At 41.6% G+C, this 72089-nt stretch overlaps 1 protein-coding gene and 2 pseudogenes across 1 annotated transcript; 2 read left to right on the top strand and 1 right to left on the bottom strand.

Moving 5' to 3' along the window:
- Positions 1–18424: 18424 nt before the first annotated feature.
- Positions 18425–21398, top strand: LOC139041181 (palmitoyltransferase ZDHHC19-like). Its single transcript, XM_070491468.1, has 5 exons — positions 18425–18543; positions 18879–19000; positions 19549–19688; positions 20511–20681; positions 21057–21398. Exons 1-5 carry the CDS (start codon positions 18425–18427, stop codon positions 21396–21398), a joined length of 894 nt encoding a protein of 297 aa, XP_070347569.1.
- Positions 21399–26873: 5475 nt separating this feature from the next.
- On the bottom strand, positions 26874–44148 carry LOC106831111 (putative gustatory receptor clone PTE01; annotated as a pseudogene).
- Positions 44149–46943: 2795 nt separating this feature from the next.
- On the top strand, positions 46944–47880 carry LOC139041182 (olfactory receptor 2Z1-like; annotated as a pseudogene).
- The last annotated feature ends 24209 nt before the right edge of the window (positions 47881–72089 follow it).

Genomic DNA, 72089 nt, shown 5'->3' on the forward strand with positions numbered 1-72089 from the left:
CCATTTTGAGTTAATTTCTTTTCAGTTTATTCCTAGCTTTTTATTCTTTTTTGTTTCAACTGTAAATGGGATTGTATTCTTCATTTCTCTTTCTGCTACTTCGTTGTTAGTGTATAGAAACACATCTGATTTTTGTATGTTGACATTACCATATTCATTTATTATTTCTAAAAGTTTTTTGGTAGGTTCTTTGGGTTTTCTATATATAAAATCATGTCATCAGGAAATAGTGACAGTTTGTCTTTTTCCTTTCCAATTTGGATCCCTTTTCTTTTTCTTGCCTGATTGCTCTGGCTATGATTTCCAATACTATATTAAATAAGAGTGGTGAAAGTGGGCATCCTTGTCTGGTTTCTGTTCTTAGAGGGATAGCTTTCAATTTTCTCCATTGAGAATGATATTAGCTGTAGGTTTGGCATATATGGCCCTTATTATGTGGAGGTACTTTACTTCCATACCCATTTTATTCAGAGTTTTTATCATAAACGGATGCTGTATCTTGTCAAATGCTGTCTCCGCATCTATTGAGATAATCACGTGAGTTTTATTCTTCATTTTGTTAACGGGGGTGTATCACATTGATTGATTTGTGGTTGTTGAACCATCCCTGCATCCCTGGAATAAATCCCACTCAATCATGGTGTATGATCTTTTTAATGTATTGTTGTATTTGATTTGCTAGTATTTTGTCGAGGATATTTGAATCAATGTTCATCAGTGATATTAGCCTGTGTTGTCCTTGTCTGGTTTTGGTATCAACGTAATGGTGTCGTAGAATGAGTTAAGAAGCTTCTCCTCCTCTTCAATTTTTTGGAAGAGTTTGAGAAGGAGAGGTGGTAAGTCTTCTTTGAATATTTGGTAGAATTCACCAGGGAAGCCCTCTGGCCCCGGACTTTTATTTTTGGGGTCTTTTTTGATTACTACTTCAATCTCCTTATTGGGGATTGGTCTATACAAATTATCTATTTCTTCTTGATTCAGTTTTGGAAGGTTGTATGATTCTAAGAATTTATCCATTTCTTCTAGGTTATCGAATTTACTGGCATGTAGCTTTTTGTAGTATTCTCTAATAACCTTTTCTATTTCTGAGGTGTCTGCTGTAATGTCTCCTATTTCACTTCTGATTATGTTTGTTTGAGCTTTCTCTCCTTTTTTCTTGGTGAGAAACCAAGAAACCAAGTTTTTCTTGGTTTGCCAACTCTGTTTATCTTTTTAAAAAACCAGCTTTTAGTTTCATTAATTTTTTTCCTATTGTTTTTTAAGTCTCTGTTTCATTTATTTCTGCTGTGATTTTTCTTATTTCTTTGCTTTTGCTGATTTTGGGCTTTGTTTGAGTTGTTCCAGTTCCTTTCGGTGTACTGTTAGATTGCTTATTTCAGATTTTTCTTTTCTGTGGAGGTAGGCCTGCATTGATATAAACTTCCCTCTTAGAACTGCTTTTGCTGTACCTCATAAATTTTGGCATGTTGAATTTTCACTTTCATTTGCCTCCAGGTATTTTTTGATTTCCCCTTCAATTTCTTCAGTGACCCATTCATTGTTCAGTAGCATTTTGTTTAATCTCCACATATTTGTGGCTTTTCCGATTTTCTTCCTGTGGTTGATTTCTGGTTTCATAGCTTTGTGATCAGAAAAGATGCTTAGTATTATTTCAACTTCTTAAATTTATTGAGGCTTGCTTTGTGGCCTAATATGTATCAATCCTAGAGAATATTCCATGTGCATTCGAAAAGAATGTGTATTCTGTTGTTTTTGGGTGGAGTGTTCTGTATATACTAAGTCCATCTGGTCTCATGTGTCATTTGAGGCCAATGTTTCCTTATTGATCTTCTGTTTGGATGTTCTATCCATTGGTGTAAGTGGAATGTCAAAGTCCCCTACTGTTATTGTGTTACTGTCTATTTCTCCTTTTATGTCTGTTAATAATTGCTTTGTACATTTAGGTGCTCCTATGTTGGGTGCATATATATTTACAAGTGTTATATTCTCTTGTTGGATTGTACCCTTTATCATTATGTAGTTACCTTCTTTGTCCCTTGTTACAGTTTTTGTTTTAAAGTCTATTTTCTCTGATATAAGTATTTCAACCCCAGACTTCTTTTCATTGGCATTTGTATGGAGTATCATTTTCCATCCCTTCACTTTCAGTTTGTGTCTTTAGATCTAAAGTGTATCTCTTGTATGCAGCATATATATGGATCTTCTTTTTTTATCCAGTTGGCCACTGTGTGCCTTTTTATTGGAGCATTTAGTCCATGACATTGAAAGTAGCTATTGATAAGTATGTACTTATTACCCATTTGTTACTTTTTATCTGAGTGTTTTAGTAGTCCTTCTGTTCCTTTCTTCTTTTCTTGCTCTCTTCCCTTCTTGTTGGCTTTCTTTAGTATTATGTTTGGATTACTTTCTCTTAGTTTTTGGTGTATTTATTACAGGGTTCTGGTTTCTGATTACCATGAGGTTCATATATAATAACCTACGTATATAGAAATCTATATTAAGTTAATGGTTTCTTTAGTTTGATATCTTTCTAAAAGCTCTACTCTTTTATTCCCCTCTTCCCATATTTTATGTTTTTAATATCCTAGCTAACCTCTTTTTTTGTGTGTGTTAATCCATTATCCTCTTACCATGGAAATAGGTAATTTTAGTACTTTTCTCTTTTGACTTTCATAGTAGCTTGATAGGTGGTTGATCTCCTAAGTTTACTGTATTTTTGCCTTAACCAGTGATTGCATTGCTTTTCCTTTTGATAATTTTATTATTCCAATTTGTCGTCTTCTCTTTCCCACTTAAATATGTCCCTTTAGCTTTTCTTGTAATACTAGTTTGTTGGTGATAAACTCTAATTTTTCTTGTCTGGGAAACTCTTTATCTCTCCATCCATTCTGAATGACAACATTGCCAGGCAGAGTATTCTTGGCTGTAGGTTTTTTCCTTTCAGCACTTTGAGTAGATCATGCCACTCTCTTCTAGCCTGTAGGGTTTGTGCTGAGAAGTCAGCTGATAACCTTATGGGGTTTCTTTTGTATGTCACTTGTTGCCTTTCTCGTGTGGCTTTCCGGATTCTCTCTGTCTTTAGTTCTTGACATTTTAAGTATAGTGTTTCTTGGTGTGGTCCTCTCTGGGTTTATCTTGTTTGGTGCTCTCTGTGCTTCCTGTACCTGGATGTCTGTTTCCTTCCTTAGGTTAGGAAAGTTTTCAGCTATTACTTCTTCAAGTAGATTCTCTGTCCCTTTGTCTTTCTCTTCTCCTTCTGGGACACCTGTAATATGGATGTTAGTGTGCTTGATGTTGTCCCAGAGGTCCCTTAGACTGTCCTTATTCTTTTAAATTCTTTTTCTTTTATCTGTTCAGTGAGTATGATCTCCTCTAGTCTTTCATCCAGCTCACTAACCTATTCTTCTGTCTCATCTACTGTGCTATTGATTCCCTCTAGTGAATTTTTCATTTCCAGTACTGTATTCATCATTTCTGATTGGTTCTTTTTTATATTTTCCTGTTCTTTGTTGAAGTTTTCATTGAGTTCATTCATTCTGCTCCCAAGATCAGTGAGCATCCTTATGACTTTTTGCTCAAACTCTTTGTCAGATAGATTGTTTATTTCCGTTTCATCTAGTTCTTTTTCTGGGATTTTGTCCAATTCCCTGACCTGGAATGTATTCCTTTGCCTCCTCATTTGACGTCTTTCTCTGTCCTTATATCTATGTATTAATTTGGCCACTCACATCTCCTAATCATGGAGAGGTGGCCCTATGTAAGATATTCCTTATGAGGCCCAGCAGTGTGCTTCCCTGTTGTTACCAGTTCCAAATGTTCCAGGAGTGTCCACTGTGAGGGCTACATGCGTCCTTCTGTTGTGGCAAGGTTACTATGACGGCAGGTGCACATGGAGGCTGGGCTGTCACCCTGGCCTTCTGGTTGTAATATTCAGCTGTGTGTGGCTGCTATGGACACTTCAGTCACTTTGTTGGGTGTGGGGAACCCCAGCATAGTTGGCTGCAAGGCCTCATAGCACATTCCTATTGCAGTTTTTATGTTAAGTGAGAGGGCCCCAGCGTGGCTGATTGCTAGGCTCAGGGGCTTACAATTGCTGTAGGCCTCCAGCCTGCAAGGCTGTTGTCAGCTCTCTCAGAGTTGCAGCTGAGTGGGACCTGCCCCAGGCACAGGAGCACCCAATTGTTTCAGGTTTTAGAAGGTGGGGTCCATCCCCTATGTGGCTGTTTGAGAAGCACAAGTCTTCTGCAGCTGACAAGCCCAACACCCACAGGGCCACACACTGTCAACACAGTCGTACCCCATGGGCATGCCCTGACCCACTGAAGCAGACCCAGTTGCCCCACTGCAGAGGCCCCACACACTCCACCAAGTGAGGCCTGCTCCATGCTCAGGCTCTGCCCTGCAGAGTGGACCCACTCTCCAGCTGCAGAGGTTCCAGACACCCTCCCTATGTGGGCCCCCCTGTTTCCTGAAGGCTTGCTGTTGGGGGCAGCCAGTCTTTAGGGTGGACTGCCTGCCCTGACTGAGGTAGATTAAATCAGTGCTCTAGTGGGTGGGGCAAACCCTTGGTTAACAGGCCAGGGAAGAACTCCAAAGGCATCTACCTGTGTCTGTGTCAGCATGCTTGTACTAAGTCACAGTGATGGCTGCTGCCAATTTCTCAGTCCCTTGGGAGGTCTCACCTCTCACCGCAATGCACTCAGAGCCTATCAAGTGAGTCAGTTTTCACCAAAGGACTGTGCACCTTACTTTATGGAGATTTTAGGTTGCTTTCCATAACAGATGAATTTGTGTGTGGGCCTTTTAAGAGCAGGCTTTTTTTCCCCTCATGTCCCATAGCTTTTCTGGGGGTATTCCCCATTCTAGTTAATAGCCAGGAAAGCTGGATCTTACGACACTTATCCAGATTGTGCTGAATCCATAACCTGCTTATTGTGGTATAGCTCCTACAGTCACATCCCCCACTCCTTCAGGGAAGGCTCCATACTTTAAGATTGCTCCCAGTGGCATTGAAGTGCTGAAGGTGGCATTTTTCTCTCCAGAAAGGAATTTCTGTCTCTTCCAACTCAGTAAGCACCATCCCTTGTTGTGTGGGTTCTTTTAATGCAGTTTTTAGTTCTCTGTCAGGGGTAATTGTTCCAAGAGTAGATATAAATTAGTTTTGTCTGTGAGAGGAGGTGAATTCAGAGTCTGCCTATACCACCATCTTGACGTCATCTGCACTGATCCTTTTAAGGCTTTGTTGTATTTAGTTTGCCAATATTTTGTGGAGGATTTTTGCATGGTGTATGTTCATCAGTGTTGTTGGCCTGTAATTTTCCTTCTTTGTGTTGTCCTTGTCGGGCTTTGGGATCAGGGTGATGTTGGCGTCATGAAATGTGCTAGGAAGTGTTCCATCTTCTTCAACTTTTTGCAACAGTTTGAGAAGGATAGACATTAAATCTTCTTTGAATGTTTGGTAGAAGTCTCCAGAGAAGCCATCTGGTCCTGGAATTTTATTTTTGGGGAGACTTTTAATTACTGTTTCAATCTCTTTCCTTGTGATTGGTCTGCTGAGATTCTCTATTTCTTCTTGATTCAGTTTTGGGAGATTGTATGAGTCTAAGAATTTATCCACTTCTTCTAGGTTATTCAATTTGTGGGCATATAGTATTTTCGTATAATCTTTTGTATTACTGTGGTATCCATTGTAATGTCTCTTCTTTCCTTTCTGATTTTATTTATTTGAGCCTTCTCTCTTTTTTCCTTAGTGAGTTTGGCTAAGGGTTTGTCAATTTTGTTCGTCTTCCCAAAGAGCCAGATCTTAGCTTCATTGAGTCTTTCTACTGCTCTTTTGCTTTTAATATCATTTATTTCTGCTCTAATTTTTATTGTTTCCCTCCTTCTGCTGACCTTGGACTTTGTTTGTTTTTCTTTTTCTAATTCTGTAAGTACAGTTTTAGGGTTGCTTATTTGAGATTTTTCTTATTTGTTAAGGTGGGCCTGTATTGCTATAATTTCCCTCTTAAGACCACTTTTGCTGCATCCCACAAAAGTTGCTACATTGTAGGACCAGATAAAACAGAATACGGATTCCCTGAATGCCCGTGTAGACAACATAGAGGAGAAAATTAGCATAATCAAAGATAGACAGGCTGAATGGCACCAGACAGAGGAAGAAAGAGAACTAAGAATTTAAAAAAATGAGGAAAATCTCCGAGAGATAATGGATTCAATGAGGAGTGAGAACATAAGGATCATAGGAATTCCTGAGAATACGGAAAAGGAAAATGGAGCAGAAAGTGTGCTTAACGAAATTATTGAAGAGAACTTCCCAAATCTAGGGATCGACGGAGAAATGTGTGTAGAGGAGGGTTTTAGATCTCCTAGATTTGTCAATGTAAAAAGAGCTACCCCACGGCACATAGTAGTAAAGTTGGCAAAAAGGAAAGCTAAGGAAAGAATACTCAGGGAAGTAAGAAAAAAACAGAGAATAACCTATAAAGGAGCCCCTATCAGACTGTCAGCGGATTTCTCTACAGGAACCCTACAAGCTAGGAGAGAATGGAGTGGCATATTCAAAGCTTTAAAGGATAAAAATCTTCAGCCAAGAATACTCTATCCAGCAAGAATTTCCTTCAGCTATGAGGGAGAAATTAAATCTTTTCCAGACAAACAAAAGTTAAGGGAATTTGTAACTAAAATCCCTCCATTACAAGAAATCCTCAAGAAGGCTTTCATACCTGAAAAAAGAAAAAAGGGAGAAAGGGGACACAATCCACAGACTAGGGAGACTGATGGATAGAACCAGAACAGGACAGCAAATATTCAATTATAGCATTAGGGTAAAGGTAAGGAAACACCAAAACAAGGATGATCTTAGCACTCTAACTACCAATTAATAAGACGAGTTGGAATAAGAAATGAAAATAATAATTTAGGAGGGGAAGAGCAAAGGTTCCAAATCAGTATTGGTCAAGTAAGTAAGAGACCACCAGAGAATAGACTATATTATACACGAGATTCTAAATACAAACTTCAAGGTAGACACTAAAATAAAGTACAGAAGAGAGTCACAAATCATAAATAAGGAAAAATCTAAGAAACCCAGCATAAGAAATTGCAGTATTAAATGGGTAGTCTAAAGCAAACAGGAAAAGAAACGCAGGAAAGCAAGATAATGAGCGACAGATTAACAGCACTAAGTCCACATGCATCAATAATCACTCTCAATGTGAACGGATTGAACTCTCCAATAAAAAGACACAGAGTGGCAAAATGGATTAAAGAACACAATCCAACAATTTGTTGCCTCCAGGAAACACACCTCAGTCCCAAGGACAAACACAGACTCAGGGTGAAGGGGTGGAGGATAATACTTCAAGCAAATAGCAAGGAAAAAAGGCAGGCGTTGCAATTCTCATATCAGACCAAGTGGATTTCAAAATAAGACAGGTAAAGAGAGACACAGAGGGACAATATATAATGATCAAAGGGACACTTCATCAAGAAGAAATAATGCTTATAAATATCTATGCACCCAACACAGGAGCACCAAGATTCATAAAGCAACTATTAACAGACCTAAAGGAAGATGTTAAAAACAACACAATAATAGTAGGGGACCTCAACACCCCACGCACATCAATGGACAGATCATCCAGACAGAAAATCAACAAGGAAATAGTGGAGCTGAATGAAAAACTAAAACAATTGGACTTAATAGACATATGTAGATCACTCCACCATGAAAGAGCTGAATACACATTCTTCTCAAGTGCACATGGAACATTCTCTAGGATAGACCATATGTTGGGAAACAAGGTAAGCCTCTACTAATTTAAAAAAATTGAAATAATAACAAGCATCTTCTCAGATCATAGTGCTATAAGGCTAGAAATTAATTACAAGAAAAAAGCTGAGAAAGGCACAAAGATGTGGAGACTAAACAACACACTACTGAACAAGCAATGGATCATTGAAGAAATTAAAGAAGAAATCAAAAAATACCTGGAAACAAATGAAAATGATAGCATGCCATACCAACTCATATGGGATACAGCAAAAGCTGTATTAAGAGGAAAATTCATCACAATACAGGCACATCTTAACAAACAAGAAAAATCCCAAATAAGCCACCTTAAAGCACACCTAACTGAACTAGAGAAAAAAGAACAAATGAAGCCCAAAGTCAGCAGAAGGAGAGAAATAATAAAAATCAGAGCAGAAATAAATACTATTGAAATGAAAAAGGCAGTAGAAAGGATCAATGAGACAAAGAGCTGGTTTTTTGAGAAGATAAATAAAATTGACGAACCACTAGCCAGACTTACAAAGAAAAAAAGGGAGAAAGCTCAAATAAACAAAATCAGAAATGAGCGAGGAGAAATAACAACAGACTCTGCAGAAATGCAACAGATTATAAGAGACTACTACCAAAAACTATATGCCAACAGAATGGATAACCTAGAGGAAATGGATAAATTCCTGGACTCCTACAATCTCCCAAAGCTCACTCAAGAAGAGGCAGACAATTTGAACAGACCAATCACAAGCAAAGAGATTGAAACAGCAATCAAAATCATCCCAAAGAATAAAACCCCAGGACCAGATGGCTTTCCTGGGGAATTCTACCAAACTTTCAGAGAGGATTTAATACCTATCCTTTTCAAGCTATTCCAAAAAATTAGGGAAGATGGAACACTTCCTAACACATTCTATGAGGCCAACATCACGCTGATACCAAAACCTGACAAGGACACCACGAAAAAAGAGAACTACAGGCCAATATCACTGATGAACATAGATGCAAAAATTCTAAACAAAATTTTGGCAACCAGAATTCAGCAATTCATCAAAAGAATCATACATCAGGATCAGGTGGGATTCATACCAGGGACACAGGGATGGTTCAACATCCGCAAATCAATCAACGTGATACACCACCTCAACAAACTGAGGAATAAAAACCACATGATCATTTCAATAGATGCAGAGAAGGCATTTGACAAGATCCAACAGCCATTTATGATAAAAACTCTGAACAAAATGGGCATAGAAGGAAACTACCTCAACATAATAAAGGCCATATACGACAAACACATAGCCAACATCATACTCAATGGGCAAAAACTGAACGCCATCCCCCTGGAAACAGGAACGAGACAAGGATGCCCTCTATCACCACTCTTATTTAACATAGCACTGGAGGTCCTGGCCAGAGCAATCAGGCAAGAAAAAGGAATAAAAGGAATCCTAATAGGGAGGGAAGAAGTGAAACTCTCGCTGTTTGCAGACAACATGATCTTATATATAGAAAACCCCAAAGAATCCATTGGAAAACTGTTAGAAGTAATCAACAACTACAGCAAAGTTGCAGGGTATAAAATCAATTTGCATAAATCAGTAGCATTTCTATACTCCAGTAATGAACCAACAGACAAAGAACTCAAGAATACAATACCATTCACAATCGCAACAAAAAGAATAAAATACCTTGGGGTAAATTTAACTAAGGAAGTGAAGGACCTATATAATGAAAATTCCAAGGCCTTTCTGAGAGAATTGGATGACGACATAAGGAGATGGAAAGACATTCCATGTACATGGATTGGAAGAATAAACATAGTTAAAATGTCCGTTCTACCTAAAGCAATCTACAGATTCAACGCCATCCCAATCAGAATCCCAGTGACATTCTTTACAGAATTAGAAGAAAGAATCCTAAAATTCATATGGGGCAACAAAAGACCCCGAATTGCTAAAGCAATCCTGAGAAAAAAGAACAAAACGGAAGGCATCACAATCCCTGACTTCAAAACATACTACAAAGCTACAGTAATCAAAACAGCATGGTACTGGTACAAAAACAGGTGCACAGATCAATGGAACAGAATTGAAAGCCCAGAAATAAAACCACACATCTATGGACAGCTTATCTTTGACAAAGGAGCTGAGGGCATACAATGGAGAAAAGAAAGTCTTTTCAACAAATGGTGCTGGGAAAACTGGAAAGCCACATGTAAAAGAGTGAAAATTGACCATTCTTTTTCACCATTCACCAAAATAAACTCAAAATGGATCAAAGACCTAAAGGTGAGACCTGAAACCATAAGGCTTCTGGAAGAAAACGTAGGCAGTACACTCTTTGACACCAGTATTAAAAGGATCTTTTCGGCCACCATGCCTTCTCAGAGAAGGGAAACAATAGAAAGAATAAACAAATGGGACTTCATCAGATTAAAGAGCTTCTTCAAGGCAAATGAAAACAGGATTGAAACAAAAAAACAACCCACTAACTGGGAAAAAATATTTGCAAGTCATATATCTGACAAAGGCTTAATATCCATAATATATAAAGAACTCTCACAAATCAACCACAAAACATCAAACAACCCAATCAAAAAATGGGCTGGAGACATGAACAGACATTTCTCCAAAGAAGATATATGGATGGCCAACAGGCACATGAAAAGATGCTCATCATCGCTGATAATCAGGGAAATGCAAATCAAAACTACACTAAGATATCACCTTACACCCGTTAGAATGACATAAATATCTAAAACTAATAGCAACAAATGTTGGAGAGGTTGCAGAGAAAAAGGAATCCTTATACACTGCTGGTGGGAATGCCAACTGGTGCAGCCACTATGGAAAACAGTATGGAGATTCCTCAAAAAATTAAAAATAGAACTACCATACGATCCAGCCATCCCACTACTGGGTATTTATCCAAAGAGCCTGAAGTCAGCAATCCCAAAAGTCCTGTGCACCCCAATGTTTATTGCAGCACTGTTTACAATAGCCAAGACGTGGAAGCACCTAAGTGCCCATCAAGAGACGAATGGATAAAGAAGATGTGGTACATATATACAATGGAATACTACTCAGCTGCAAAACAGAACAAAATCATTCCATTTGCAATAACATGGATGGACCTTGAGAGAATTATGTTAAGTGAAATAAACCAGCGATAGAAGGACAATCTGTGTATGACTCCACTCATATGAGGAATTTAAAATTATTGACTAAGAACAGTTTAGTGGATACCAGGGGAAAGGTGGGGTGGGGGGTGGGCTCAAAGGGTGAAGTGGTGCACCTACAGCATGACTGACAAACATTAATGTACAACTGAAATTTCACAAGATTGTAACCTATCAATAACTCAATAAAAAAAAGTTGGTACATTGTATTTTCATTTGCAATTGTCTCAGATATTGTTTGATTTCCCTTTAATTTCTTCAATGATCCATTGTTGGTCAGTAGCGTGTTGTTTAATCTCCTCATATTCATTACTTTCCTAGCTTTTGTTCTTGTATTTGATTTCTAGTTTCACAGAATTATGGTCAGAAAATACGCTTGATATGATTTCAATCTTCTTAAGTTTATTGAGGTTTGCCTTGTTTCCCAACATACGGTACAGCTTGGAGAATGTTCCATGTGCCATTGTATGTCCATTGGATGGACTGTTCTCTATGACTATTAAGTCCACCTGGTCTAGTTTTTCATTTAATTCCACTAATTCCTTGTTGACTTTCTCTCTGGATGATCCATCCATTGATGTAAGCGGGGTGTCAAGGTTCCCTACTATTATTGTGTTGCTGTTAATATCTCCTTTTAGGTTTGTTAATGGTTGCTTTATGTACTTTGGTGCTCCTGTTTTGGGCGCATATATATTTATAAGTGTTTATCCTCTTGGTGGAGTGTCCCTTTTATCTGTATACACTGCCCCTCTTTATGTCTCATTGTCTTTTTTATCTTGAGCGTATTTTGCCTCATATAAGGATGGTAACATCTGCATTCTTCTGTTTGCCATTAGCTTGGAGTATCGTCTTCCATTCCTTCACCCTGATCCAGTGTTTGTCTTTAGAGCTGAGATGTGTTTCCTGGAGGCAGCATATTGTCGGGTTTTGTTTTTTAATTCATCCTGCCACTCTGTGTCTTTGGATTGGGGAATTCAACCCATTCACATTTAGAGTGACTATTGATATATGAGGGCTTAATGCAGCCATTTTATCAATTGTGTCCCAGTTGTCCTGTACTTCCCTTGTTTCTCATTTGTTGTATTTCAGATTGCTAATGCAGTTTGGTGATTCTCTGTGATGGTTTTCTCTTTTCTCTTCATCATTCGTGGCTCTGCTCTGATTTTTTATTTTGTGTTTACCTTGATGTTTGTATAAAAAGTCTTATAGATGAGATAGTCTATTTTCTGATGGTCCCTTATTTCCTTACTCTGAGGAGGTTCCATCCTTTTCCTCTTCCCTAAGTTATGGTTGTCACAACTTATTCTGAGTTGTGTTGTCAGTTTGTGGTTAAAATGAAGTGATCATAGGTATTTTCGATGTTTGTCTTTCTGTGATCTTTAAGGTTGTAATTAACTCTTTGCTAACCTGTTCTGATAGAGACCTGAAATTTCCTGATTTTGTCTGCCTATTTATCTCCTCACTCAAGGCTTTGTAAACACGTTCTCTCCTTTTTTCTGGCACGTATGAGGGCCTTCTTGATCATTAATTGTGGGGATATGGGTGGTCTTGTGATGATGAACTCCCTCACCTTTTGTTTATCTGGGGAAGTTTTTATTTCTCCACCATATCTGAAGAATATTTTCACTGGATAGAGTATTCTTGGTTGAAAGATCTTGTCTTTAAGAATTTTGAATATATCATTCTACTCTCTCCTAGCCCATAGGTTTCTGCTGAAATCCTGATAGGTGTTCCTTTGTAAGTTATTTTTTCTGCCTTTCTGCCCTTAATATTTTTTGTCACTGAGCTCTGCCAATTTAACTACTACATGCCTTAGGGAAGGTCTTTTTACATTGATGGAAATAGGAGTTCCTTTAGCTTCTTTTACTTGTAATTCCAGCACCTTCTCCAAATTTGGAAAGTTGTCAGCTGTTATTTCTTTGAACAAGCTCTCTGCTCATTTCTCCACCTTGTCTTCCTCTGGAATACCTGTAATCCTTATGTTGCATTTCTAATTGAGTAGGATATTTCTCTGAGAATTTCCTCATTTATTTGTAGCCTTAGTTCTCTCTCCTCCTCCACCTGAAGCATTTCTATATTTCCATCCTTTAAATTGTGAATTCTGTCTCCCTAATATCAGCTCTGTTATTTTAGGGCTCCAGATTTTTCTTTATCTTACTCATCATGTTTTTCACCTCCCACATTTCTGATTGGTTTTTCTGTAAAGTTTCAATCTCTTTTGTGAAGAATTCCCTCTGTTCATTAATTTTATTCCTGATTTCGTTGAACTGTCTTTCTGAGTTTTCTTGTAACTCATTTAGTTTTTTCTGATAGCTATTTAGAATTCTCTGTCATTTAGGTGGTAACTTTCTGTGACTTCAGGGTTGGTGTCTGGAGAATTGTCATTTTCCTCCTGCTCTGAATTGTTGCTGTAGTTTCTCATGATGTTTGATGAACTAATCTTTTGCCAGTGCATTTCTGGTCATATCAGGTCATAGATTCCACCTGCTACAGCTGGGAGGAAGCAGAAGCTGTGTTTCTGATCCCACCCCTTTTGCTGGAAGTTGTAGGGATCCTATGGGTGCTTGTTCTGGCCAGGAAATCTTTTACCCAGGTGCATAGATCTGCCACCACTTCTCCTTTTGGTCATGCCAACTGCTGTGCTTGGTGGGAGGGGCTTTCTTGAGTTGTCTGAGCCTGTTCAACTCCTTGGGACCACCGTGGCACAGAGGGCTTACCCACCAGTGGGGAAAGTGTTCATGCAGGGGCTGAGTATCTATTTTTAAACATATGCTATAGTTCCCATCGAGTTATCATAGACATTAATAAGTGGAGCTATCTACAAAATGTAGTTTAAATGTTTCATAGAATGTTCATAGGACAGCTGGAATTTTCCTAGGCTTAACATTGTGTAAAAGCACTCCTCTGTGTTCCAATTGTTAGGGCATCATTTTAAAGCTTTCCTGAGAATTAATTAGCTTGTAAAATATATTCACAGTTTTCCAAATTCAACACTCGGAGTGCTAGTATGTAAGACCTCTTATATATGCCTGGATTCTGATAGGGTGAGCCCAGGTGAAGAAGTAGTTTTGCTCTTTAAAACTTGATTGCTCTTTCCATATATTTTTGATCAATATATCAAACAAGGAAAGATTTAAATGAAAAACCAATAATCAGATAATTTTGACCTTTGTCATAGTCATGGTTGTAGCCTGCATAAGTCAGACTTTGGAGATGGAACAGAAAGTATAAAAAGGGACCTTGCTGTATGCTCAACAGAAAAAAACCATTAAAATTGATCAACACTATTCTGAAACAAATAGCCACAAATTCTGAAACAAATAGCCATCATGACATTTCTCTCATTGGTGTTAATCAGTCATATGTCGTGAATTCTCATTCTGTCAACCCTGGCTCAACAGTCTATGTTCCTAAAGTCATCTGTTTCCAGACCCTGTAGTCCTGGAGTCTCGAGTTTCAGGTCCCCCTGTCTGCTCTGGGGGTCACCTCCGCTTCTTCGAGGAAGGTTGTAAACATGGGTCTGTTCCCTACATCCCTTTCTCAGGCTTTCCTTGTCTGATGTTTCTTCTGGAAGACCCAATCTCTGGTCTGTAGCTTCTAGTGGTGACCTTCAGTCAAAAATGAAGGGAGCGGAGAAACCATGTGTTGAGGCCAGGCAGGTCAACTTATTAGAGTAGCTAACATTGTCAGAATGGAGGAGAGTGGAATCTCTATTGGGGTGAGGTACATAAGTGCATGGGGCCACATAATTATTCCAGGAAGACTTCACTGATAATTAACCTGAGGGGAAAATGGATTAATGAACAGTGGAAACACAGATTAATCTGTATGTAAACTGTGTGCCACAATTGCTTCCAATTGGCATGTGTTTTAAACCAAGGAATAAAATATTCTTAGAAGCCATGCATGGACAGCCTTTGTGTTGGCAGTTCACTTGAATTCGAGGATGATTTTCCCCACTCTGCTAGAGAATCCAAATTACTGAAAACTTATTCATATTTGTTACCAAACCCAAACACAGGTTTGTTTAGCTGCCATTCAGTAGGGCCAATAAAGAAAAAAAACTGAAACACCAGGCTTGCGGTAAGGAAAGAGGTTTACTATTGAAAGGCAGACAGAGGAGGAGATGGGAGTTAGAACTCAGATCCACCTCCTCGAGGGGAAAAAGCTGGCGGTTTTAGAAAGGGGAGGGAGAGCGTGTGCTGGGGTTTGAACAGGGGAGGGGTAGCATGTGACCGTGCTGGGTGGCACCTTTCCACTAGCCTGTGTTTGGTCTTGAAGACTGAATTTATTTTTCCTTGACTGAACTTTTCTGGTTAGTTTTCATCTTCAGACTGCATTTGGCCTTGTGAGGCTGAGTCTTGATGTCTGGACCTTGACTTTCTGGGAAAGACAGCTCACTCCTATACTAAGGAGGGATACAAAGAGCTGGTTGGTTTGAAGCAGCAATTGATTATGCTGAATGTGCACACCTGCAGTTAGCAAAGCTTCACTCAAAGTTTTTTGCTCTAGGAAAGATATTTTAACTTCTTCATGCTTGGTTTCATATTGATAACTGTTACCCATGCAAAAATGAGATTAAATCTTATTTATCAGTTTACCTTACAATATGGGCCCGACAAATAGGGCAGCTCTTACAATATCATTGAGCACATGTAGAAAATATGAAGCATGTTCATTCTCTTTTTTCTTTTTTTGCTGAGGAAATTGTACCTTAGGTAACATCTGTTGCCAATCTTCCTCTTCTTGCTTGAGGAAGATTGTCCCTGAGCTAACATCTGTGCCAATCTTCCTCTATTTTGTGTGTGGGATGCTGCCACAGTGTGGCACGACCAGCAGTCTGTAGGTCCGCATCTGGGATCCAAACCTGTGAACCCCAGGAGGCTGAAACAGAGTGCACATATTTAAGTGTTATGCCACTGGGCTGGCCCCTATCTCTATGTTTTTAACATCCTTTGATGCTTGAGAGTGCTATGTCAAGGGTTTTGGGGGTGGGGATGGGTGGCAAACCTTTAGTATTACCTAACTGAGAAAAAGACACAAGGCCAATTTTATTCTTCTGAATTTGGGGCCCAGTATCAGAAAATAGCAACATCAAAGAGCTGTTGCTCTATGTGAGTATAGGTGTCTGAGGATAAGAAAGGGTCAGAGTGTTGGCCATGTTATTAATCAGACTAACAGTCCTGTAGACAGCATAGCAGAAGGCAACATAACAACCACTCAGCATTTTCTAGAAGTGAGGAATCTCCTACCATTCTATTAATTCTGTTTTGTCATTCTATTAATTTGCTTACAATTGACATTACTCATGTACGTTAAGTGAGATAATAACTCTCTACCATCGGGTAGAATAGACAAAGGGCACGTAATAACTTTTTAGTGCATCAGGTTGAAAACAGACTGTGATTCAAAGATCATTTCTCTTCTAAGCTGTCAGTTCTTCCTCTCTACTATACATACACTTTAAAAAAATGATTTTAAATATTTCAATATGTAGATATTTTAAATGTGCATACATATAACAATTATGTGACATTGTAACAAATGAAAATATCTAAAGCTTTCAAATTTAGTATTTAAAATATAATCTCATCAAGTATAAGACAATATTCTTACAACATGTGTTTAAATTAAGAATTGAATGTCATGAAGAAAAAATGTTTCTATAGACAAGAAAATAAAAGTAATAATTCTGTGTTAAAAAGGACTTTTGCTCTCTGTTTCTTTTTTTTTTTTTTAACTTCAGGGTCAGGCAGGCTGCCTTTGGCCCAAGGGTACCGTTTCTTTTTTCCTTTTTTTTTTAAGGTATACTTTTTGGTAAGGAAGATTGGCCCTAAGCTAACATCTGTTGCCAATCTTCCTGTTTTTCTTCTCTCTCCCCAAAGCCCCATGACATATTTCTATATCCTAGTTGTAAGTCATTTTAGAAACTCCAGGTGGAATGCTGCCACAGCATGGCTTGATGAGTTCTGCATAGGTCCACGCCAGGGATCCAAACCTGCCAACCCTGGGCCACTGAAGCTGAGCACGTGAACTTAATCATTGGTCATGGGGTGGCCCCCTTTTGTCTTAAGTATACTTTTTGGTGGGGAAGATTGGCCCTGAGCTAACATAAGCTGCCAATCTTCCTGTTTTTTTTTTTTTTATCCCCAAAGCCACAATACATAGCCGTATATCCTAGTTGCAGGTCATTCTAGTTCTTCTGTGTGGGATGCTGCCACAGCATGGCTTGATGAGTAATGCGTAGGTCTTCGCCAAGGATCCCAACCGATGAACCCTGGGCCACTGAAGTGGAGCATGAACTTAACCATTTGGCCACAGGGCCGCCCCCCTCTAGTTTTAATCAAATTAATTTCCTCAGAACGTTGCAGGTCAGTTACTCCCATTCCACATCAGTCCAAGTTTTTAAAGTAAAGTAGGAATCTTGGAATTACATATTTTACCCACGTTCAAGAATAATACAATCACTGTTGAAATTAAAGTGATCTTCACAATGGCCACTACACTTCAACACACAGGCACTCTGAAAATGTATGCAGTGGCTGCCTCTCAGCAAAGACTCCCCGGTTGGTTTCTCGTAGTAGCTCTGAGACTAACTGGTGGCACCTGTGTCACAGGCCTGTTAGCGCTGTCAGTCATAGTCTGGGGAATCTTCTAAACACAGAGGGGCTCGGACGTTCAGTGGCTAAAACAAATGACAACTGTCAGCTGCATCTAACAGAGAAGCCAGTTATTTTCTCACATAATAAGCGTCTCAGAGGGAGGCAGTTCAAGACTGGGGCAGTGACTCAACATGTCATCTAACGTTGTCTCTGTAGCATGTTAACTTGTTGCCTAATGGGTCCAGGGGACACCCCTGGCCAGCACGTCTACGTTCAAGACAGGAAGAAGGAACAGAGCTGTGCCAATGGTGTCCTTTTCCCCTTTTATCAGGAAGACAAAAGCTTTCCTAGAAACAATCAACAGACATCCACTTACATCTCATTGACCAGAATTGTGTCATGAAAAGCCCAGAAACGAGGGAAGCTGGAAAATTATTTTGCTGCTCGCTCCCCCAAAGTGGAATTCTGTGATAGCAAAAAGGAAAAACTGGAGACAGAGTGAGCAATGCGCACTGTGTGCTTCGATTAGCACTTTGCCTAAAAGGACGACTGGAATCACATCCTTCTCCCCACGTGCTTCTCTACTCTCATGAGGTCTGGAAGCCAACATGGCGGGACAGGACCTCTCAGTCCCCAGCACAAGAGGGGCTGGCAGGGGTGGCTGGTGGAAGGGCTGATCACAGGCTTCAGAGCCCTGAGCCCACATTCTCCTCAGCCTCTGTGATATCACAGTGAGACTTCTGCCTTCCACCCTGGGCTGTGGCTTCAGCACTTCCTGTGGCTTCAGCGGTTGCTGTGGACACAGGGCTCCTGCAGCCAGGATCGGGGAGGGTGCCTGTAGGCAGAGGGGGCCCAGCCATGCCACTCTCAGAGGATGGCAGGCCTCAGGGCCCACTTCCTTGGATGCTCCCAAGCCTGTTCACTGCCTTCCGTGTAGTGCTGCTGCTCGTTGTCAGTGGCCTCTGCTTTGCATTCCCGTGAGTCTCCCACACAAGCCGGCAGGTTTCTGACAGACAGATGGAAGGGAACAAAGATCACGGTATGGAGCAGGGGAAGTGCAGAAGAGGGGTCAGGGAATGGAGGATATTCTAGGTAGAGGGACTCGAAGGTGCAAAGGCACTGAGGCACAGAGTGCTTGGCGCCTTTGGCAGCTGGTGGTGGCGGGTAGTATTGGGTGGAGCCTCTGAGGATCTGTCACTAGGCTGGATATTTAGAGCAGACTTTAAGGTCTGTGAGTCCTGACCAGGTGGACTGAGTCCTAGGGGGAGCTCTGGGACCCCAAGATCAGGGCTGAGTCCTGCTCTGGTCTCAGTTGCAGATGGCTGGCCCAGAACGGGGAGTGGGTCTATCCCATTTTCACAGGCCCCCTCTTCGTCCTCACCTTCTGCAGTCTCCTTTCCCTCCACTTGTCAGACCCTGGCATCTTGCATCAAGGTGAGCTCTCAGCTCCCTGGGAGAAGTAGGTAGCAGCCTACAGGCTCCTGGCTGCAAGGATGATTCCTAACGTGCTCCCCCATCTCCCATCCTTGGGCCTCATGACCCTTTCCCCCCACAACCTCATTTGCTTGGGCCCTGCTTCTGGCGCTTCATTTCCCAAGCCACCAGGATGTGGAAAAACAGCATTCTGGAGGTTTCCATTTGCCTTGGTGGGGGAAGCTCGGGGCAGACCAGGGAGAGAAGCCAGCTCTTGGCAACCACTCAGTTCTCTTCTACCTTCCCACTGCATGCACTCCTTAAAGCATCAATCCCAGTTTCAAAGGCCTGTGTCCTCACAGAGCTCCTCTGGCTGGAAACTACCTTCCTGTGGACTGCCAGCCTCTCTGAGTGTGGTCAGTCCACTGAGTGGGGACCAGGGATTCCCCTGCCCACCTCCTCCCCACCCTTCCTGGAGCCCTGTGATGCGGCGGGGCTGCCCCCCACCCCCACCAGCAGCAGAGTGATGGGAGGGCTGCTGTTGCTGCCCAGTCCTCTTCCCATGCCAGGCTCCAACGAACTGGGCCCCATGATGGCGCCTGTGGTGTGGGTGAACCACAGGGCCTTCCTCCTGCAGTGGTGCCCAAAGTGCTGCTTCCTCCGCCCACTCCGGACCTACCACATCAGCTGGTGCAACATTTGTGTGGAGGTGAGCGCCCCTCTCATCTGACCACCTGTCCCCGCCCACCCCCCCAGCACCTGGTTGGGACCAGGAGGCCCACTTCCACGGGGGGTGGGGGGGTGGGCAGTGGCAGGCTTGAAACCACTGCTAAAGGCCAAGGGTGGCAGTAACTCCCAGCCACTCTTGGTCACTCATTCAGGTCACTGCCTCTGTGCCTGCATCTGTCCTGGGAGGCTGGCCCCTGCCTGCCCAGGTGCTGAAAGGCACAGGTGCATCCATGTCTATGCTTGGCCTAGTCAGGCCAGGGAGGGGAAAGAAACCCTTGTCCCACCCCAGGGCTCGCTGACATTAGATGCTCAAGGGCCCTCTGGCTGACTGTAGGCCTGGCCTAGGGAGATTTGCCTGTCCTCTCTTGGGTTCAGGCCAGACAATCTCCTGGGTTCTGAGAGTTTGTTTCCCTTGTGTGCAGAGCCTGCCAAGGTTTGCAAATGTGCTGTCTTATCTGCTTCTTACAACCCTTGGAGGCTGGGGGGTTAGGGGTGTCATTATTACTCTCATTCAGTGGAAGAGAAAACAGAAGTCCTGCTGAGGTGCCACAGAAGGCCAGGCATGTCTTGTCTCTAGAGGCCTCTTGACAGGTGACCTTGAGCTACAGAGCCCTAAAGTGCTCTAACCACAGAAATGCCAGCGATAGGGACTTTTTAGCTTAGTTTCTCTGGGGGAAGGGAGACAGTGCTGGAGACCAGGGGCTGATGGCCTAGGGGTCTAGGGTAAGGCTCAGGTTTAGGGGCGATGGAGGCTAAGCCAGAGGTCGGGTCCTCGACGGCGCCCACTCTCCCTCTCACCCAGGAATTTGACCACCACTGCAAGTGGGTCAATAATTGCATCGGTCACAGCAATTTCCGCGTCTTCATGCTGCTGGTCCAGTCGCTATGCCTGTACTCGGACGCCATGCTGGTCACCTGCCTGATCTTCCTGGTGCGCACGATTCACCTGCCATTCACCACGGACAAGATCATCGTGTATCAATCAGGCTGCGGAGCCCCCTTGGGGAGAGGTGGGCAGGGTGGGGACAACAATGGGCTGGGTCACGGGGGCGAGGCGAGTGGTGGGCGGGGTTCAAGAGAGAAGCCTCCGGGAGACCCAGTCTGGGAGGAGTTGATGGTGGTAGGGTCGGGGGGATGGAAGGGGCTAGGAGGCTCAGGGGGAGAGTTTAGGATCTAGCAGGGTCTTGGATGGAGGCAGCCCGGGGGCCTGGACAGCAGGATGTGCTGAGGTTTACCTGGGGCTGGAGCGCAGGGAGCGGGTAGACCCTCTGCTCGTGGGCGCGGCCGTTGGGGCGGAGTCTGGGTGAGGGGCGGGGCCCCGGAGGACGGTTGGCGGCGCTGTTCTTAGCTCGTGGGCGGCATCCTAGCGGCCATACCCGCCGCCGGCTTCCTGCTGCTTCACTTCGTGCTGCTGCTAATCAAGGTCAGGTCGGTGAGCGCGGCCCAGCGCTCCCACGAGGGCAAGGTAAGCGGGCCCGGGGGGCGCCACGACACGGGGCTGTGGGCGGTCACCTTGCCCCTCCCGGACCTCTGTCTGCACTTTCCGCTGTTTCTGCGGCACACTGGTTGTCACGCTTCACTTCTGTCGAAGGTGCTTCGTTGCCCTTCAGACCCAGATTCAGCTCAGGTTGCACGTCTACTGTGTGCCAAGCCGCAGGTGCATGATTTTGGGCGCTGGGCGGTGAGGTGAGTGAGGCTCCATCCTGCGCTTGTGTTGATAGGGAACCTGAAGTCAGAATAACCCCCGCCAGACGCCCATGAACACTGAGAGAGGGCCTGCCCTACGCTGTGCAGCACGAACTCAGGAGGAACAGAGAGGTCAGAGAGAACCGCCAGTGGAGAGGGTTTTGGGTGGGCAGAGGGCAGAGGGCAGAGGGGAGGGCATTGCAGGTGAGGGGCACAGTTTGCAAAAAGGCGGGGAAGACCCAGAGTCTGCAGGCTGTTGAGAGGACGGTGAGGAGACAGTTGTAATTGGAGACAGTTGTAACAGAAAGTGGATGGGAAATCAAATGGCCAGCTTGGCATTGGCCAGATTGAAAAGGCCCAGAAAGTCAGGTGGAGAATTTAGTTTTCATGCCTGGAAACCTGGGAACCGTGGCAGGATTTTTTTTTTTTTTTTTTTTTTTACATGCAGTAAAATTTACTTTTTTTTTTTTTTTTGCTTTGTACTATTCCATCATATGGATATACCACAGCTTGTTTATCCATTTGTCAGTTGAAGGACATTTGGGTTCTTTCCAGTTTTTGGTGATTGTAAAAAAGCAGCCATAAACATTTGTGTGCAGGCCCATGAACATAAAGTTTTCCCTTCTTTTTGGGTAAATAACATTAAGAGAGGCATTGCTGGGTTATATGGTAACTGAATGTTTAACTTTGTAAGCAACTGCCAAATTGTCTTCCAAAATGCCTGTACCATTTTGCATTCCCACAAGCAATATATGAGAATTCTGGTTGCTTCTGCATCCTCACTGTCATTTGGCACTGTCAGGTTTTTTTTGTTTTTTGTTTTCCCATCTTAGCTAGTCTAACAAATGTTTGGTGTATCTCATTGTGGTTTTAATTTGCATCTTCCTAATGACTAATGATGGTGAGCATCTTTTCATCTTCTTATTTACCGTCTGTATATCTGTGATTTTATGTCTGTTCCAATCTTTTGACCATTCCAGAAAATTGTGTTGTTTTCTTCTTATTGAGTTTTAAGAGTTCTGTGTATATTCTGGATTCAGATATGTGTTTTGCAAATATTTTCCCCAGACTTTTGCTTATTATCCCATTTCCTTTACAGTGTTTGTCAAAGATCAGAAGTTTTAAATTTGGTGAAGTGCCATATCAGTTTTTCTTTTATGGATTGTTTTTCTGGTGTTGTAATTAAGCAATCTTTGCCTAACCCAAGGCCACAAATATTTTTTTCATATGTTTTCTTCTAGAAGTTCTATAGTTTTAGATTTCCTGTTCAGGCCTCTGATTCATTGTGGGTTAAATTTTGTATCTGATGCAAGGTATGGGTCAAGATTTATGTTTTTTTGCGTATGAGTTGTGCTAACACCATTTGTTTAAAAAAAATCCTTTTTCCATTGGGTTGCCTTTGAACATTTGTCAAAAATCAATTGACTATACAGGTATGGGAGTATTTCTGAACTCTGTTCTTTTGCCAGTGTCACACTGTCTTCCTCAGTAGCTTTCTATTAAGTCTTGAAATCACGCAATATGAGATCTCCGTCTTTTTTGTTTTTTTTTCAAAGTTCTTCTGGGTATCCTAATTCCTTTGATTTTCCATATATATTTTATTATCAGCTTGTGAATTTCTACAAAAATGTTTGCTGAGATTTTCATTTGGATTTCATTGAACCTATAGACCAATTTGGAAATTTGACATTTTAAGAATATTGAGTTTTGAATCCATGAACGTGGGATACCTCTCCGATTCTTTATGTTGTTCCTGATTTCTTTCATTAGTGTTTTGTAGTTTTCAGTATATGGATCTTGCATACACTGTGTTAGATTTTTTCTAAGTACTTCATGGTATTTTGTGCTATTATAAATTTTTTAAAATTTCCTTTCCATTTGTTTATTATTATAAGAAAATACAATGGAATTTTATATATTGGACTTGGATCTTGCAGTTTTGCTAGACTCACTTTTTTGTTGATCCTATGTGGAAAATCATGTATCTGAGAGTAAGGGCAGTTTCATTTCTTCCTTTCCAACATGCATGGCTTTACTCTTTTTTCTTTTCTTACTGCAGTGTCTTGGACCTCTGGTAGAATGTTGAGTTGAAATGGTAAAAGTGAACATCTTGGCCGTGGGTTTCCTTCAGCAGGATGATGACTTGACTCAGAGCTGTTTTAGGAAGACTGTAGTGGGCCACATTGATGAGGGCAGGGCTGGAGGCAATGAGACAGCTGAAAGGACAGAGGAGCCCTCTGTCCCCACACCTCCCATCCTTCTAGTCACCACTCAGGCACTCCACCCCACCCATATTTCGTTCCCAGCTCCCCTGGGACTCCTCTGCTCAGCCCTTACTCGTCAGCCCCCTGTGGTCTGCCTGTCTTCTCTCTCCAGCCTCAGTCCATCATTTCAGCCTCTCTTGGGCAGCACTGTCCCTTCCCATATCCTGTACTTCTTCAGCCCCAGGTCAGGCCATAGGCCTGCCCTCCCTCCACGGCTCAGAATGAGGCTCTCCCAATCCAGGATCTCCAGCCTTAAGAAACCTAAGTGTGATCTTCTCTTTTCAGCAGGCCCTCTTTCCCATATCCTGCAGAACCCATTTCAGGTGTTCTTCACACACCTCGATTTCATTTCCTTCCTACCTCCATGCCTGACAACAATGTCTGCTGGGGCCACTTAGTAGTTGATATAGCAAGGGCACTGGACCTTAAACTTAAATCACAGCTCCACAGCATAAACTTAAATCACAGCTCCACAACATAGCAACAGGGAGATCTTTGGTATGTTACCTAGCCACCTGGTGCCTCAGTTTCCCCATCTGTAAAAGGGGGTAGCATGGGTTAATTTGTGTAAGACACATAGAACAGTGGCTCATACTAGTAAGTGTCCTCTCTGTTGTTACTATGATTACCATTTCTTCCCTTCATCATTTACACATGTTCATGTCTCTCTCATCTTCAAAACAAAACAAACATCCATTAACATCATGGTCCTCCACTCCACCTGTCCTACTCTCCCCTCAGCAGAGCCCTGGTTCCTGAAAGAGTTGGCTATGCACGCTAGCATCATTCTTCACCTTCCCCAGCCCACTTCAGCCTCTGTCCTCATACTGTCACACTGATGCTGCGTTCCCTGCGTGGCCAAAACCAGTGGGCAGTCCTCAGACAGATGTTTCTGGGCTCCACACAGCCCCATCTGAAACTGAAGGCACCTGCAGTGGCCGTCCCCAGCCTCTCGGGCCCGGCTCCCTCTGCTTTCCTGGCTGCTGCAGCTCTGCCTGCCTGGTGGAGTCTTGGCCTGGGCTGCCTGCTCTTCCCTCTGATCCCCTCTCTCGGCTGCTCTCCACTCCCCAGCTGCCCTCACCACCCTGCAGGTTACAGTTGGCTCCATTGTTTGTGGCATATCCTCGGTCCCCAGCACAGTGCTTGGAACATTGTTGAGGTCCCCAAATATTTATGAGCTAACGAGTGAAAATGCAGACAAAGGAATGCATAAGGCTTTGGGATAGAAAGAGAGAGAGAGAGAGAAGCCTGGTGCCCTAAGCCCTGGAGAAGATGGTGAGAGAGCAGAGGCCGCAGGGAGGTGGGTAGAAGGGGCGACAAGACGCCCACTTGGGTCTTGGTCCGGTGGAGCGTGACGGCATTTGAGACTCACAGTTGGAGCAGGAGACCCAGGTCTGGATCAGTGAGAGAGGACAGTGTGGAAAGCTTAGAGCTGTTGGTTCCAGTCATGGCTGAGAGGGTCCCATGTGGAGAGAAGATGGGGCTCGATTTATTGGTCAGTTCTTGTGAATTCATCCGACAGTTATCACTCCTTTAAGCATTGAACAAGCAACATTTTCCCATACTTCATATACATCTCATAAATCAAAATTTATTTCTCAAAATTTGAAATTTTGATTGTAAATTTAACCAAACTCCTTTTACCATTTAGCTTTCCTTAAATGCTTTAAACTCCTTAAGTATTGCAGAGAGCAAACTCTCACAATGGTTAGTGTTGCTTTCTGGCAACAATGGGACATTCTGGAGCCAACTTGACTTTTCGTCCCCCAGGGGTCAGTGCCCTGCGTGGAGCCCTGGTTCCTTTTGGTGGAGAACAGTGCTGATGATGAAAATCTCTGTGACAGGGACGCAGGGGAGCTGGTAGTGGGCAGAGGTGCTTCTGGGCCACTTTCAGTTGTGACAAACATTTTGTAGCTCAGGCCCTTGAAGGTGGGGTGAGACTCGGCCTGCACTGGAGGGGGAGAAGGGGGACCAGCCGATGGGTGGAGGGCAGGGAGGAGGAGAACCTAGTCAATAGTGTCCAGGGAAGGACTTGACCTTTGGGCTTGACCTTTACTGCACTGGGTGCTCAGGATCTTCAGCCCGGATGTCCAGGGCCATGTGAGTTTGGTTAGGGAAGTACGATTTGGCCCCAACCAACTGCCCTTCCGGATAGTGAAGTTCAGTGAAGGCACAAGTGTAGAAATAAATGAGAGGTGGGAAAGCAGAGAAGTGAGGAACGAGGGTGGAAGTGTCTGGAGTGGTTTCCGTTCGCTTGACATTATACCCTCAAGGTCCATCTATGTTGTTGCAAATGGGAAGTTTTATCTTTTTTTATGGCCCATTTCCATTGTATGTATATACCCCATTGTCTTTATCCATTCATCCTTAGAAGGGCTCTTGGCTTGCTTCCATGTCTTGGCTATTGTGAGTAATGCTGTAATGAACATAGGGATGCATAAATCTCTTTGGATTGTTGGTTTCATGTTCTTTGGATAAATACCCTGTATTGGAACAGCTGGATCATATGGTATTTTTTGAGGAATCGCCATAGTGTTTTCCATAGTGGCTACACCAGTTTGTACTCCCACCGGCAGTGTATAAGGATTCTCTTTTCTCCACATCCTCTCCAACATTTATTATTTTTTTCTCGTTAATTGTTGAGGTAGGCCTGTATTGCTATAAATTTCTCTCTTAGAACCACTTTTGCTGCATCCCATAAATTTTGGCATGTCGTATTTACATTTTCGTTTGTCTCCAGGTATTTTTTTGATTTCCCCTTCGATTTCTTCAGTGACCCAGTCATTGTTCAGTAGCATTTTGTTTAGTCTCCACATATTTGTGGCTTTTCTTCCTGTAGTTAATTTCTAGTTTCATACCATTATGGTCAGAAAAGATGCTTGGTATTATTTCAATCTTCTTAACTTTATTGAGGCTTGTTTTGTGGCCTAATATGTGATCAATCCTGAAGAATGTTCCATGTGCATTTGAAAAGCATGTGTATTCTACGGTTTTTGGATGGAATGTTATGTATATATCTACTAACTCCATCTGGTCTAAAGTGTTGTTTAAGGCCAGTGTTTCCTTCTTGATCTTCTGTTTGGATGAGCTAGCCATTGCTGTAAGTGGAATGTTAAAGTCCCCTGCTATTATGGTATTGCTGTTTATTTCTCCTTTCAGATCTTTTAATAATTACTTTATATATTTAGGTGCTCCTATGTTGCGTGCATAGATATTTACAAGTACACCACTAAGGCTATTACACCCTTCTTTGGGGAATGTGAAACAGCAGAACTGAGGTAAACCCCCAGGCCTGTTCCATAAAATAAGCAAACAACTGACAGGTGAGAGCTACAGGTGGAGAAGGCTTTGTACTTCCCAGCTGTTGATGGGACTCTGAGAATGGAGGGAACAATTTTATAGTAAGAAAAAAGGATCCCTGAGATAGGGAGAAAACCAGAGGTGGCACCAACAAAACACATGACTACGTCATTGGTGGAGGTATCAGAACAGGCAAGGTTGAGCAGTTGAGAAGGATCATAAAAGAAATTAGAAATTTCCGCATCCTTGAAGTAGGTAAGTTGTAACACAATCAAATTGTGTGGCTGGGATTCCAATATGCTGATAAAAAAAGGCGCCAAAACTAAGAAGCCACAGAGGTGTGAGTTTGTGATGACTGGATAGTGGAGTGGGTGACAGATGGCTGCAAACTGCTCGTATGCCATCACAGTGAGGAGCATACAATCCATACATCCAAAAAGGATAAAAAAAAAGACATCTGTGTCAGGCAGCCCACATAGGAGATGACTCTCCTGTGAATTTGGATGTCCACAGTCATCTTGGGGATGGTGGTGGAAGTGTAACCAATGTCAGCCAAGGACAGGTTGGAGAGAAATACATGGGGGTGTGGAGGTGGGAGTCAGATCTGACAGTCAGGATGATTAGCAGATTCCCAAGCATGGTGACCAGGTACATGGACAGGAAGAGCCCAAAGAAAACAGATTGTAGTTCCAGATCATCCGAGAGTCCCATGAGGAGGAATTCTGAGACATGTGTTAGGTTTTGTTGTTCTATGTAGCTTGGGCACCTTTTGATTAAAGAAAAGAAGTGTTGGATGAAAGGAAACAAGAAAAATGGCAACTATGACTGTGTCTATATTTTTGGATTTATGCTTTTCACTAGTAAAGTATTCACACTTGAAGACCATGCACCCCCAGTACACTCAGCAATATTTCTCAATTGGGATAAACTCAATCTCCATAGTACTCTTCTTTCATTACTTTTCTGTATTACTCATCGCTTTCTATCCACACCAAATTAGAGACGCTTGACCAAAGGATGTTAAATGAGGAAGAACATTACAAATAACATGATCACAGTAAAATAGAGGCAAAATTCTTTTAAGACAAAACATAGAGAAGAAATATCCTTGCTCATTGAAGAAAATAAAATGATTCTAATTGAAGGAAATTAAGAAGCAGTCTAATATATTTTATTTGTAGGCAACACTAGAAATTCCCTTTTTTGACAACTGTTATAAACATTCTATAAGTGCCAGATCATGTTAGCTGGATTTGAAATGAAATTTGAGTGTACATATTCAGAAAACATTTTTAAGTACTAGTTACCTTCATGGGTTTTCATCATTATTTGGTTTTCTCACTTCACTTCTTCCTGGAAATAAGTGCTCATTCAAATATGTGGGTCATCTTTTAAAAGTCATTTAATATGTAACTCTTATCCTTGGCTTTCATAAACCTCGACATTTGATAAAATGTAGATTGGCTAACTCTATATAATCATACAGCTCTGCTGACCACAATGATGACATTAGTGTTCAATGCACCTGTGAATGATGAGACAATAACGAAATTTTGAGAAAACCTCTTGAATTTTTAATTTTGTATAAAATTGTTTGCATCAACCCCAAATAGTGGTGTGTGAGACCACTATTTACCTTTTTTTTTTTCACTCTGTTGTACCTGGCAATACTGATTGATTGTTTTTGTGATTGTAAACCCTCTTATTTACGGTTAAGGAGTTTAGAGCCAGGAGAGACATTCAAGCCATATTTAAGACCCACCCTTTTTATGCCTTGTTAACAAATTTTCCTCTTAATTCTTAGTGATCCAAGGATTGCAATTCTCTTACTTCGGCTACCTGAAGGCAACTCAGGTTCATTATTTTGGCAAGTCACACTATGGTTTAATCAGGAAAAATTGCAAAGGAGAAAAGTAAAGATAGTAAGGTAAACAACTCTGGTCAGGTTTCTCAACTGTAAATAGGGGGAAAATTGAACCTAGTTTATAAAATTGTTGTAAGAAAGTTTTAAAAAATTATTTAAATTGCTTAGACTCGTGCTTCTCATTCCTAGTAAATCAATATATTTATCTGTGGATTTTTTTCATGTATACTGATGCCCTCATTTTAGCCTAGAAGCGATTTAATTAGAATCTCTCTATATGAAGAATATTACTGATAAAATTTGAGTTTTCGCAGTATCTTCGCATAATACTATTCCTCTGCATACCTGACCCCCAAAGCAACCAGAGTCATGAATTTGGTGGTGCATTTTCCTGTCAGTGTTTCGATAATTGATTTATGTATGCATAAGCAGTTTCCTGAAATGCTTATCTAAACCGTATGCTACACATGTTACCCTCAAAATGTCCTTGTTTACATAACATAGTGTTTAAATCTCTGCGTGAGGTATTCACATGTACTTCAGATATTTTAACTGATGCATCAGCTGAGGGAGGGACATCATTTTATTCCATCTATTATTTTAGATTAATATATTTTGAATATGTAGTTAATACATTTAAATATATTTAATCTGTATTTAATACATATTTAATATTTAGTACACATGAAATTTTCATCTTCTATAGCAAATATTTTCAATCTCAGACTTGCAAACTGAATTGTGAAATGCATGACTATTCATAGAAAACCCTATAAACCACAATTTCTGTGCCATGATGTCCCCTATAACCAGTGGCTCACTCTCATATTCACAGGGAAGCTCACTAACCCGCAGAGGAGAAATCAATTCTTTGACCTCAATTTTAGCTCTGAGGCCAAAGTAGGTTTGAAAAGAGAACCATTCATCAGCTGTGGTGGCGAACACAGAGCCCTGGTGCACAGATAAAGGGATCAGCGTCTGAGTCCTGAGTCTTTCATCCCCTATATGTGGAGTGTGTGTCAATCTCATGCATTCTCTCCTTGTGTTCCTTATTGCCAAGGGGAGAATAAAACCCATCTCCAGGACTTGTGTGTCACCTAAGGGAAATTTGGAACTTAATAAAACTTATGTCATTGTTTTCAACAAGAATTTCAATCGTTATTGGGATAGTGTGTTTAGTAATTCAATATCATACCAAAAATTTAGTGATCTTTTATGGAATATGTGGCAGGGAGGGCCAAGCCATCCTTGTCTTAGGGCCCTGGAACATGGGATGGCTTCAGATCTGAAAGTGTGTCTAAGCCCGTGCAATAAGATTTCTCTCCCCTTTCTCTTTCTGCTTCATATTTTTAACACGAAAATATCTGCAATGGTTTTTCAATAATGGAATGTTGCCAGGATCCAGCCCCAGCTGAGTCCAGGGTCTCCCGAAGGGATGGACGGAGTCGGCGAGAGAGATATGCAGTGAGACAAGGAGTGAGGTTTCCAAGTCTATTTAATATGAGCATCCGCTTTTCTTATAAAGGGTCCAGGTTACATAAGGTTCAATTAGGTGATATTATCTCAGCAGCTAATCTTTAGCACTTAGACATTATCTAGACATTGCATGTCCGGCAAGCAATAAATTGTCTGTGGGGTAAGTAACAAGTGGTTTCAAGGGCGCAGAGTATGGTATACAAAGGAAAGTATAAGATGTCTTGCAAACAACTGAATATACATGTCAAATATAGCTGGCATAACTATTAATAAAGTGAACTTTAAAGGTTGGACTTGTTTGCTTGTCTTTCAAGGGTCAGGAACGTGTTTGGCAGTAAGGTTTGCATTGCCCCCCTTCTTTCCACCAATTCCACCATGGGCCTTCTGTGGCCGTATGTGCCCTTTCTGGGTCTCTGCAATACAGCCTACACAGATGTTTCATTGTATATGGATTCCATGTTCTAGGATCTCCTCACCGTGCATTCATACTATCTCAATATGTTGTATCCTCAGGTGTAATTCTTCTGTTTCCTTTCCACTTATGGGGGACCCAATCTTCATCATAGTCCCAATTAACTCTGACCAAAGTTTCATGATGTTTTCACATCAAGTCCTCTGGACTTAAAGTAGGTCTATGTCTCTTCGTATGAGGGCCCCTATATGTACCTGGCTGCCGTTTGTGTCTTCCTACAGTTCAGGGGAGCATAGACCATTTTCCTCCTATAAAAATTTCCTGATTTGGCCAGGTTCCTCTTACGGGAGGCCAACCAATGTTCCTCTGACCTACTTTATGAGGGGAGGAAGGAGGAAGCTGACCAGCAGAACTTCTCATCACCCCCCAGCAATTCCAGAAAAGGAAAAATAGATGCAAGAGCATAGTGCATATAGATATTGTGCACTTTCCCTAATTTCCATTGAGAAGCCGCTTGCACATTCTCACTCCACTGCCAGACCTTGTCACACTGCAGTGGTAGCTAAGCCTGGAGACCGGCTCCCGACAGAATGTTATGCATGTAATTAAATGGAAAATAATAGGTCCCATAGAAAGTCTGTGACTAGGCACAAACAGTGTTATTTTATCTCGTCTCCAGTCTTGTGGGACGTTCCTAAAAAAGAGATGAAACACATGCGTGAATGGTCCAGGGTGTAGAAGCCATATTGCTTATCCTTTGTTCTCTGAACAGCTGAAGGGTCTCTCCATCACTTTCAAAGTCGGTTTTCAATTTTCCTTTTTAATTCTAGAAAGGCTGAAATACACAACATGAGAAAGTGAAGCCACCCATGACCTCACCTCTTAAAACGTACATAAAGCAAAGAAGAAAGGACTCTGCCTCTGACCTTCCAATGCTCCTGCTCAGAGGAGACCTGATTGATGCTTTGGTGCACAGCCTTTCTGTTTTCCAATATTTTTGCCTAGAGAATAAGAATAAGCATTTTGCCTGGAATGGTTTTCTCCCTCATGTTTAAAAAAAATAGCTATAGTGACAATGTAATCAGATATTTGTTTTCTTTATCTTTTGGAGGGTTTACTGATATCACACTTTTTAAAAAAATTAAAGAAGAGCTTAATCGTGGTAAAATAAACATGAAATTTACCATCTTAGCCACTGATAAGTGTACTGTCCAGTAATGTTAAGCACATTCACATTGCTGTGCACCCAAGCACTGAAACATTTCATTTCACGAAACTGAAAAAGCTATTAAACAAGGACTCCTCCCAGCCCTGGCACTCAGCACCCTACTTTCTGTCTCTATGAATTTGACTCCTCTGGGGGCCTCTCGTAAGTGGAATCACACAGTATTTGTCTTTTAGTGACTGGCTTATTTCACTGAGCATGATGTCCTCCAGGTTCATCCATGTTGTAGTGTGCGTCAGAATTGCCTTCCTTTTTAAGGCTGATTAATATTCCACTATAAGTAAATACCATTTTGTGTTAACCCATTCACCCATCAATGGAAACTGGTGTTGCTTCCATCTCTTGGCTATTGTGAGTAATGCTGCTGTGAACATGGGTGTACAAATGTCTCTTTGGGACCCTGCTCTCAATTCTCTTGGGTGTGTACCCAGGAGTCGGATTGCTGGATGGTATGGTACTCTTATTTCTAATTTTTGGGGGGCCCATCATACTGCTTTCCATAGTGGCAACACCATTTTACATTCCCACCAGCCATGTAGAAGATTTCACTTACTCCATGTCTTCATCAAACTTGTTATTTTCTGGTTTTTGAAAAAGTTATAGCTATCCTAGTGATTATGAGGTTGTAATAGAGCTTTGAGCATCAGCACATCAGAAGGACAGGTTTAGTTCAGATGGATTATTCCAGAAAGAACTGAATAGACTGAGTTCAGTTCCCAGCCGTTGGTGCCGATAGTGATACAGCTGTGTGTGGGTGGGGAAGTGTCTCCCATCACTCCGCCTTACTGAACACATCTGCAGGATGGACCTTTGACTCCTTAAAGGAGTATTTTTGTGAATTTAGATCACAGCCACTTAAGATAATAATACACATATTTTCCCCTTTAAAGACTCCTCATGGCAAGTGAAAGGGGTGTTCGATGACAGCGTGGAATGGGGCATCTTTATGACTTAGAAATGGGTACCACGTCCATTTTTTCTGATGGGGAAATAGAGGCTCAGAGAGGAGAAGTGACTTGCCCAAAGTCACACAGCTGGAATGGGGCGGGAGCGGGATTTGAACCCAGATCTCTGAGATACTGCAGTGCCTGACTGTGGGTCTGGGAAACTGTGAGGTCTAAGATCCATCCCAAACAGTGGAAGTTCAGGCTGGGGCCCCCTGAGCCTCAGTTTCCTCTTGGGTAGAAAGGGGATATTGTGTCTGGCATGTAACAGACGCTAGATTATGTGATATCACAGTGCACAGGGCAGAGAGCATCATGACTAGAGACAGCAATGTGACGATGTGGTTAAGACCACAGATTTGGAGCCAGCTGCTGTGGCTTAAACCCCGGCTCCTCCACTTAATAGTTGAGACAAACGACTACCCTCTCTGTGCCTCAGTTTACCCATTAGCAAACAGTAAATAATAATAGTACTGACTTCAAACGGCAGTTATTTATGAAGGGGTCGGTCCATGGATGGCACATAGTAAGTGTAATATGAGGGTTTGTTACATAGCTTACAAGTAGTGTGGTCTGTGCGTTGTGGGGTGGGGGGTATGTGTGTGAGCTAATGATAACTGGAAACATCCAAGTAATAGCTTTGAACTGGAATTAGGGATTTAAATAGGCATTTCTGTTGAGAGGGCATTTCTTGGGCACACGTCAACCGGACTTCAGAGATGTGCAGTGGACTGGTCCGAAGCCCACGTGGGCTGGCATTTCCACCAACTTCTGAGGTCTCCAGAAGACTGTATGTACAGCTTCCCACCAGCAGGGGGCACCCAAGACCACCAGCTTCTTTTCCTTTCCTTCTGCTAAATCCTTTATTCTGTTGGTCCAGGAGTCCTCAACCTTGGCTGCAAATTAGCATCACCAGGCGAACTTAAAAAAAATCTCCATGTCCTGGCCGCACCCCAGACTGATTGAGTCAGAATCTCTGCATCTGGAGAGCAAGCATCGATGAATTTTAAAAGCTCCCAGGAGAATTTAGTGTGCAGTGAATGGAGATACACTCATCTGGGTCTTCAAAATTCCTAAATTCTTAATCCCCTCTGATCATCAGAAAGATGCACAGTGAGTCTGGGGTTGTGAGGCAGTTGTCTCCGACCAGCAGGTTCTTGTGCTTAAAGCGTATGAGAATCTGCAGGAGGACTTGTTAAAACACAGAGTTCTGGCCCTGCCCAGATATTCTGATTCAGCAGGTCCAGGTAGGGCCTGAGAATCTGCATTTTTAACAAGCTTCCAGGTGATGCTGATCCTGTTCCTCTTTGAGAAGCTTTGCAGCCTTGCAGAAATCTTGGCGATGAAAAGAAAACTCACAGTAAGCTGGAACTACAGGGTTGAGTTATTTTATTTCTAAAATACTATTTTTAACTTCAAAAATTTTAAATGACAAAGCATTTCAGGCTTACAAAGATTACACACACACACAGAGCATCAAAAATACAGAATAAATCACAGCAGACAAGATATGGAAGCAACCTAAGCGTCTGTTGATGGATGGATAAAGAAGATGTGGCATGTATGCAGTGGAATATTACTCAGCCATGAAAAATAAGGGGCATTTGCAACAACATGGATGAAACTTTAGGGAATTATGCTAAGTGAAATAAGTCAGACAAGACAAATCCTGTGGGATCTCACTTATATGTGGAATCTAAAAAAGCTGAACTCCTAGACACAGAGAGTAGAATGGTGGTTACCAGGGACTGGGGGTGGGAGAAATGGGGAGATGTTGGTCAAAGGGTACAAACTTCCAGTTAGAAGGTGAACAAGTTCTGGGGACCTCAGGCACAGCATGGTGACTATAGTTAGCACTCCTGTATTGTATACTTGAAAGTTGCTAAGAGAGTAAATCTTAAATTTTCTCACCACAGAAAAGAAACCTGTGACATGGAGGAGGCATTGGCTGGCGCTATGGTGGTCATCATTTTGCAATATATCAGTGCATCAGTTCAACACATTGTACACCTTCAACTTACATAGCATTTTATGTCAATTATATCTCAATAAAGCTGTAAAAACGCAGAATAAAAAGCCATGAGTAATACAGCATTGCTATTCGTCCTTGAAGGTTTAAGGCAAGAACGCTCAAGTAATCAGGGGTCGATTCTCTTAATTTACTGCGGTAGTTATGTTCTGTAATGTCACCATGAGCAGCGAATTATTGCTTCTTGGGGCAATGCAGGGTTAGGAAGCTGTAAGCCTTCAGTTACAATGTTTTCATCAACCAATCAATACATAACTTTGTGTTATGTGTGTTTCTGCTTAAAAACACCTCATTTAATATGTTTTACTGATCCTTTAACGTTGAAATCAGAGCCTACAGCTCATTCCAGAATGAAGCTTATCTAACACGTGCATTTTCTCTGTAAGTCACATCACAGCCTCCTTGAGCTTAAGAGCATTAGACGGCATTTGAGCACTATGCCTGGGAGCCAATTCAAACAGTGAAACCACCAACAGAAAGCACAAAAGTGTGAAACACACAGCACTAAATAGACCGTGAAGATGGCACGTTCATGGTGTGAGAGCTGAAACCAGGAGGTGGAAAGTTGCCTAGTGTGACATCAGCCGGGAAGCAGCATGCGGGTAATTCAAATTGTTCGTGGCTCTGTGCATGTCTGTGAATGACCTAGGAAGTCCCACCAGAATTGGTTTTGGGACTGCAAGTAAATTTTAGCAAGTCGATGAATTCTCCAATATAGGCTTTGCGAATAGTGACGATCAACTGTACACACGCACACACACACACACACACACACACACACACACACACAGAGGGAATCTCAACCACCTGTGTGTATCCACAACCCAACATGAGTGACAAAAACATCATGGACATCTGGGAGCCCTCTGTGGATCCCTCCCCAGAGAGAATTGTGCCGCTGAGTTTGGGGTGTTTTTACACGGGGCCATGCCAGGTTTTCTGGGACACGGCACCTCCAAGCCCTGCTGAAATGAGCAGCTCCATCCATTCTTTAGTTTGGAGGCTCCCACTCCCCAGAGATGCTGATCCACTTGACCTGGGGTGTGGCTTGAGCACCCTATTTTTAAAAGCTCACAGGTCAGTCTACCGTGTATTTGGTGCTGAGAACCGCAGATTCCTTGAGCAGTCTTGCGATCAGCCCTGGAGAACACACAGGAATGTTGTGTTAACCACGTCTTTTTATTCTGTCTTTTCGATGCTTTGACATCTTGGGGACTTGCTTGGGGAGACTGCCCCTCCCAGGGCTAGCTAATTCCTAGAGGCAGCAAGCAGTTTGCCTGTGAGTGCGCCTTTCATGTGCAAACCAACCAATCCAGAGCCCACAGCCCAACCATCTCCTTCACGGAGCTCTTATCCTCAGGGCCACTGTCCACCTCCTCAGTCACCCCAGGGCCGGGTACCAGACAACCAGGGACAGCCCCTGTGCCCCAGAGCCTGTGAAAATTGTGCAAACTAGCAATCCTAAGCCTGCTTACCCTGCCTCTCCCACTGTTTCCTGAGGGGACCACAATAAAGGCTGTTGCCCACATTTTCCCCTCTCTCTCTCTGCCTCTGATGGACCCTGGTGCGTCCTCATGTGGCCCCCGTGACATGGTGTGGCCCCTCCTCTTGGGAACTGTGAGAAACAAACTGTCTTTTTGATGGCCATCTTCTCCTGACCTGTTGGCCTCACCATCCCTGGATAATAATGACCCTATATTTTAAAACCGACCTCTCCTCTCATTCTTCTTAGTGGGAACTCTCAGTGCTGTTCGATGGTCTGGCATTTTTCAGTCATCCGTGCAAATACTCCCTTCTCCATTCTGGTGGTTAATGAAGAACTGAGCATAATTGTTTTCTCCTGCTCTGCTGGGACAAATCTTAGATGTAGGGCACATGATTCCCACTGCAATTAATTTTCTCTGCAGTTGAAAGGGAAAGCTGAAAGAGGCTTCCCCTGCACCCTCTGTCTCTTGACAATTAACTCATCAATTCTTGGGTCAAGAGTGCTGGTGGGCTAACCAGAGGGTGACACACTCCAGGGAGGCATCATCAGGAGTCATTGTGAGATGTGGAGAGATGGTGGGTCTGGTCACAGCCCTGGCTCAGTGGCCTTCAGAGCGAGGTGGGGAAAGAAGCAGCAGAAGACACGTGTCTCTCACCTTTGTCTTGTGCAAACAGGACGCATAGCACTGTGCAACGTTAGGGCCTGTTTTTCCAGCCTGCATAGCAGATATCTGGATATTTTGCATCATCTTTCCACCTTCAGTTTACAGCAGTGTGTGTTTTTGGTGAGGCAGGCTCTTCAGATATGATGGAACCAGTTCCACACCCGCGTGTGTCCTCGCACAGACATGTATGCAAGTGTTGATGGTATCAGCAGGTGAGCTTTGGGCAGGTGTATTGGTGAGAGACTATCTCTTTTCTTTTTGGAATCCCAGACTCTCCATATTTATGTAAATCTCCTCTCAAAACTTTCAAATGCACCAAGTTTTCTATCAGTTTAGTTTTCTTGAGGAAATCTCAATGGGAGCCTTCTGATCTGCTACCAGCTGAACGAGCTGACAGCCATGATCCTAGGATCTCCCTTCGCCATCATCCCAGGGATTCCATTTGTGTTTGAGTCCTGTGCTTCCCAGGATCTATATTTTCTCTTTAGGTGTACACCCCATTTAGGTGGCGCTCATGCTCCCAGGGAAAGAGTTGATGGAGGCAGACTTTTTGAAAATTCCATCAGGTCTAAAAATGTCTTTATTCTATTCTCATACTTAAATGGTTATTTGACCAGCTGTAGAGTCCTAGGTTGGAATTAATTTTCCCTGGGCAGTTTGAAGAGAGCACTCCATTCCTTCCAGTATTTGGCATTCTTGGTGAAAAGATCAAGGGCATTCTCATTTTTGAGTATTGTATGAAAACTTTTTTATCTCTCTGGAAGCTTATAGGATTCTTTTTGTTTATTCTGCTGAGAAATATTCAACCTTGAAGTTCACAGCTTCCGTTCTGGAAAACTTCCTTGCACTTTGAAGTTTTCTGTTTTTTTCTCTCTTATTTCTATACTTCCGAAATGCCTACTGTTTTTATGTTGGGCCGTCTGGGTTGATTCTCTGATCTATTTATCACCTCTCCTATTTTTCTCTTTGCTCTTTTGTGATGTTTTCCTAAAATTTATATTTCAACCCTTCTGGTGAGTTTTTCATTTCTCCTATCATTAAAAAAGTCTAACATATCTTTTTGTGATTTAAATGAAAGAAAAAATGTTTTGTGTCATGGATTTCATCATTGTAGTTATATCTCTGAATTCTATTCAGTTCTATCTCTGATATTACTAAGAGTTTCTTTTAAATTTCTTCTTCACTCAGAGTCTGTTTCCTCCAAAATGCTTTTATTTTCAAAATGACTGTTGTGGTCTCTGTCCCTTGTATGAGACATTTTGTGGTTAATTGGGTAAAAAATTGATTGTAAACTCTGTGCACATGTGTTCGCCTGTTTACTTTGGTTTCTGCTTAGGGTGACCTGGCTGGGCTGTTTCCTTGGGTTTCCTTAGTGGTAGAATTTTTTTTTCTTTTTTTGGACTAGTTGATTCCCAAAGAAGAATCTCTCATACAGAAGCCAGTCCCTCAGGCAGCCCCTCAAAATGCTAGAATATTGGGTGTTGGGTCCAGTGCTCTCCTTCCTTCCACAGGAAGAAGCCAAGAGCTTGGGGCTTCCTCCTCACTGTGCGGTGCTGTGGTGGGGGAGGGATTATGGCGAGATGGTGCCGTGTATTTTCCTACTGGCTTTGATGCAGCTGGTCTCATGCTCAATGGGGCTGCAGGAGCCTCTCAACTGGTCTCTGGATTTCACAAAGGCAATTGATCCATGTATTGTTGAATCACTATGTCCATGTGGGGAAAAAGTCTAGAGATTCCCATTCTACCATTTTGTTGACATTAATCTCTTCCTATAAGGTCATAAGTCATATCGGATTAAAACCCACTATAAGGACCTCATTTTAACTTAATGACCTCTTTAAAGACCCTATCTCTAAATAGAGTCATGTTCTGAGGTGCTGGGGGCTTAGGATTTCAACATATGAATTTTGAGGGAATGTAATTCAGCCTACAACAATGCTACAACATGGGTGAACCTCTAAAACATTAGGATAGGTAAACGAATCCAGACACAAGAGGTCACATACTGTATGATTCTATTTATATGAAGTATCCAGAATAGGTAAATCTGTGGATACAGACAGCAGATTGGTGGCTGCCAGAGGCTGGGGGATGGGTAATTGGGGGGGGGGCGTTGCTGCTCAATGAGTGTGAATTCTCCTTTGTGGTGATGGAAATGTTCTGGAACTAGATAAAGGTGACAATTGCACAACTTTGTGAATATCCTAAATGCCACGGAATTGTACACTTTACAGTGGTTAATTTTATGTTATGTGAATTTCACGTGTCACAAGAATTTGTGAATTTGATGTTGTGTGAAAGTGTGTGTATTTGCATGTGTATGTGCACATAAAGCAGTAAAGCCCATATGGCAAAAGAATAACAATTAGTTCAGGGTACACGGTTGTTCCTTCAACTTTTCTGCAGGTTAAAAAATTTTCAAGTAAAAAGTTAGAAAACCTGAGAAAAGACTTGGTGTTATTTTTTTCAGCATTTCCATTGTTTTAGGCTTGTGTCTTCCAAAGGCATGAGGTGATAACTTGTCAGTATAAGAGAGGAAATTAAGTCACTTCTAAAAAAACAACTTAAAGTGAGTGATTAAAGAAAAACATGTTTATTCCACAGAGTATCTCTATCTCCCTGTTTAAACTTTTCCCAGTAGAATGCAAAGTCTCTTGGTATTAATACCCAAACTTCATAAATGTGTGTGTTTCTCAATGTTTTCTGGCCCATGGTTACACAGGAAAAGTTGATATTGACATCAAGGGAAATACAAGATTTTAAGCAAAACAGTCTATCCAAAGTGTCCCAAGTGATAACAAAGGAGAGTGTGTCTCAAATATTGCTGGTGCTGAGAAGTGATCCCAACGTCACACTGGATGTGAGTCATTCTCTGCTGTCGCATGCTAGTCCTGAACTTGTTTCCTCAGGAACTTTCTACATCTTGGCCAAAAGCAAAGGTTAATGTTGTGCAATGAGTCCCCCCAAAGTTGAGAGAGTGAAGAATATCTTAGAAAAGGAAGCAATGGAAGAGAAATATGACTTCATACCAAGCAAACTGTTAACAATTCTGTTCATTTTACAGTTAACAGGAAGCAATATTTTAAGGATTTAGATCCTAATATGATAGCTTGTTACTGATACATAAGTCTTTCACTGGTTTTAGCTATATTTCAGGAAACTGGTTGAGAGTTTAGAGGTGATGTAACATACAACTCTTTCTATGTAAAATAACGGGATATTGGACTCCAACTGACAGTTTTATGTGCATCCCCTTTTCGGGAATGGACAACTGACATTCAGCAGGAGATACATCTTGAGAAAATGTTAGTGTGATGGCACATGGAAATGGCCAAAAATATGAAGGTTGTATGCAAAGGATTAATAGTTGAGGAACTCGTCTAGACTACTAACAATTTCTTTGCCTTCTTTTTCGCTTCCCCTGTTCTTTAGAACAACATGGCTCAACCACAAATAATTTTAATCATGGCTTGTTCCAATACGTTTATACACTCTTCCATCTACCCATTCGCCCACCCATTCATCCATCCATCCACCCACCCACCCATCCATCCATCCATCCATCCATCCATCCACACATCCACCCGATACAAGTGATACAAGTCAACATGCTAGGTGTTGAAGATCCAGGACTCATTGCCCACTTCTAAATATCTTGATTTCTCCTTACAAATTCCTGTATGTTCCAGCCCTCCCTGTTCAATAAACATCGATGTGTCCATGTGCCTTGGGTACCAGTTTTATAGAAATGAATAATAGCAGGACCGTTGCTGTCCAGGAACTCATGGTCTATAGTAGTCTTACTCAAAATGTGGTCCATGAACTCTTATTGGCCATTGATGAGAAAAGGACCTTGAAACAGACTGTAAAGCACCAGCATCACTAAGCTTTAGTTTAACTGACATTTCCTCCAGAACAAGACGTTCTCAATGAAGGAAGCCATGTGTGGAATAACTTTCTGGTGCAAGCTCCTTATCTCCATGCAGATTGTCACAGCTGATTTGAGTACTGGTCTAGAATCTTCTTGGAAAGAAGATCTTGTGACAAATTTCAATGCCAGTTTGTCAGGTCTGGCTGTATGGTGTGCTGAGCTGAGAAGCTCCATCCAAGCTCAGAGGCAGAAAGCAATGAAATCAATTCCTAATGTCCGCCATGGGCTTGGGAGTGAAGAGTAGTAGCATGGTACAAGGAATTTGCTGATAGTTACCACTATATATCACGTCCTTAACACGTCACTTATTCCTGCTTCTCTCTTGGTTACACCTTGCTGCCAGCTGTCTGACTCAGCTTTGGTTTGAGCAGCACTCTTGGTAATTCACTCTGCCTTGGCCTTGCCTGTTGCTTCCTGACATGGGCATCCCTGTTGAGGGTAGCTTGGCTTTCCTGTCTCTGCTCTTTCCCCTGGCTCTGGTCATGGGCACACAAGAATCTCATGGGTACTACAACCATCTGTCTCTAGACCACTGCATCTCCTGAGTCTTAGAGGGCCCTCAAGAATAGAGTTTAGAGGAAGACACATCTCAACCCAGGGAAGCTGCCTCCTAGCTGCTCCATCACCGTCATTGCCTCATTATTTAACTCAGAAGAAATCTCCTGGATATCAGAACTGTTTTTGTTTTTGAGCAAGGATGTGCATTTTCAGTAATGGGTTCCTTTATCTCCTCCTCCAAATGAGATTCAAACAAAAGACTTGGATATTTGTCACATTCAATTATCCTCATCAATGCTGCCTTCCTGTGGTTGAGAAATGAGTAAATATTGTTCCACAATCCTTTAGGGACAATCCAAATATCAAGGGATCTGGGCTCTCACTGCAACCAATTTTTTCTCCAGCAGAAAGGGAGTCCCGGAGGGGTTTCTGAGGCAATGGCTCTCCCTGGAGCTTCCATCCCCGGATGAAGACGTCTATCTCTGCATAGACAGAGGCAGTACCGGTTAAGCCCAGGCTGCTGGAATCCAGGGAGGTTTTATGTGAGGCTGTCTTGGAGTGAGGTGCGTTGACACGCTCATGGGGTGTTGAGAAGGGTCCCTCATTCTATACACAGAGCCTGGTAAGTGGGGTCAAGAACTTGGAGCCCAGCCTTGTATGGATCTTGGGGGTCCATGCATAATTTGGAGACTAGACATTAGTGGCAGGATGGATCGAAATAACTGCTGATTTTGTTTTCCACAAACACTCTGGGTTGAGTCTATACTGGTATTTAGATGGAACTATGGACTCTTGTCTACCTCCTTGATATTTGCTGACATGCAGGCAGATGTCTTGTTAGACTGAATGCTTATTCTTTCCCTTTGCCTTCATTTCTATGAACCCAAGAAAGTTAGGCCTCTAGACAGCAGGAAGTCAACTATATTGATGTTCAATCCATATTGAAGGTCAACCCATACTGACCTTCCATAAAAGCTGTTGGAAGCAGCCAGGCATGGGCATCTGACTTTGGTCATGGGGCTGGTACCAGAACAACCCATCTGGCATGGGTTGCGGGCACCTTCAGCTCACCTTCTGAGGCCTGGCCATCCACAACAGTGAACGGGGGAGTTCTCCGTTATGAACTGCTGGGCAGAAGAGCTGAGCATTAACTTCAAGAAAGAAGGAGCATCCAGTTTTGAGAGCTCTTAGGATTTGGAATCAGGAAGATAGGAATTCAAATTCTAGCCTTCCCTCTTTGTAGCTGTATGACTTTAGGTAAGCCACTTACCTTCTCTCAGCCCATTTGTCAATAACATTAGTTTCAACTCAAATATTGTTTCCTTTGCAAAATGTATTCATTCAACAACTATTTATTGAATGAGCTCTGTTCTGGCTCCTTGAGCTGTGCTAACTGGTTGTGAAAATTAAATAATATAAATGACAGTGTCCTGCAAACTCTCATTTGATTATTAAGGTGAACAAGGGTCCAGATCATGCCTGGTCATCGTGAAGATATATGAGAGTTTTATTGGAAGCAAAAAGGCAAATAATGCTGGCATCTTTCCCCTGGTCACTCAGTGTCTCCCATACTTGAGTGAGTCATGGCTAGCTCCCCCAAGCTCTGCCTGTCTGACTGGCAGGGCAGGGGCTGGGGAGCTTGGGTGGGTGGACATATCTTTTCCAAAAGAGGTCTTAGGGGTAAAGAGTTTGTCAAAAGCTCATGATACAAGGGGACCACAACCAGAATCTCTAGCCACCAAGGAACTCCTGGTTAGAGATTCCAAAAACCCAGGGATTTGCATATTTTAAAAGACATGTCAATAACAGTGGGACCATCAGGGCATCTTGGAAGGAAAGATGAGTTTGGGGGCAAGATTGAGTGTGTGTGTGTGTGTGTGTGTGTGTGTGTATAACACACCCTGAAATGTCTGTTACAGTGTTTGAGGGGAAAGTGTAGAATGCAAAGTGCAAAACAGGTACTTTGGACTTACATCCTTATTTTGTTCAAATCTTGGCTCTGTTACTTCCTTGCTGGGTAATGCTGGATAAGTCACTATGCTGCTCTGAACCTCTGTCTTCTCATCAAAAAAACCCATGGAAATAAAATACCTACAGGCACTGTTTTTTTCTATTGTGATAAAATACGCATAATAAAATTTACCATTTTAAGCTTCCCAAGGATTCTTGGCATTAAGTGTATTCACATTGTTGTGCAACGATCTCCACCATCCAGCTCCAGAGCTTGAAGATTAGAATTAAGCATGTAAGGCACTTAGCCAGATGCCTGCTCCACAGTCAGCCCTCAGTTGGCGTCAGCTCCTTTCAGGGTGAGGATATGTGAGGGGACAGAGCAAGACCGGGTTCATTTGGCCCCTTAAATAGCCCTGGACAGGAATCTGCAGTAAAAGCTGTTCTACCAGCTGGGATACTTGGTGATTGGGGGTATTGCTTGCCTATAGGTTGGCAGAAAGTTGTAAATATTCACTGTTTTCTGTATGGAAAAGTGGAAATAGTGAGATATGCATAGAATTTATGCTGGGTCTGAGCTTAAAGCAATTTCAGAGTAAACATCTGTAAGAGGAATTGCCGGTCAAAGTCTATGCAGGTCACAGTTACCCTGTCTCTAAGCCAGAGGTTCTCAGAGAGGGGTGATTCTGCCTCGTCGGGACCTTTGGCCATGTGTGCAGCTATTTTTGCTTTTCATGACTAGGAATGGGGCATTGCTACTGGCATATAGTAGGTAGAGGCCAGGGATGCTGCTAAACTTCATACAATATATAGGACAGCTCCCCACAACAAAGAATTATCTGTCCCCAAATAATGCCAAGGTGAAAAACCCTGCTGTAAGTCAATAGAGTTGGGGATGAATGGATTTTTAAGGACTCTGCTAAGGGATCTCAGAGCCCAGAGAAGGGGAGGGTGGGTTTCTACCCAATAAGGACAAGGGCATCACAGAGCAGCACTAAGGAGGATGGGCTGGACGCACCAGGCTTCTCCATGGAAGGAGTGACAAAGGTGAAGAATAATAACAACAAGGTTAAACACTGGTGAGAATGTCCTAGGTGCCTGGCAATGTGCTAAGCACAGATTATCCAGCCAGAAATCTTTAATCATTTTCACCTCTAGAGAATTAGAAATATTTACAATTTATTGAGAACTTGCCACATGGCGGACACTAAGCTCTTAACATTCATCCTTTGATTTAATCTTCAGAGCAATGCCTGTGACCCAGATTACTGCCACCCATTTTATGGATGAAGAAACTATGGTTGAGTGGATGCCCAAGGCCATGCTGCTACAGTGTATTTGAGCTGGGATCCAAGCTCCTGGTTATACTCTTCTAACCACCAATCCATACAACTCATCTGTTCTATTTCTTCTGGCTGGAACAACTTTCTCTCCTCTAGCTGCCTGGAAAACTCCTACCTGACCTTCAAAACTCAGGTCCAATGCCTCCTCCTCTGTGAAGCCTTCTCTGATCCCACTCCAGACAGTTTCATCTGCTTGGTACCCAGAGCATCATGCATATGTCTTTACTACATTGCTCATCAATCTATTCTGAAATGATATGAACAATGCTCATTTTCCCCCTCAAACTCTAAATTCTATTATCACAGAGTTAAGTTTTCTTACTCCCTTACATCATTGACTGACACTGGAAAATGCTGCCAATGAAGCGGCCCATTCCATTTTTGCTTGGATTTCACTCTTAGAAAGTTCTTTGTTAGGGTGAACCACACAGCCGGCCTCACCAACATCCACCTCCTGGGAGGAGGAAGCAGTTGGTTCTACCATCTTCCTCTCATAGAAGCTCTTCAGATGCTGAGGACACCTGTCACCTGTCCCAAGGGGCGTCCCCGATCATGTCCTGTGTTGTCCCCAGCCATTTCCTATAGAACTTCCTACTCTCTTCCCTCTAAACACAAAGAGCTTTTCCCTTTAACTCCTTATTTGTCATTGGTATCATGATGGAGACTATGGGGTCCACGGAAGCTGGGACATTCCCTGGGTGAGTCTCCTCTGAATGTCTTATGCCCAGCCCAGTGTGTGACTCATTTTGTTGAATATGTGGGTGAATGGTTGGTTGAGGTCTTGAATGTGATAGAAAAATCAGGATGGTGAATAATTAAAGATAGGTTTAAGGGCCATCTGAGTGAGAATGGCAGCCTTAGGGCAAAAATTTCCAGTGACACCCTCAATAGAATCTTCTTTAAATGTCCAGTCTTACTGCTTCACTAACTACTCACAGTTGGGAATGGACATTATTTCTGTCCTGCGTAGTCCATTGTTGGAGTAGTGGGTGGTTCACGGTATTTCAGGGCAATCTGGGTTTGTCTGGGGGCTTAGAGTTTGCCAAGGGAGTTGAATATTCCTGATTTAAGTTTGCAGCTCCTTTAGTCTGTGATCATCTTTCTTTCTTTCTTTTTTTGAAGATTGGCACCTGAGCTAACATCTGTTGGTAATCTTCTTTTGTTTCTCTTCTCCCCAAAGCCCCCAGTACATAGTTGTATATTCTAGTTGTAGGGCCTTCTGGCTCTGCTACATGGGACACTGCCTCAGCATGGCTTGATGAGTGGTGCTAGGTCCGTGCACAAGGTCCAAACTGGTGAAACCCTGGGCCACTGAAGAAGAGTGCGTGAGCTTAACCACTCAGCCATGGGGCTGACCACTGTGGCCATCTTTCTTCTCCACCTCATTCACTCAGGCAGTATTTACAGAGACATTCTTCTAGGCCTAGTGTCTTGCCTTAGTCCTTGAAACTGAGTCAAACTACCCACGCCACTACCTTCACATCCAATGCAACAAAGTCACCAGTAATATCTGAACTCTTTGACAGCTGTCCCCCCAACTAACTCTAGTCCATTTGATTCCAAACCTGCTGCCACCCAGGTGCCTATGCCTCACACTCCCTAGACTCACAGTCTGAATTGACAGATTGACTCCAGTTCTGGCACATCATAAATTCCTCTTTGCTCCAGATTTTCCTCCAGGAATTTGGACTCAGGCCCTCCTCTCTCTTCCCTTAATTGGTTTGTTGCTTCAGCTCCGTCATCACCTATTTCTCCTCCCAGTCTGTTTGGAGTCTCACCTCTGCTTTGGACCTAGACCATTGGGATGATAGATATTGAAACGTTCTACTGGGGCTGTGCTCCTGTCTTTGACTTGGACTTCAAAATTTGGACTACAAGAGTCAGTGGCTATGTGTTGACTGGGGTGTGGCCAAGCATCTTGTTCAGAGATGCAAGTTTCTGCTCTCCCATCTCATGCCCATGGCAGGCATCGCTCACTGATTGTGGCTTTTTCCCTACTGATTCTAGCTGTGACCTCACAATTCTTCCCAAGACAGCACTCTAGGCAGCCAGTACCAATCAATGGCCATTGCCATGTGGGGTGAAACTTATCTACCACCCCCACTAAGACTTCTTGATATAGATCTCCTGTTCTTCCCGTAGCGAAGGTATGTTATGTAAAGCATGGGGCATGTGAATCACTCAGTAGCCTCTGATTTCATTCTGGTGGGCCTCTTCAGTCACTCAGGGTCACATCAGCTTCTCTTCTTCCTGGTGGCTGCCATGTTTATCATGGGGCTTCTGGGCAACACTGTTCTGCTCTTCCTCATCCACGTGGACTATCGGCTCCACACACCCATGTACTTTCTGCTCAGTCAGCTCTCACTGTTTGATATTGGCTTCCCTCTGGTCACCATCCCCAAGATGGCGTCAGACTTCCTGCAGGGAGAAAGTTTCATCTCCTTCGAGGGTTGTGCAGCTCAAATATTCTTCCTGACGCTCATGGGTGTGGCTGAGGGCATCTTGTTGACCCTAATGTCCTATGACCGTTATGTCGCTGTGTGCCACCCCCTGCAGTATCCTTTGCTCATGAGGCGCCAGGTGTGCCTGCTCATGGTGGGCTCCTCCTGGCTGGCGGGTATGCTCAATGCCTCCATCCAGACCTCCATTACTCTGCACTTCCCCTACTGTACCTCCCGCATCGTGGACCACTTCTTCTGTGAGGTGCCAGCCGTGCTGAAGCTCTCCTGCGCAGACACCTCTGCTTATGAGTTGGCGCTGTCCACCTCGGGGGTGCTGATCCTTGTGCTTCCCCCTTTCCCTCATTGCCACTTCCTATGGCTACGTGTTGGGGGCCATTCTACGCATGCGCTCAGAGGAGGCCCGAAACAAGGCCTTCACTACCTGCTCCTCACACATCACAGTAGTGGGACTCTTTTACGGAGCAGCCGTGTTCATGTACATGGTACCGGGTGCCTACCACAACCCACACCAAGACAATGTGCTCTCCCTTTTCTACAGCCTTGTCACTCCCACACTCAACCCGCTCATCTACAGTCTGAGGAATCGGGAAGTGAGGATGGCTTTGGTCAAAGTGCTCAGCAGTGCTGGACTCAGGTAAAAGTGATGACCACACAGCGGGCTACTGGCTGATTCCAGTGGTCCTCCGTCCCACCCATCTCTCCAAAGCACCAATTTGTGGTGCAGCTGCTAAGGCCTTATGTTGAAGGCTAGGTGTCTTTCCAGCCTCTTCCCATCCCATGACTAGTTGGGTTCATGTTTTCTCCCATGGATTTGTAAAAATCAACTGTAGAGGTCCCAATCACTTTTAGTAAATTCTTTAGTACAATTTACATAAATGGAAGGCCCAACTTTGTAAAGTTGAGATCTCCCTGTTATTGAATTGATAGTTAAACTAGTAATGATTAACATTTGTTCACCAATTAATCTGCCAAGTGAAGTTATTTCGTCCGTAAGAAGGCTTTTGAGGTGTAGGGACTATCATATTTTATGTGTAAGAAAAAATGACTCAAAAAGGGAAGACAACTCAACAGCAGTCATACTTCCAGAAAGTGGTAGAGCTGGGCCTTGAACCCATGATCTTATGATGCCAAAGATAGTCTCCCAACCACTGTGACTGACAAGCAGAGACTTGCTGACTGCCATAGATTAGAGCATGTGGTGTATAAAGATGGAAAATCATGCATATCTCTTTCTTTAATTAAATATGGAGTTCTTCATTTAGAAGATTAAAAATAAAGGCTCTAGGAGCCGGCCCCATGGATGAGTGGTTAAGTTCACATGCTCTGCCTCAGCGGCCCATGGTTTCGCCAGTTCAGATCCTGGGCATGGACCTAGCACCACTCATCAATGCTGGTGGCATCCCACATAGAAGAACTAGAAGGACCTACAACTAGAATATACAACTATGTGCTGGGGGGCTATGGGGAGAAGAAAAAAAATGAGGGAAAAATTGGCAACAGATGTTAGCTCAGGGCCAATCTTAAAAAAATAAAAAAATAAAAAAATGCTCTCTGTTTCCTTTTAAGTCCAGCTTTGAAAGCGGTTTGAAACCAGACCATCTGATACAAAATATCCAAAGTGCACGCATCGAACATAAATCAATCATTTGTCTGCACCATGTGCCATTGTATATTTGAGCCTTCTGTATTTTGTCCTTCCTTCAGTAGCTAAAAATAAGTTCTTAGATTTTTAAAAAGACATTTAAAATTATGTATTTCCCAAAATATAATGTTTGCTTTTTTCTTCATTCCCTCTTGCTTTCCTTGAGATCCTTTTCTTCTTTTTATAACTTCTTTAATTTCAAGATTAAGTTAAACTTTTTTCATTAATTAGCAAAATATTTTGGAGGAAGTATTTCTACCCAATCAATACAGTATGTATTTCACAGTGTTTCTAGTATGGTAATTCTGTATCGTTTATACTATTTTTAATACAATATTTAAGAGGTATTTTTAAAGTTTCCTGTTTTGATACATTTTGTAATTAATTAAAATTTACATTATTTCATCATGCTTAGATATTTTTGTTTGGAGTATTTTTATTTCTAGGAGTTAAGTTTTTCTTTCTTCATCTAAACATATGGTCAAATTTTATTACAGACCATAAACTGTAAAATATGTACACAGTTTATGCAGAAGATAGATTGGCTGTCTATCAAACAGACCCACTACACGCATAATGTCATGTGGAATATCCTTATGAATAATTTTATATACTTGAATTGCTATAGTCTGTGAAAAGTGAATCAACGTTTTTAGTTACACTTAAAAATTTGCCTTATTTCATACTGGTTTTCTTTTATGAGGAGGAATGTTTATTTTCCTCTGAGATCTGCAACATTTTGTGGCATCTTTAAAGTTAACTCGCTTAATTCTTTTTATCATGAATCCAGGCCTGTTGGATGATAACTGCCTGGTCCAGCAGAGGTTTAGTAGAAAATCTGAAGCGATCACAAACATCAAAGAAGTTAGGTGTGTCCACACGCCGCTCAAAGCCCTGGATAAAGATTGTTTTTCAAGTGTTCTTTAATAAAGCTATATGATACAGGCAAAGGCAATTTATAAAATTTGTACCAATAAATAAAATGGAGGCCTATCTAACCAATTTCATTAAGGCTAGAAGAATCTTGCCAACCATTTGGAAAAGACAAGTGAAAAAATGATTTTTGTCCCATTCCACTTACATGTCCAGATGAAATCATTGTTGTATCATCATAGCTAATGGAATCCAATTGGGTACTAAAAAGAAGAACTTTAAGATTTATTCCTGGATCCAAATGCTGAAAGAAAAGTAGAAATTCTATGATTGCTTCTTGGGTGAATTATTCCAAACGTTTAAGTTAGAGAAATTAGTAGTTCCCTAAAAACCGTTACTTCCCAATTTGTTTCGTGAAGCTAGCGTTATTACTCAACGCTGTACCTGATAAGACATTACGAGAAAAGAAAACTACAAAGCAAAATCCCTAATAAACATAGACACAATAATTCTTAACAGCATTTTAGTAAATTAGATCCCATGATATCTACTAAGAATCATCCATTATGACCCATTGAGAGTATAAGGAATTCAAGTTTCACATAACATTCAAATATCAATCAATGTAATTCACTCTATTAGCAAACTAAATAAGAAAAACTGTATGATCATCTCAATAGATATGTGAAAAGCTTTTTAGAAAGTCCAAAATACTGTACTGTTAAAATTCTTAGCACAGTAAGACAGAAGGGATCTTCTTTAACTTGATAAAGGCCATCTGCAAAAAAACTACTGCTTGCATCATACTTTGTGGACAAAGAGGAAATGATTTCCCCCAAGATCAAACAAAATGAGAATATCCATTCTCGGCACTTCTCTTCCACCTGTACTGTGAGCTCCATAAAGTGAAATAAAGGAGGAAAAATAAGCGAATATAACTCAGATTGAATAGAAAAAGTAAACTGTGTTTATTCACAGACAACAAGATCATCTATATAGAAAATCTGGTGGAAAATTAAGAAAAAGAAAAGCTAAACTTATGAGTGAGTTTAGCAAAGTTGCATGATCCAAGAGCCACATAGAATAACCACTGGTATTTCTACATCCTGGGAAATAATCACTGTGATATGAAATAAATGTAAATGAAATAAAGTTAAATGATAAATTGTTAGTCTAAAATGTAACTATATATTTAATTTAATTATTCAATTACACAATTACATATTAATTACTTAACCTATGAAACTATTAAATGAAAATTAAATTATTCTCCTTAGAATTGAATAAAATATGATATACTTAGAGATAAACTGATAAAAGATGAACAAGTCTTGCACACTGAAAAGTACAAAAAATTCTTAGAGTAATTAAGGAAGACAAAAGTGGAGACATATATTTTGTTCATGTTTTTGCAGGTTCAACATTGTTAAGATGTCACTTCTTCCTAAGGATGTTTATTAATTCAGTGCAATTCTAATCACAGTCACAGTAAGCATTTCTTTGTTTTTTTTTTTTTTTGTTTAAATTGAATAGCTCATTCCAAAATTCCTGTAGGAATGCAAAGGACCTGGAATAGAAAACTGCTGGAAAAGAACAACAAATCTGGCAGAAGAATCTTAAGAGATTTCAAGTCGTTTGATAAAATTAGAGCAAGAAAGATAGTATACCATTTTCATAGAGATAAGCAAGTAGATCAATGAAAGAGACTAGAGTCCAGAAATAGATACACACACCTGGACAAAGGTGCAAATGCAAATCTATGGAGAAAGGAAAGTCTTTTCAACAATAGTCTGGGATGTTTGATATTGATGTGTAAAAAAGCAACTTTAATTCATAACTTGCAGTGTATACAAATATTACTCAAAATATCTAACAGGCCTCAGGAATTCAAAGATTAAAAAAAGAGTGATAATTTGGACTTCCCCCAAATTAAGAATTTCTGCTTTTTGAAAGACACTCTTAAAAGAATGAAAATCAAGTCACATAGTGGGTGTAAACATTTGCAGCTCGTATATATGATAAAGGACTCTTCCTCCCTAGAATACGTAAAGAACACTCAAAAACTTAATAAGAAAGTCAACAACCAATTTTAAAAAATGGGCAAAATATTTGGACTGAAACTTCACCAAAGAAGATATATGGATTTTGATTAGTATATGAAAAGATGTTCAACATCTTTCCACAATGGAAAGGCAAGTTAAGAGTGGAATACCATTACACACCTATTAGAATAAATGAAATTTAAAAAGACTGATCATGTCAGGTATTTTCAAAGATATGGGGGAACTAGAACTCTTATACATGCTAAGGAACATTCACGAGGGAAAATACATTGGCAATTTCTTAAAAGTGAAATATATGCCTACCATATGATCTAAACATTGCATTATTGGGTATTTATCCAAGAGGAATGACAGCACATAAATATGCACAGGTAAGTTTTCATAGTAGCTTTATTTGTAATAATCAAAACATGGAAAATATCTGAATATCCATCCACAGATTAATTGGGTAAACAGACTGTAGAATATCCATAAAATGGAATACTGATCAGTAAAGCAATGAATTAACTTTTGGGGCCAGACCAGTGGCATAGAGTTAACTTCACATGCTCCATGTTGGCAGCCTGGGGTACATGACCTTGGCTTTTGGGCATGGACCTACACACTGCTCATCAAGCCACGCTGTGGCAGCATCCCACATACAAAACAGAGGAAGATTGACACAGATTCTAGCTCAGTGACAATCATTCCCAAGCAAAAAGGGGAAGATAGGAAACAGATGTTAGCTCAGGGCCAATCTTCCTCACCAAAAGAAAATATTAACTTTTAAGATATGCAACAATATGGATATATCTTAGAGTAACGTGTCAAATGAAGGGAGCCAGTCAAAAATGAGTACATACTATATGATTCCAGAAGTTCAAACTAATCTATAGTGTCAGGAAGCTGAGGGGTGGTTGCATGGGTAAGGCAGGCCATCAAAAGGGGCGCAGGAAACAGGAGTGATGGAAATGATCACTGTCTGAATTGTGGTTTTGGCTTCATGGCTGTGTAAGGACATCAAAACTGGTAAATCGCAATCTTTAATTATGCACAGCTTACTTTATGTCAATTATGCCCTGATAAAGCTGTTAAGCAAACATGTACTGATAATGCATGGATCATATTCTGTTTAGGTTGGTGGGTCTCAGAAACCCATCTACATTCATCGGAGCACATTTCAATCATGCCCTACTGAGTAGTGGGAACCTAGACTGAACTTTTTTCTCCTGACTTGACCTCAGGCCAAGAGAATCAGCGTCTCAGGATGCTTGTATGGCACACACTCTGGGCACTAAGAGGAGGTTGGGGTCCCACCAGTAGGGCTTGGAGGGGTGTCTTTGCCTCACTCAGTCTGAGCCCAGTAGGAAATGACCATGGTATCAGATCAAAGGGAGGGCATGAGAGGGACAGTGGACCACGAAAGATGTTGACTTCTTTCTTCTCCCTTGAAGAAAATGGAAGATAGTAGAAAGCTAAAGAAGGGACAAAACGTTCCAAATTCATTGGTCTGTTATTGCAGCTTCGGTGCACACCTTTGAGAACTCTCAGGGGTATTTGATGCAAACACAGCCACACACTGATGCACACTCACACGCACTCACACACCCAACAGAGAACTTACACACGATGTGTTGCTTCTTGGTTTGTGTTGAACAGAAAATATAGCCAGTTTATTTCTGGTACCCTGAACAAGACATAGAAGGAGAAAAACCCAGTCAGTACCAGATCTCCATCCTGTAGACATGGGGCTTTTGGAATTTAGAATAATTAAAAAATTTAATATTGCACAGAATGGGTAAAAGCCATAGGGTCAGAGTCACATAAATCAGACAGAATAACACTGCAGGGTCTGTCCAAAACAGCAACTAATTCCTGCGTCTATGGTGAGCTGAGAAGATAAAGGAGATGAGAGGGACTGCAGGCTCAGTTCTCAGCAGGGAAAATTTCTCCTTGTGTGGGGCACAGCATACACACTGTCATTCTGCCTCCAGCCTGTGGAATCAGTGGGTCATGTGCCAGGCTGATCTCTAAGACAAGGACACAGTTAGGAGCAGCTGTAAGTAGAAAGGATGTACTTATGTGGGAGTCACAGTGCTGAGACCTCACCCTCTGTGGCAGTGTGATCAAAGCATCTGTCTACTTCCACTTGTTTCTACTGCTTCACTCCAGTCCCAGTAGGAGCTCTGGGAATCCCTCTGCCCTGGGGCCCTGCACCTGGCCCTCTCTGTTTCCACCCTGGTAGAAAATGCTTTGGAAAAACATGTTTTGGATTCTCCATCTCCCCTGGCATCTATGACTTCCTCAAGTTCTGTGGCCAACAGGGCTCCAGGGACCACCCTGTCCTGAGATAGGTGGGTCCACAATCCTGTGCATGTCCCTGCAAGTAGCTGAGAGTTGTTGTGGCGTAAGACAGCTCTGAGGGCTTTGGCAGGGTTAGAAAGGGTCAGTCTTTGAATCCACACTCATTCCATTCAATAATTCTACCCGATGCTTTAAGTCATTGGTGATGGCTTGTGCCACCCCCGGAAGGTATTTATTACTATGTCCCAGCTTTGCTAGGATCCTGCACCTGGCACTCTGAAATTCTCCTTATCCAAAGGGACAGAGTTCACCTTGGATTCTATATGGACCCAAGATGAGTATATAAGGACATGAGGGGGACAGCTGACCCTGAGAATGACCACCAGTGGTCCCCTGCAGGTCTCCTCCACTTTCTACACTTTATTCCAGACTTTAATAATCCAACCACTTCGTTTTCCCTTTGACTGAAATCTGCCAATACCATGCAAAGTCTGTTTTGTTCCAGAGTCTCTCTTTAGTGCTGGGGCTGTGAAGAGGAGCTCGGCACAGTCACTACCCTCACAGATCTCACTATCTGGCGAGAGCATTAAAAAAATTCCCTCCTTCCTTTATCCTTTTTAGGTCAAGCAGGTCCACGAAGATGGGCTGTGTGCCCTGTTCAAAGAGGCGGAACCCCTTGCAGCAACACCAGGCACAAAATTTTGTCTTCTAGGCTGGATTTCTCCATCCTGAACACTATGGAGGGAAATCATTTCCTCTTTCTGTTTCATGTGCCTCACCCTCCTTCTCTGTACTTTGGCACCAGCATCCAAACCACATGCAGAAAATTATCAACCAAGTCGAAACACCACAGATCCTAAATCCCCTTTATGTTGAGACCCTCACACCAATACTGTGATTCAGCGGTAACTCCTGAGGTCACCCTTTTCCCTGAGACCCAATTCCCACCCTGCCCTTGGCTTATAAAAAGGTGCCAGTGGGATTTCCTGGGGTCTTCTCAGGCTGGAAAGAAATACTTTGGAAAGATCTCTGTGTTCAATACATACCAGAAACAGAAGATTTTAATAGAATTAAACTCAGGTGTGTATGTCTGATAATTTTTACTATCTGGGTGTTTTTCTTTGTTATACATAAGATTATTGGATATACCATGAAAATAAATAACTTGAGGAAACATAACTGATTAAAATGAAAGTTTTTCATAGTGTGAAGTGTATGGAGAGAACAGTTCATAGTTAAGAGCATGGAATAAAGAGCTAAATGGCTTATGTTCAAATTCTACCTCCATCACTTACTAGATAGGGAACCCTGGGTATGTTACTTATCCTGTTTTTGCCTCAGTTTTTCCATCTGTCGATTGGTAATGTTAGGAGTAGCTGGAGCGGGAGATTATTCAGAGTATTAAGGGAGTTAATATTTGAAAATGCTTGGGACACATGGCATATTACAAGGTTTATATCCATCCATGATAAATAAATTGAAAAATACTCTTTCTACATTGGAAGTTCCTGAGCATGATGACTAGCCCTCTACATTAAGTGCACATGTAGAAATGACTCCATAACAACAGTAAGTAATTGAATGAACTCCACCGTTGAATGCATTGCAATTATGCTAATCTGCACTAACCATGCGTCTCTGAGATGAGGAGCTGGGTTAGACCAATTTATTTAGATTGGCAGGAAACTTTTCAGTGGTTTGAGGCTATAACTTCTTAGAATTTGTAGAATCTTCTGGGGGAGGGTTGGGACTCCTTGGGGTGAAGGTGCAGATGGTTGTCAGGGTCAGCTCAGCCTTTTTGAGAGGAAGGCAAGGAGCTCTAAGCTGGGGACAGAATCCTGCAGGAGCCCAAGACTTGGAAGACAAGAAGCAGAGGAGACACAGCCAAGAGGCTCAGACAGAACAGTCAGAGGCAAAGAGGAGAAACTTGGCTGTCCATTTCACTAACTGGTCCTCCTTCTTGGAAGACTCTGGCTCGGATCTTTGAAGGATTGATTTGATATTAGAAAATCAACCTTTATTTTTTGAAAGTATACATGTACATAATATTTAAAAATATTACTCTACAAGGCTTATAGGAGAAGCAGAATCCCTTGTTCTTGCAAAATCACAAATGGCAACAACGCCACCCTCATATACCTAAATATTCAAGCTCACAAATTCCCAAATAAAGTGTATCCCATTGTCCTGCTGGACAAATGTATCTTTATAATGGCCCCCAAGACAAGGTTTGCATGTGGAATTGTAGATTCTGCAGGAACTGCCCCAGAATGTGCTGGCACAAGGAGGCTTGACCCACAGCCAGATCCTTTTCTTCCTACCTGTGTCTCCATCCTGCATCATGAGAGACCAATAGTTCATGCAGGTGGATGTCCCATGCTGCACGCCCAAGTTCTCTTCAAACCCTTGCTGAGAGCCAACACTGGAGATCCCTTGGACCCAAGCATGCAAACACCATGAGTATTGAAGCTGGACACTCACAGAGGTTGAGTTTTGGAGAAAATGTTCCCATGGCCTGAGGCAGGTGGAAGAGGGTAGGGACAGAAGGAGATCTTGGGGAAATCCTGCAGGTGTTGTCAGAGGGGTGGAGTGAGAGGATTGGTCATTGAGATATGATGTGATTCACTGGACCCGATCCTAAATGATAGGAGAGGCCAAGAAGGAGGGAGTAGCGTGAGGATAAATCCATAGGAGGGGGATGCATCAGAATCTGCTTAATCCCATGAAAATTAAACCAAACAAACCAGTCCATGATGCAACACCCATTGTCTAGATATTGGATGAAAGTGATCTTCACTGTCTGATCTACCATATTCACTAATTCCATTAAATACTTAATCTTGCTTGTTTCTTGTATGTTTCCCCTGTAAATATAAATGGAACTCTAGGGAAGACAAAGAAGTTGATTTATGAAAAGAATATCTCAGGGAATGTAACTGATATCTAAGAACAGCAGAGAGAAGAGAGGCAGAGAGAAATGCACAAGTCATCTTGATAGACGTTCTGGCTTTTATTCCCATCCAATTATCCAAATAGACCAGCTTCTCAACTCCTTTGCTGAGAGCCAAAGGAAGGACTTTTGAGATATGCAACCTCTTGTCATTTTGGAAATTCTGAAAGGAATTTGGAATAGATCTCAGGCCAATTTTGATTGGATTTGTGAATGTGCCTTTGAGACTGTGTGCATTAGTTAGGACTCTGTGAGTGTGTGTGTGTGTGTGTGTCTGCGCGTGCTGTCAGGGTTGGGGGAATTGCTCCATTTTAGAGGGTGGCAGAGCTTTCTTTCCCTTGGGAAATCCACCCCATACACTCTTGTGAGCTTTGATATCTTTGAGCATGTCCAGCCAAATCTCATAGAAATAGAACATGACATACATCATTTCAGATTTTCAATCAAATACACTAAAAATTATCACCGAATAATCAGTGCATTTTTCTAAAAGGTTGTTAAATTCAGGATCCTGTATTATCATTTGCATTGTAATTCACACCAGAACGATGACAACATAAATCTTTTTCTCCATTCCGCGCTTTGAAACCTAGTGTGTGTTTCACAGTTACAGCACATTCCATTTGAAAGATAAATAGGATGAGATACACTTAGTCTGTATCTCAATGTCACTAGATAGACCATTGTAAGGTTCTCACAAAAGCTGCCTAAACATCCCGTAAAATCACACAATGACCAAATTAAATACTAGGATAAGGAGTAAATTTACCGTAGTTGAACTTGAAATGAGATTTAAAAATCACATCCTTGGGGCTGGCTCAGTGGTGCAGTGGTTAAGTTTGCACATTCCGCTTTGGCGGCCAGGGGTTCTCTGGTGCAGATCCCGGATGTGGACACGGCACTGCTTAGCAAGCCATGCTGTGGTAGGCATCCCATACATAAAGTAGAGGAAGATGGGCACAGATGTTAGCTCAGAGACAGTCTTCCTCAGCAAAAAGAGGAGGATTGGCAGTAGTTAGATCAGGGCTGATCGTCCTCAAAAAAAAAAAAAAAATTGCATCCTCTTGATTGCTGAGGAGTATCCCCTATTGGAGTGGGTGACATTCTGATTATCAGTTGAGTATTGAAGGACGTTGGAATCTTGTCCAGATTTTGACGATTGTGAATACAGCTGGATAACCCTTTTTACTCTGTATTTTAATGGACATGAATTTTTATTACTTTCAAGAAAATGTAACAGAGTTGGAAAGCTGAGTTGAATGATAAGTCTATGATGAATGATTCAAACAATTACACACCATTTAAGCAATTTGAACCATTTTAGGATTTTTGGCAGAAACGGGTGAGAGTACCAGCTGCTCTGCATCCTCCCCAGCCCTCAGGAGTTCGTCTTGCTCATTGTAGCCATCCTCATGGCTATGTGTGGTATCTGAACCGGGAGAGTCCCTGTGAATCTCACTGAGGGGTAGAGATGTTGAGCGTGGTTTCAAGTCCTCTTCTACTCTTTAGTGAAGTGTGTGTTTAAGTCTCAATAATAGGAGGGAAAGTCAGGGGGGACGAGTGAGGAGGACTCCCGAGGAGGCCTTGCTTCAGAGTCCGCCCAATCCCTTCCAGATCCGTCCGCTGGCCCCTCTCCCTGACTCCGCCCCCATCGTCCAGCCGTCGCCTGGCAGCCCTCTGCCCTGTCCGCTCGACCCTCTCCCTTCCTTGCAGCCAGGAAGTGCTTCACCTGACTTGTTTCTGGGGTCTTCTCAGGGTCAACCGGAAGGGTATTCTTCCGGGGGACCAATCAATGGATTTCTGGGAAGGCCATCCCAGGGAGAGTTCTCCCAAACTAGGGAGCTTCGAAGAGTAGAAGAAAGGGGAGCCACATGCACGCCGGACCCGGGGGGACTCTCTGGCTTGAGTCCCAGCCCGCTTGCCGACCAGGCGGGGCTCTGAGTTCCTTTCCTTGGAGCCGGAGCCTCGAGGGAGGAGTCCTTTCACTAGGCAATCGCTTGCCCTTTGAGAACTTCGGAGGGGAATTTGGGGGTGAGCTCAGGCAGACTTTACGGGCATTTGTGAACGTGCCTCTGCGAATGTCTGTGTTACATCGGAGTTTGTGTGTGTGTGTGTGTTTGTGTGTGTGGGCGGGGGGGGGGCGGCGTTCGTGAGGGCGTGCGCGGGCGCTCGCCTCTGTGTGCCTTTTGCGGGGTTGGCGGAGCTTCCTTCTCCTTTGGAAATCCACCCCCTCCCCTCTTGCCGGCTTTCCTCTCCTCGTGTGTGTTCTGCCAAATCTGATGGAAACAGAACAGCGCCCCCACGTGCTTCCCAGTTGTCGAGCCAACAGACGTGAGGAATGATCACACCCAAAACTCAAGCACGTTTCGATATCGATTTATTACTCTCAAATTCCAATAGGTCCAGGCTGAGCTGGGCCGGCTTAGGGCACCGCCAGGCCCTGGGCTGGGGCGGGAGCCGCCAGTCCTGGGTGTCAGGGACCCTGCCTAGAGCTTGGAGGAGGAGGGTATGCGGGGAGGAGTGGCTGAAGGCAGGGAGTATGTTGCCCCAGTGTCCTGCTTGTGGCTGGCATCCTGGCGGCTCTCCTGGTCCTCTTATGCAGGTGGTGCTCCTGTGTGCTCCGGTGTGTTGGTGCAAAGGGATCAGTCTTCCACGTTGGTTCCCCAGGCTGTCTTGTTTTGGCTGGGCCAGATTCACTGCACATTTGCAGGCAAACAGAGAATTTCGTGTGAAATATTTCTGATTCTTTTCATCTTTTGTTTCCACAGATTTGAGAAACCTCTTTTCTGCATTTAAATTATATATTTGTGCAAAATTAATACATTTATGTTTTCCCCCTTACTTGATCCCTCCATAATTTAGAATGAGTGAATAGTCTTAGTTTGATGACAATACTGTCATTTTCATAAGTTCTGTAATTGTTTGTTCTTTCTTATAACAGGAATGAATTGGAAATATTGGTTACATTACCAATGCCTTAGTTCTAATATCATGTTTGAGATAGACCTTTATAAACTCAGATTCTATCATGCAACTTTAAGAAACAAATGTTAACTTTATGGGCCAAATAAAGCCCCTTGTAAATTGGCCTGATACCTTGTTTACAGAGTTCCTAGCACCCTTACCAGGTGAGTAAGTATTGTCTCCTCCTGGCAGGTGCAAGAACCTTAGGATATTTTGAGAAACCTCAAGAAAAGAAGAATTCAATCAAATTTATATGTATTGCAGGCAGAATCTGATGACAAGGCATTTGCTTGGCCTTCCTGGATTGTAGAACCCTTTAAAGTTCAATCTGAGATTTCTTACTCAAAGTTCCAACAAAGAAGATTGAAAACCGTCTGTACACAGGTTCCAATCTTTAAGACAAAGTGAAAAAGGAGAGAATGACTTGGAAAATTAAATAAAATAAAAGATCCTATACAATGTATTTCTATTCTTAGTATACTTTTGTAAATAAGTGGGCTATACTTATTGAAATGAGTTATTTTGCAAACCAATTAGTCTTAATTCGCCTATATTCAGTAAAAATGAAGCTGATTTTAGAGATAAAAATTATTTTCCAGTAGGAAGTGTAATAGACATTCTAGTTCTACAAATTTTCTTTGAGGTTTTTGTTTTCTATCTGTAAGCTGGACTGTGTCTTGAATTCTGCCAGTTTCCTCAAATATCTGGCTACAAATATGCAAATTAATGTTTTCAATTTTATCTATCTTTTTCATTTGGAATCATTGAGAACTGAAATCATTCCCTTTCCTGAAGCCTTGTAAACTGAAATTGAGCAATGTGATATAAACATAAGAGAAGTCACCATGATAGCCCATGTTTAGAGAATCTTCATGCCTGTTGCAGTATAAGCTTCTCAAAATGAACTTGAACACCTGATGACATCATCAGAGACATTTCAAACTGCAAAAGAATCCTTTGACCTGTGACACCTGGAAATTTTCTTGACTGGCTGTACTCTGGGCTCAGAAACTGGTTTCAACAATTAACCTTTGCTTTTATTTCATTTCAATACAAATAACCCTAATAAGATATCTTTTTACTTGCTTATAGGCTTAACTTTGGAAGCCTACCTGCATCACCACCTCCTGAAATCAATTTAACTAGACTGACCTATTGTCAGGAATAAGAAACTAGTGTTTACTGAGGTTTAACAATCTACCAACTCAGCTTCTGGACTGTGAAACTTCTTGAAGTTTCAAAGGCAGGAATGTGGGAGATCATATTGTGCCACCCCGAAATGTGTCTCTTTGGCTTGATTATGTTTAAGAACAAAAGACTCAGAAAGAAACTTTGATCTTCCCCCTAATCAGCAGGAAGTAGCTAGAGTTTCCATCACCCTAGTTCCCTCAAGATTAAGGAATGTACAAGGGAAAGAGGCAATTGAAACAGTACACAAATCATTTACCAGCAGAAACTAGTTTTGCTATCTTAAAACACGTTACTGATTAATCAAACTTTGCTCAATAATAGAGATGAGAGCATGCATGTGCCAGGTGGAAACCCATAGATCCAAGATTACTCTGGAACAAAGAATCTTCAAAAATCTTACCATTGGGCCCTTTACAAAGTTAGGAGTCCTTCCATAAGGAAAATCTGTCTTCCAACCTCCCAAGTAGGTTGACTACCTTATATGGACTTGTTTGAGACTAGCCAATCAGCTTACATGGTCCCAGTGGCAGCTTAGTCGCCCCTAACTCCTTAAATTTCACCCTGAACCTTGGATCAGAGAGTCAGATTTGCGAGCCTTGCCTTCTGTCTCCTTGCCACTCGACCTAGCAATAATGCTCTTTCTTCTCTCTAAAGCTAACGCCAGGGCCAGCCCCATGGCCATGTGGTTAAGTTCACGTGCTTTGCTTCAGTGGCCCAGGGTTCACCTGTTTGAATCCTGAGTGTGGACCCAGCACTGCTCATCAAGCCATGCTGAGGCAGCATCCCACATAGAAGAACTAGAACCTACGACCATGATATACAACTATGTACTGGGGAACTTTGGGGAGAAAAGGAACATGAAGATTGGCAACAGATATTAGCTCAGGGCCAATCTTTCTAAAAAAAAAAACAGTAAAAGCCAGTGCCATAGTGTTGGCTTCTATGCACATCAGGCAGTGAACCTTGCTCAGTAACACTGGGCATAATGTATTAAAAGAAACACAGAAGATGGAGATTGCTTAGAATACATTTTATTTATTAAACATTCAACAGCCAATAATATTAGTTAATCAATCAAGTTTTATCTATATCTTTACTATGTTTTCATTGGATTTTCTTACCTCCACTGATGTTTTAGGATGCCTAGTCCCAGAGCAGTTCAGCAAAATCTGAAGGTAGAATTCTGTCACTACCTGGGTCTTTGTAACTGAATGGCATGGTTAAATTTTAGCAACTTATGGTTACATTATAACATTTTAATCCCTGAAAATTGGAATTGGCTCTGGTCCTGCTGTCAAATGCACATTGAAATGCTATTGATTTTCCCCATTACATTATCCTAAATCATCTCATCAATCTATAGTTATTACTGCCACTTTGAAATCAACTGTGAAGAAATGCCTAGAACAGTAGTCCTCAGTTGGGATCATTTTTGTTCCCAGGAGGCAATGTCTAAAGACATTTTTGGTTGTCATGATTGATGGGAGGGATGTTACTGGCAGCTAGTGGGTAGAGGCAAGGATCACTATTCAACATCCTACAGTGAAAAATATGCCCTCACAGTGACCAAAAATAATCCAGCTCAAAAGTTTGATATTGCAGAGCTTGTGAAATAAGGCTGTAGGTGGAGGCATGGAACATTTGAGTTATCATTTCTGTCATTCTTCCCTTCAAGAAGCTTATAATTCATGGAGGCATGATTTACAAACACACACATCATTTGTGAAACAGCACACAAAAGGTATGCTAACTCATGTCATGCAGACCATGATAAAGTCAGTAAAGGAGATGGGATGCATTGATGGTTTGAATAAAAAGAGGGTTCTTGACAAATGAAGGAGCTGATTCTTGAAGATTGCAAAGATGTAAGTTAGGCAGAAAAAAAAAGAAAGAAGGTAGCCTTCATGTTGGGAGGAAGAAAAAGTGTTGAACAGAGAGGTCCAAGTCTGCCGCGTCTAGAATATTTGGTTTGTTTATTCTGTCTTTTTGCAACTGTCTCATATCAGAGAATAGCAGAAACATTAGTGGAACTTAAACACAAAGATTTGTTAACTTCCCATGAAGGCTGTGTTTTCTTTTCAGGAGCTAGTTCCCATAAGTTGCTATTTCTTACCCTGTGTTTCAGCCCCCAGCCATCATATTTCCAGTTCCAGTTCAAGGAGATGCTAATTTTAGTTTTTGTTTTTAACATAATTGTCTTTTAAAAATATATTTAGAATATATTACCTGTCATGGTACCCTTCTGGAGTGAAAAGAGGATTTTCCTTTGAATTCACTCAATCCTTCTGTTGGAAAATGACCCGATAAAATTTGTCTACTTATTTTTTTTAACAGAAAGGAATTCTACTATAGTTACTGTACTGCACACTGCTTTTTCTCTCGCGGCATATATATCTTGGAGGTCTTTTTATAAGAGCACATGGAAATATGTCTTTTTAAAAACATGACTGCATATTATTTATTAGATTCTATGGATGTATCAGAAATTGTGTAAACAGTCCTGATTGATTGAAACCTTGTTTTCATTACAAACAGTGCTGCAGTAAACATACTTGATGAATTTTTGTGAATGTGTCTGTTCTGTTCATATCTAATGCCAATTATTATATGTGAGAGTGCCCTTTAATTTAGATTGTTGTCTTTGGTTACAGCAAAGAACAAGTTCAAAATGCCAATCTGAAGAGACAACCAAGAAAATCATGATCCACTTATTTGTTGCCATTTATTCTCATTCAACAAATTAGTAAACAATCAGCAAATTGATCAATTAAGAGACAACTGTTATAGGCTTTTAATTAATACAGGCCCTGATTTCGGTTCCCCTACATTAAAGCCAGCATATATAGGGTTAAACCTAGAGAAAGACCAACCCCTTTTCCTGCTTCTTTAGTTACACTCACATGTAAATATCTGTTTCTTTAACCTTTGACTTCCTGAGTTTTACAACCAAATAGAAGTTCCAAATTGTTGAAGGCCTCACGCTTGGCTCCCACTAAAGTTTTGGCTAATCACAAGTCCTTGAAGTTTATTACAGGGAAACTGATGTCCAGAGTATATCAAGAAACTGAAGCTTCCCAGAGCCCAACTCCTCGACTTCCTGGCACCGTAATCTACCATCAACCATGGAAGCCAACAAGCAAGGACAGCCATCTGTGGATTCCTTTATCTCACCATCCCCTCTCCTTGCAAACAGCCTCACAAGGCCAAACGCAGGCCAGTGGGAAAGTGCTGACCAGTAAGGTCACAGGCCACCCCCTCCCTTCAAGCAGCCACATTCCTTACTAACTTTTAAAACCCCTTACCTGCTTCTTAACAGGGAACCAGCTGTCCCTAAGGCATTAGCTAGCTGGCACTCCCTTTACTTGCCAAAGAAAATAAGAAAACTGTTTTTTCCCTTTTCACCCGAACCCCCGTTCTCATTATTTGAATTGGCACTGAGTTCAGAGACCGAACTTTTGATAACACAATGAGAGATAATGAAAGCCCTGTGCTGCCTTATTCCCAGGATTTTATCAGTCCTTTTTGGCACTTAGCTACTGTTTTGTCCCTGCTGCTGCATCAAGGCAAAGCTTTGGTCATAGATTAAGCAGTGTAAGGGGCTCACAGTGACCTTGTGCCATATATGAAATGGCCCAACACACTCCACAGAGACTCAAGGAGATTAATGCTGCAGTTCTCCAGTGTTGGGTGGCTGGGGGGGATAAGCCAGGCTAGCCTGTCATATCTTTGAGTGTGGTAGCCTATTGGACCTGTAAATGTATTTACAGGTTTAGGGTAACATGTTTGCACACTAAGTGCTTCTTTTTTCTCCAACCAACGCATCACAGCAAATAATTCAGGGTGATACAATATATTACATCACTTTGAATTTATGTATCATATCATCTTGTATTTATAAATTACACTTACAATATCCTTAGGCTAAATTCCTAGCAATGGAATTTTTAAATGAAAGGATGAGGTACATATAAGTTTGGATAGTGAGGGCCAAATTGTTCTCCTGAAATAGGTTGCATTCTCTGCAAGTTTTATTGAAACAAATTTGAAATTGCATGATATAAAAAATCATTCTGGTGGCATGCATTTTGAAACCATGTGAATCTCCCTACATTTTCTATTTCCAGAGTAATCACAAGGATGATGGGAAGATGGTCATGTCAAAGGACTGAACTCACCTCCTCCGAAGGACACAACAAAGGCACAGCTACCTGTGAAACAATTACCTCTGAGAGATCTGGAAATTCAATAAAAAGAAACCCCACAACAAGGGACAGCACTGACAGGGGTGGAAGAGGCAGAAATAAACCTCTGCTGAGGAGAAAATCACATCCTAGTCACAGTGCTTCATGGTTGGGAGCAATCTTAAAGGTATGAAGCTCTTCCCAAAGGAGCAGGCGTGATCTGAGTGGGGGGATCTATGGCACAGTAGGCATCTCAGCCTTTAGATTCAGCACAACTGAGATGAGATCCCATAATAGCCAGATTAGCTGGCTTTCAAAACCAGTGGGAGATACCCTCAGGAAAACTATCAAACTTCAGAGAAAGAGAAACCTGCTCTTAAAGAAGCCATGCAGAGATTCACCCATTCTGGAAAAAAACATGCAAAAACACCAAAAAGAAAAGTTCACAGTCCATTGGTAAAAGAGACTCACTAAGCTCTGGGTGCATCTCAGAGAGGCAGTAGGTGGCTTGGCCCAACCCTCCAGGGCCTGAGACACTGTCCACAACCATTATTGGGATCTAGTCCAGTCATGCTGACCTGGACACTAGCATCTGCCATTCGATTACTTCCTATTGCCTGTTAGTGCAGAGGTTTACCCTGCCCACAAAAACACAGATTTAGTCAAGTGCAGCCAGAGCACATAACCCAACAAAGAGACTGGCCCTGCCTACCTGCAAGCCTGTGGTGAACTTGTGGCCCTGCATGGGTGTGGTGTGTGGGACCTCAGCAGTGGAACAAGTGGGTCTGCCTTGGTGGCGAGTGTTTAGGGGGTGGGCCTGTGTTGGAAGAGTGTGTGGGACCACGGGCAGTGGAGTGTGTCAGCTGCAGAAGACTCACGCCACTGGCCATCTCAAACAGCCACACAGGGGATCTGCCCCATCATCCAATGTCTGAAATGATTGTGTGCTGTTGTCCCTGGGGGCAGCACACGCCATCTGTGCTCCTGAGAGAGCTGACGATGGTGATGTGCTGCAAGGAGCAGCAGTGGAAGCCTACAGAAACTGTGAGACCCTGAGGATAGCAACCAGCCACACTGGGGGCCTGATTCACTTAGCATTAGTTTTAAGGTATTACACCTTGAAGCCAGCTGTGCTGGGGCTTGTCCCACTCAATAAAGTGACCATTTAAGTCACACATGGCTGAGCTTTACAACGAGCCAGCCTGGGGGTCAGCATAGACTAACCATGCACCTGCAGCAAGAGCAAACCTGTCACAACAGAAGGGAACACACAGCCCACACAGGGGACACCCCTGGAGAATTTGGAACAGGTGATAAGAAGGAAGGACATTTCTGGGTCCCTTAAGGCATCTCTTTCATAACGTCACATTTCAAACATCAGGAGATGTAGCTGACCTACTTAATACGTAGATATAAGCACAGAGAAGTCGGCAAAATGAGGAGACAAAGGAATATGCTTCAAATAAGGGAAGAGGAGAAATCCTCAGAAAAATAACTAAATGAAACACAGATACACAACCTACCTGATAAAGAGTACAAACTAATAGGATACTCATTGATCTTGGGAGAAGAATACATGTGAACAGTGAGACCTTCAACAAAGAATTGGAAAACAAAGAAAAGAACCAATCAGAACTGAAGAATACAATAGTGGAAATGAAAAATTAACTAGAGCAAATCAACAGCAAAGTAGATGACACAAAGAACAGATCAGTGATCTGGATGACAGAGTACGGGAAATCACCCAAGCTGAACAGAAAAAAGAAAAAAAATTGAAATAATGAGGACAGTCTGAGGGACCTCTGGGACAACATGAAGTGTACAAACATCTTTATTATAGGTGTCCCAGAAAGAGAAGAGACAAATAGGCAGAAAGATATTTGAGGAAATAATAGCTGAAAACTTCCCTAAACTGAAGAAGGAAATGGGCATTCAGGTAAAGAAACCACAGACAGCAACAAATAAGATGAATCCAAAGATGCCCACACCAAGACATAAGTCAAATGTCAAGAATTAAAGATAAAGAGAGAATCTTAAAAGCTGCAAGAGAAAGACAAGTTACATACAAAGGAAACCCCATAAGGCTATCAGCTGACTTCTCAGCAGAAACTTTGCGAGACAGAAGGGAGTGATATGATATATTCAAAGTGCTGAGAGGAAAAGAAAGAAAAAACAGCCAAGAATACTCTAACTGGCAAGGTTATCATTCAGAATGGATGTTTTCCAAACAAGCAAAAACTATAGGAGTTTATCGCCACTGAGCTGACCTTACAAGAATTGTTAAAGGGATTTATTTAAGTGGGAAAAGAAAAGAACACAAATAGGAATAAGAAAATTATCTAAGAAAAAAAATCACTGGTAAAGGCAAATATACAGAAAGGCAGTGGATCGACAACCTATAAAGGTAGTATTGAAGATCAAAAGAAAAAATACTAAAAGTATCTATCTCCATGATAAGAGGTTAAGTGATATACAGACAAAAAAGAGATTTTTAAACATGATTTCAAAAATATAAAATGTGGGGGCAGGGGAGTAAAAGGGTAACACTCTTAGTAATAGTTCAAACTTAGATAATCAACTTAATATAGATTACTATTTACATAGGTTATTATATATGAACCTCATGGTAATCACAAATAAGAAACCTACAATACACACACAAAAAGTGAAGAGAAAGAAACCCAAACAAATACCAAAAACATCAAATCAGAAGCGAAGAGAGCAAGAGAAGAAAAGAACAAAGAAGAACCACTAAAACATCCAGAATAAAAGTAACAACATGGCAATAAATGCATACTTATCAATAGCTACTTTAAATGTCAATGGACTAAATGTTCTAATCAAAAGGCACAGGGTGGCTGAATGGGTAAGAAAGCAGGACCCATATATATACTGCACACAAGACACATAATTAAGACCTAACAAAACTCACAAACTGGAAGTGAAGGGATGGAAAAAGATACTCCATGCAAATGGAAATGAAAAGAAAGCTGGAGCACCTTTGCTTCTATCAGACAAAATAAACTTTAAAATAAATCTGAAACAATAGACAAAGAACGATACTACATAATGATCAAGGGAACAATCCAACAAGAGGACACAACACTTGTAACATCTATGCACTCAACATAGGAGCACCTAAATATATAATGTAATTATTAACAGACATAAAAGGACAAACTCACAGTGGCACAGTAATAGTAGGAAACTTTAACACTCTACTCACATCATTGGAAAGATCATCTTAGCAGAAGATCAATAAAGAAACATTGGCCTTAAATGATACATTAGCCCAGATGTGCTTAGTATATGAACACAGAACATTCCATCCCCAAACTGCAGAATACACATTCTTTTTGAATGTACATGGAGTGTTCTCCAAAATAGATCATATATTAGGCCACAAAGCAAGTCTCAACAAATTTAAGGAGATTAAAATAATACAAACCATCTCTTCTGAGCACATAGCTATGAATTAGAAATCAACTACAAGAAGAAAACTGGAAAAGCCAGAAATTTGCAGAGATTAAACAAAATGCTACCAAACAACTACTGAGTCAAGGAAGAAATAAGAAAATCTGTACATAAAAGAAAATGAAAATGTGACATGCCAAATTTTATAGGATACAGTAAAAGTGGTACTAAGAGGGAAGTTTATAGCAATATAGGCTTATCTCAACAAATAAGAAAAATCTCAACTAAAGAAGCTAATGGTGCACCTAAAAGAACTAGAAAAAGAAGAACAAATAAAGCCCAAAATCAGTAGAAGAAAGGAAGTAATAAAAATCAGACCAGAAATAAATGAGAGACTAGAAAAAAAGGGATACATCAATGAAAGTAAGAGCTAGTTCTATGAAAGATAAAAAAAATTGACAACCTTTAGCTAGACTCACCAAGAAAAGGAGAGAATGCTCAAATAATAAAATCAGAAATGAAAGAGGAGAATTTATAACAGAAACTTCAGAAATAGAAAAAATTATAAGAGAATACTATTAAAAGCTATACACCAACAAATTGGATATCTAGAAGAAATGGATAAGTTCTTAGAATCATACAAACTTCCAAAACTGAATCAAGAAGAAATAGAGAATTTGAAGAGGCCAAGCACCAGTAAGGAAATCAAAACAGTAATCAAGAACCTCCCAAAAAATAAAACTCCAGGACCCTATGGCTTCCCTGGTGAATTCCACCAAACATTCAAAGAAGGCTTAAAACCTATCCTTCTCAAGGTCTTCCAAAATTTGAAGAGGCGGGGAAGCTTCCTAACTCATTCCACAAGGCCACCATTACCCAGCTACCAAAACCAGACAAGGGCAACAAGGAAAGAAAATTCCAGGCTAATATTACTGATGAACATCAATGCAAAAATCCTCCACAAAATACTAGCAAGTCAAATGCAACAATACAGGAAAAATCACACACCATGATCAAATGCGATATGTTTCAGTGATGCAGCAATGGTTCAACATCTTCAGATCAATGAAGGTGATAAACCACATTAACAAAAAAATCACATGGTCATCTCAATAGATGCAGAGAAAGCATTTGACAAGATACAGCATCCATTTACAATAAACACTCAATAAAATGATCATAGAAGGAAAGCACCTCAACATAATAAAGGCCATATATGACAAACCCACAGCTAATATCATACTCAACAGAGAAAACCTGAAAGCTACTGCTTAAAACCAGGAACAAGACAAGGATGCCCACTTTCACCACTATTACTTAACATAGTATTGGAAGTCCTAGTCAGAACAATCAGGCAAAAAAAGAAAAAATCAGATGCAAATTGGAAAGGAAGAAATAAAACTGTGATTATTTGCAGATGGCACTATTTTATATATAGAAAATCCTAAAGAATCCACCAAAAAAACTATTAGAAATAATAAATGAGTAGAATAAAGTTGCAGGATACAAAATCAACGTCAGCTGCATTTCTATACACTTACAACAAAGTATCAGAAGGAGAAATGAAGAATACAATCCCATTTACAATTGCAACAAAAAGAAGTAAATACCTAGGAATAAACTTAACCAAAGAGGTGAAATAATTGTACACCGAAAACTATGAAACTTTGTTGAAAGAAAATGAAGACACAAATAAATGGAAAGACATTCCATGCTCATGAATTGGAAGAATTAACATAGTTAAAATGTCTATACTTCCTAAAGAAATCTATCGATTCACTGCAATCCATGTCAAAGTTCCAATGACATTTTTCATTGAAATAGAGCAAAGAATCCTAAAATTTATATGGGACAACAAAGGACCCAAATAGCCAAAGCAATCCTGAGAAAAAAGAACAAAGCTGGAGATATTATGCTCCCTGATTTCAAAATATACTACAAAGCTATAGTAATCAAAACAGTATGGTACTGGCACCAAAACAGACAGACAGATCAATGGAACACAGTCAAGAGCCCAGAAATAAACCCACATTCTATGGACAGGTAATTTTCGACAAGGGAGCCAAGAACATACAATGGAGGAAAGAAAGCCTCTTCCATGAATTTTGCTGGGAAAATTAGACAGCCACATGCAAAAGAATAAAAGTAGACCATTATCTTACACCATACACAAAAAATTAACTCAAAATGGATTACAGACTTGAATGTAAGACCTGAAATCATAAAACTCCTAGAAGAAAACATAGGCAGTACACTCCTTGACATTAAGTCTTAGCAGCGTATTTTCAAATGCCATGTCTGACCAGACAAGGGAAACAAAAGAAAAAAGTAAACAAATGGGACTACATCAAACTAAAAAGCTCCTGCGCAGCAAAGGAAACCATTAACAAGAATAAAAGACAACCTAATAATTGGGAGAAGATATTTGCAAACCATATATCTGATAATGGGTTAACATTCAAAATGTGTACAGAACTTGTGTATCTCAACAACAAAAAACCAAACAATTCAATTAAGAAATGGGCAAAGGATCTGAATGGACATCTTTCCAAAGAATATATACAGGTGGCCAACAGACAGATGAACCGATGTTCAACATCACTAATTAGGGAAATGCAAATCAAAACTACAATGAGATATCACCTCACGCCAATCAGAATGACTATAATTAACAAGACAAAAAATAACAAGCACTAGAGAGAATGTGTAGAAAACGGAACTCTCATATGCTGCTGGTGGGAATGTAAATTGGTGCAGCCACTATGGAAAATGGTATGGAGATTCCACAAAAAAATAAGAATAGGGCTACCATATGATCCAGCTATTCCACTGCTGGGTATTTATCCACAGAACATGCGAAAAACTAATGCATAAAGACATATGCACTCCTACCTTCATCACAACATTATTCACAATAATAAAGACTTGGAAACAACCTAAGTGCCCATCAAGGGATCAATCGCCAAAGAAGTTGTGGTATATGTAGGCAATGGAATACTGCTCAGCTATAAAAAAGATGCAATCTTGCCATTGGTGACAACATGGATGGACCTTAAGGGTATTCTGCAAAGTGAAATAAGTCAGACAGAGAAAGCCAAATACCATACGATCTCACTCATAAATAGAAGATTAAAACAACAACAACAACAAACGACATATAGATACAGAGATTGGATTGGTGGTTACCACATCAGAATGGGGGAGAGATGAGGGCAAAAGGGGTAACTGGGCACATGTGTTTGGTGATGGACGGTAATTAGTCTTTGGATGTTGAACTTGTAGTCTA

Source organism: Equus asinus, chromosome 20, assembly GCF_041296235.1.
Source record: "Equus asinus isolate D_3611 breed Donkey chromosome 20, EquAss-T2T_v2, whole genome shotgun sequence".
Taxonomy (NCBI): domain Eukaryota; kingdom Metazoa; phylum Chordata; class Mammalia; order Perissodactyla; family Equidae; genus Equus; species Equus asinus.

Bases quoted from the DNA above. Each gene is read 5' to 3' on its own strand.
- LOC139041181 (XM_070491468.1), top strand. From the start codon at position 18,425: ATGCCACTCTCAGAGGATGGCAGGCCTCAGGGCCCACTTCCTTGGATG. The intron at 19,001-19,548 runs GTGAGCTCTCAG...TTCCCATGCCAG, and splicing joins CCCTGGCATCTTGCATCAAG to GCTCCAACGAACTGGGCCCC. The intron at 19,689-20,510 runs GTGAGCGCCCCT...CCTCTCACCCAG, and splicing joins GGTGCAACATTTGTGTGGAG to GAATTTGACCACCACTGCAA.